The 72,089-nt window shown below is 43.5% G+C and overlaps 1 protein-coding gene and 1 long non-coding RNA gene across 4 annotated transcripts; both read right to left on the reverse strand.

Annotated features, from left to right (window-relative positions):
* Nucleotides 1-8,487: 8,487 nt before the first annotated feature.
* LOC139582432 (uncharacterized) lies at nt 8,488-9,540 on the reverse strand. Its single transcript, XR_011676365.1, has 2 exons — nt 9,324-9,540; nt 8,488-9,162 (listed from the first exon to the last, which is right to left on the reverse strand). It is a non-coding gene; the product is annotated as an uncharacterized lncRNA (long non-coding RNA).
* A 380-nt stretch (nt 9,541-9,920) lies between these two features.
* aldh8a1 (aldehyde dehydrogenase 8 family, member A1) lies at nt 9,921-34,702 on the reverse strand. 3 transcript variants are annotated; one of them, XM_071412434.1, is made up of 8 exons: nt 34,551-34,702; nt 34,307-34,460; nt 22,341-22,488; nt 18,424-18,579; nt 16,223-16,372; nt 15,590-15,846; nt 14,172-14,333; nt 9,921-10,388 (listed from the first exon to the last, which is right to left on the reverse strand). In XM_071412434.1, the coding sequence occupies exons 2-8, from the start codon at nt 34,451-34,453 to the stop codon at nt 9,936-9,938; spliced, it is 1,473 nt and encodes a 490-aa protein (XP_071268535.1). In that variant the 5' UTR covers nt 34,454-34,460; nt 34,551-34,702; the 3' UTR covers nt 9,921-9,935. The 3 variants fall into 3 exon arrangements, with proteins under 3 accessions (XP_071268535.1, XP_071268537.1, XP_071268536.1); XM_071412436.1 differs by lacking the exons at nt 22,341-22,488; nt 34,307-34,460; nt 34,551-34,702 and adding an exon at nt 22,045-22,113; XM_071412435.1 differs by lacking the exons at nt 22,341-22,488; nt 34,307-34,460; nt 34,551-34,702 and adding an exon at nt 21,749-21,818.
* Between the last annotated feature and the right edge of the window lie 37,387 nt (nt 34,703-72,089).

Here is a 72,089-nt window from a genome sequence, read left to right on the forward strand (position 1 = left end):
CACACAAAAAACTATACATACCTCGGCCTAAACATCAGCACCACAGGTAACTTCCACAAAGCTGTGAACGATCTGAGAGACAAGGCAAGAAGGGCCTTCTATGCCATCAAAAGGAACATAAATTTCAACATACCAATGAGGATCTGGCTAAAAATACTTGAATCAGTCATAGAGCCCATTGCCCTTTATGGTTGTGAGGTCTGGGGTCCGCTCACCAACCAAGATTTCACAAAATGGGACAAACACCAAATTGAGACTCTGCATGCAGAATTCTGCAAAAATATCCTCCGTGTACAACGTAGAACACCAAATAATGCATGCAGAGCAGAATTAGGCCCAACCAAATCATGAGAAAACAAAAAGATAATTACTTGACACATTGGAAAGAATTAACAAAAAAACAGAGCAAACTAGAATGCTATTTGGCCCTAAACAGAGAGTACACAGTGGCAGAATACCTGACCACTGTGACTGACCCAAACTTAAGGAAAGCTTTGACTATGTACAGACTCAGTGAGCATAGCCTTGCTATTGAGAAAGGCCGCCGTAGGCAGACATGGCTCTCAAGAGAAGACAGGCTATGTGCACACTGCCCACAAAATGAGGTGGAAACTGAGCTGCACTTCCTAACCTCCTGCCCAATGTATGACCATATTAGAGAGACATATTTCCCTCAGATTACACAGATCCACAAAGAATTTGAAAACAAATCCAATTTTGATAAACTCCCATATCTACTGGGAGAAATTCCACAGTGTGCCATCACAGCAGCAAGATTTGTGACCTGTTGCCACAAGAAAAGGGCAACCAGTGAAGAACAAACACCATTGTAAATACAACCCATATTTATGTTTATTTATTTTCCCTTTTGTACTTTAACTATTTGCACATCGTTACAACACTGTATAAAGACATAATATGACATTTTAAATGTCTCTATTCCTTTGGAACTTTTGTGAGTGTAATATTTACTGTTGTTTTTTTTCACATTTGTTTGTTATCTACTTCACTTGCTTTGTCAATGCAAACATATGTTTCCCAAGCTAATAAAGCCCTTAAATTGAAACTGAGTTGACTGAGAGACAGAGAGAGACAGAAACTGTGAAACAGAGAGACAGAGAGAGAGAGACAGAGAGAGGGAGACAGAGAGAGGGAGACAGAGAGAGAGACAGCGACATTGCGAGAGAGAGACAGACGGCGAGAGAGAGACAGAGACAGAGAGACAAGTAAAGAGAGAGAATGCGAGACCAAGATACAGTGAGACAGAGAGAGAGAGACAGAGAGAGAGAGAGAGAGACTGCAAGACTAAGACAAAGATACAGATCGTGAAACAGAGAGACAGAGAGGCTGTGAGACAGAGAGACTGCGATAGAGAGAGAGACTGTGAGAGAGAGAGAGACAGAGAGACAGAGACTGCGAGACAGAGATACAGAGAGACTGCGATAGAGAGAGAGAGACTGTGAGACAGAGAGAGAGACAGAATGACTGCGAGAGAGAGAGGGACAGAGACTGCGAGACAGAGATACAGAGAGACTGCGATAGAGAGAGAGAGACTGTGAGACAGAGAGAGAGAGACAGAATGACTGTGAGAGAGAGAGAGACAGAGAGACAGAGAGAGAGAGACAGAGAGACAGAGACTGCGAGAGAGACAGAGAGACAGAGAGAGAGAGACAGAATGACTGCGAGAGACAGAGAGACACAGAGAGAGAGAGAGAGAGACATGTTTCCCATGCCAATAAAGCCCCTTGAATTGAATTGAATTGAGAGACAGAGAGACAGAGACTGCGAGACAGAGAGACAGAGAGACAGAGAGACTGCGATAGAGAGAGAGACTGTGAGACAGAGAGAGAGAGACAGAATGACTGCGAGAGAGAGAGAGAGACAGAGCAACTGTGAGAGAGACAGAGAGACTGCAAGACTAAGACAAAGAGACAGATCGTGAAACAGAGAGACAGAGAGGCTGTGAGACAGAGAGTTTTCTGCGGCTCCTCAGTGTATTCCCTGCCTCACTAAATCATTCTGTTTAATCTCTGTTCTTCATCCTCTCTGTTCTTCATCCTCTCTGTTCTTCATCCTCTCTAATGCAGGCAGCTTCTTCAGTGGGGGATTCTAACATATAATACACCAATCAGGGGAAACTTCATCCTTCATCCATCCAAAAACTCCAAATGCAGATGCGCACAGATGCACGCACACGCAATCACACACACACACACACACACAGAGAGGCCAAGCTTGTACTTCCTGGACTGTGCTTTGAGCTTTGCTGCTACAATGTTCTATAGTTGAGGGAGTTAACAACTAACTTTGGCTACCCTGTTCTTTACTAAATAAAACACACATTCATACACACACACACACACACACACACACACACACACACACACACACACACACACACACACACACACACACACACACACACACACACACACACACACACACACACACACACACACACACACACATGGTAAAGCTTGATTCGTCACTCCAGAGAACGCGTTTCCACTGCTCCAGAGTCCAATGGTGATGAGCTTTACACCACTCCAGCCGACGCTTGGCATTGCGCATGGTAATCTTAGGCTTGTGTCCGGCTGCTCGGCCATGGAAACCCATTTCATGAAGCTCCCAACAAACAGTTATTGTGCTGACGTTGCTTCCAGAGGCAGTTTGGAACTCGGAAGTGAGTGTTGCAACCGAGGACAGACGATTTTCACATGCAACACGCTTCAGCACTCGGTGGTCCCGTTCTGGGAGCTTCTGTGGCCTACCACTTCGTGGCTGAGCCGTTGTTGCTCCTAGACGTTTCCACTTCACAATAACAGGCCTTACAGTTGACCGGGGCAGCTCTAGCAGGGCAGACATTTGACGAACTGACTCGTTGGAAAGGGGACATCCTATGACGGTGCCACGTTGAAAGTCACTGAGCTCTTCAGTAAGGTCATTCTACTGCCAATGTTTGTCTATGGAGATTGCATGGCTGTGAGCTCAATTTTATACACCTGTCAGCAACGGGTGTGGCTGAAATAGCCGAATCCACAAATGTAGCATTTATAGTGTACGTGAACCCTGGACACCGATGTCATGACGGACAACCACCTGGCTTTCCCCCTCATTGTTGGTCTAGATTTCACAAATAAAACAGGAATTCAAAAGAACCTTGAAGAACGCAGCTATGGGCTGAAGATTAAAAGGAAAATTGTCCTTTTTCCCGTTCCTCAACCATTCTCCTGGGAGATTGACCTGGTTCTGACCCAAAGAAGACTACTGGGCCTCAGCAGGGCCTTTATGTTACCATGCCCTCTGTTTTCTCTCCGCTAGAGGTCATCCCCTCTCAGATCCATCCACAGATTTCATTTGCTCAGAAATCAACCTGAGATGCAGCCTCTTCTAATCTTGGCCATCTGTTTGTTCAGAGAAGATAGGAAGAACCCATGTGATCAAACTGACCTCAGATCCCGGTTCGGTCCAGGCCCTTTCAGGTGTCAACCCCTTAAGAAATAGATAATGGGAAAACATAATCATTATTTTTTTAAAGGATGATGTCCTCGAACCATGTCAGTTCTCATGGGCAGCCCCTTGTGGTGTTGGTTGGCAAACACATCGTTTTTTTATTTTTTTGAAGCTTGAACGGCAAGACGTCCTCTCGATGCCTACCCAATGCCCTTCGTACACGACATCCTAGCGTCCTTGCATGGTGCCACTTGTTTTAACACCGTGGACCTCCAGTCTGGCAAGTTGAGATGGATGAGAAGAACAAAGAGAAGACCGCGATGGCAACTCTTTTTGACTTGGATCAGTTTAAGGCAATGTCTTTTTGGTCTTAAGAACGCTGGAGCGACTTTTTCAGAGGTTGATGGGAGTTCTTGAGGAACTGCGTGGTGTCAACTGTTTTGTCTACGTACACTCAGGGGCCAGTTTATTAGGTACACGGAAATGGTTCGCTCCTACAGACAGTGAGTCAGGTGGCCATAGCTTGCTATATAAAACAGGCAGACGGGCATCAAGGTTGAGAGAATGACAAGAGTTTGCAAAGCCGCCATCAAGGCAAATGGTGGCTACTTTGAAGAATCTAAAATCTAAAATATATTTTGATTTGTTTAACACTTTTTTTGGTTACTACATGATTCCATGTGTTATTTCATAGTTTTGATGTCTTCACTATTATTCTACAATTGAGAAAATAGTAAAAAATAAAGAAAAACCCTTGAATGAGTAGGTGTGTCTAAACGTTTGGCTGGTACTGTACCTGTCTCCCTCTACCTACCTGTCTCCCTCTACCTACCTGTATCCCTCTACCTACCTGTCTCCCTCTACCTACCTGTATCCCTCTACCTACCTGTCTCCCTCTACCTACCTGTATCCCTCTACCTACCTGTCTCCCTCTACCTACCTGTATCCCTCTACCTAACTGTCTCCATCTACCTACCCTTCTCCCTCTACCTACCTGTCTCCCTCTACCTACCTGTCTCCATCTACCTACCTGTCTCCCTCTACCTACCTGTCTCCCTCTACCTACCCTTCTCCCTCTACCTACCCTTCTCCCTCTACCTACCTGTCTCCCTCTACCTACCTGTCTCCCTCTACCTACCCTTCTCCCTCTACCTACCCTTCTCCCTCTACCTACCTGTCTCCCTCTACCTAACTGTCTCCCTCTACCTACCTGTCTCCCTCTACCTAACTGTCTCCATCTACCTACCTGTCTCCCTCTACCTACCTGTCTCCCTCTACCTACCCTTCTCCCTCTACCTACCTGTCTCTCTCTACCTACCCTTCTCCCTCTACCTACCTAGAATTCCTCACAATCAAATGTCGACCGCATTATCTACCAAGGGAATTCTCTTCGATTATAATCACAGCCGTATATATTCCCCCCCAAGCAGACACATCGATGGCCCTGAACGAACTTTATCTGACACTATGTAAACTGGAAACCACACACCCTGAGGCTGCATTCATCGTGGCTGGGGATTTTAACAAGGCTAATCTGAAAACAAAACTCCCTAAATTCTATCAGCATATCGATTGTGCTACCAGGGCTGGTAAAACCCTGGATCATTGTTATACTAACTTCCGCGACGCATATAAGGCCCTCCCCCGCCCCCCTTTCGGAAAAGCTGACCACGACTCCATTTTGTTGCTTCCAGCATACAGACAGAAACTAAAACAAGAGGTTCCCTCGCTCAGGTCTGTTCAACGCTGGTCCGACCAATCTGATTCCACGCTTCAAGACTGCTTCGATCACGTGGATTGGGATATGTTCCGCATTGCGTCCAACAACAACATTGACGAATACGCTGATTCGGTGAGCGAGTTCATTAGAAAGTGCATCGGCGACGTAATACCCACAGCAACGATTAAAACATTCCCAAACCAGAAACCGTGGATTGATGGCAGCATTCGCGTGAAACTGAAAGCGCGAACCACTGCTTTTAACCAGGGCAAGGTGACCGGAAACATGACCGAATACAAACAGAGTAGCTATTCCCTCCGCAAGGCAATCAAACAAGCTAAGTGCCAGTATAGAGACAAAGTAGAGTCGCAATTCAACAGCTCAGACACAAGAGGTATGTGGCAGGGTCTACAGTCAATCACAGATTACAAAAAGAAAACCAGACCCGTCGCGGACCAGGATGTCTTGCTTCCAGACAGACTAAATAACTTTTTTGCTCGCTTTGAGGACAATAGCAAAACCTGCTACCAAAACCTGCGGGCTCTCCTTCACTGCAGCCGAGGTGAGTAAAACATTTAAACGTGTTAACCCTCGCAAGGCTGCAGGCCCAGACGGCATTCCCAGCCGCGTCCTCAGAGCATGCGCAGACCAGCTGGCTGGTGTGTTTACGGACATATTCAATCAATCCTTATCCCAGTCTGCTGTTCCCACATGCTTCAAGAGGGCCACCATTGTTCCTGTTCCCAAGAAAGCTAAGGTAACTGAGCTAAACGACTACCGCCCCGTAGCACTCACTTCCGTCATCATGAAGTGCTTTGAGAGACTAGTCATGGACCATATCACCTCCACCCTACCTGACACCCTAGACCCACTCCAATTTGCTTACCGACCCAATAGGTCCACAGACGACGCAATCGCAACCACACTGCACACTGCCCTAACCCATCTGGACAAGAGGAATACCTATGTGAGAATGCTGTTCATCGACTACAGCTCAGCATTTAACACCATAGTACCCTCCAAACTCGTCATCAAGCTTGAGACCCTGGGTCTCGACCCCGCCCTGTGCAACTGGGTACTGGACTTCCTGACGGGCCGCCCCCAGGTGGTGAGGGTAGGAAATAACATCTCCACCCCGCTGATCCTCAACACTGGGGCCCCACAAGGGTGCGTTCTGAGCCCTCTCCTGTACTCCCTGTTCACCCACGACTGCGTGGCCATGCACGCCTCCAACTCAATCCTCAAGTTTGTGGACGACACTACAGTGGTAGGCTTGATTACCAACAACGACGAGACGGCCTACAGGGAGGAGATGAGGGCCCTCGGAGTGTGGTGTCAGGAAAATAACCTCACACTCAACGTCAACAAAACAAAGGAGATGATTGTGGACTTCAGGAAACAGCAGAGGGAGCACCCCCCAATCCACATCGACGGGACAGTAGTGGAGAGGGTAGTAAGTTTTAAGTTCCTCGGTGTACACATCACGGACAAACTGAATTGGTCCACCCACACAGACTGCGTTGTGAAGAAGGCACAGCAGCGCCTCTTCAACCTCAGGAGGCTGAAGAAATTCGGCTTGTCACCAAAAGCACTCATAAACTTCTACAGATGCACAATCGAGAGCATCCTGTCGGGCTGTATCACCGCCTGGTACGGCAACTGCTCCGCCCACAACCGTGAGGCTCTCCAGAGGGTGGTGAGGTCTGCACAACGCATCACCGGGGTCAAACTACCTGCCCTCCAGGACACCTACAGCACCCGATGTCACAGGAAGGCCATAAAGATCATCAAGGACAACAACCACCCGAGCCACTGCCTGTTCACCCCGCTATCATCCAGAAGGCGAGGTCAGTACAGGTGCATCAAAGCAGGGACTGAGAGACTGAAAAACAGCTTCTATCTCAAGGCCATCAGACTGTTAAACAGCAATCACTAACATTTAGCGGCCGCTGCCAACATACTGACTCAACTCCAGCCACTTTAATAATGGGAATTTATGGAAATTTATGTAAAAATATATCACTAGCCACTTTAAACAATGCCACTTAATATAATGTTTACATTCCCTACATTACTCATCTCATATGTATATACTGTACTCTATATCATCTACTGCATCTTGCCATCTTTATGTAATACATGTATCACTAGCCACTTTAAACTATGCCACTTTGTTTACACACCCCACATTACTCATCTCATATGTATATACTGTACTCTATACCATCTACTGCATCTTGCCTATGCCGTTCTGTACCATCACTCATTCATATATCTTTATGTACATATTTTTTTATCCCTTTACACTTGTGTGTATAAGGTAGTAGTTGTGGAATTGTTAGGTTAGATTACTCGTTGGTTATTACTGCATTGTCGGAACTAGAAGCACAAGCATTTCACTATACTCGCATTAACATCTGCTAACCATGTGTATGTGACAAATTTGATTTGATTTGATTTTGGTTTGTCTCCTAACCATGTATCACAAAACCAGAAAGAAAAGACAGGTGCAGGTGTGATTATAAGATGAAAGTCATCCAGACAGAAAGCTTTATTTCCCTTGAAGGGGATTTGTGAGGAAAATAATCAGACAATTCATGTCTTTATGGAAAATAACAAAAAACAGTCATTTGAGCGAGACAAGTCCCCGTACCTCAGAAAGTCTCCTGTACTGTACCTAACTCCTAACCCCTAGTTACTAACCCTAACACCTAACCCTAACACCTAACCCCTAACTCCTAACACCTAACCCCTAACTCCTAACACCTAACCCCTAACCCTAACCCTACCTAATTCCTAACCCTAACACCTAACACCTAACCCTAACCCTAACACCTAATTCCTAACCCTAACACCTAACACCTAACCCTAACACCTAACCCCTAACCCCTAACTCCTAACCCCTAGTTCCTAACCCTAACCCTAACTCCTAACCCTAACACCTAACACCTAACCCTAACTCCTAACCCTAACACCTAACACCTAACCCCTAACCCTAACTCCTAACCCTAACACCTAACCCCTAACACCTAACACCTAACCCCTAACTCCTAACCCCTAACTCCTAACCCCTAACCCTAACCCCTAACTCCTAACCCCTAACTCCTAACCCCTAACTCCTAATTCCTAACCCCTAACCCCTAACTCCTAAGAGAATTATGTTCTCAATGATCATAAACTGAACTTTAACTACTCAGTCTGCAACCCAGAATGTATAAGATACTGGTTGAAATGAAAACAGACAGAGGCCCAGTCTACAATAGTCAAATGTTTATAAGATACTGGTTGAAATGAAAACAGACAGAGGCCCAGCCTACAATAGTCATATGTTTATTCACGAGAGCGCTCTGAAGTCCACAATACAAAGACATCCATTTTATAGCGCCGCACATACTTCCACACGAACAGTAGATATCATACGCACATACATACACACGAACAGTAGGTGAGTTCTCACCACTGTTTATCACTACCAAGCCGGCAGTTCCATTCCCCCGAGATTAGGGAAACCTTGAGAAATCCTCCCTGTCCTCCTAATACATACTGTATCACTACCCACATCTCTCAGAGGCCTAGCTGACCTGAGACCTTGAGAAGTACTTCCTGTCCTCCTAAGTTCTCACTTCCTGCCCGGTAGGTTCAAACACAGTCTAACTGTTCTCTGTATCTTTCTTCGCCCCCCCCCATACAAGTTCAAATCCTGAGCTACGCCTTGCTCAGGCAGTCTGTGTTTTTCCACTATACAGATACATTGTTTTAACCTAATTCTGACTAAAACTACACACCTCATCAGAATATAATTTTATGATTCTAATCAATTTCATACAATTATATAGTTTCAGGGTGGAATATTCTAATCATTAATTTAAACATATAAATTCAATTTTCACTAACCCTATCTCCTAACTCCTAACCCTAACTCCTAACTCTAACCCTAACTCCTAACCCCTAACACCCAACTCCTAACCCTAACTCCTAACCCCTAACACCTAACTCCTAACACCTAACTCCTAACCCTAACCCTAACCCTAACACCTAACTCCTAACCCCTAACACCCAACTCCTAACCCTAACTCCTAACCCCTAACACCTAACTCCTAACTCCTAACTCCTAACACCTAACTCCTAACCCTAACCCTAACCCTAACACCTAACTCCTAACTCCTAACCCTAACTCTAACTCCTAACTCCTAACTCTAACTCCTAACACCTAACCCCTAACCCTAACACCTAAACCTAACCCTAACCCCTGAGCTTAAAATAGCCGTTGTCCTCGTGGGAGATGTTAATTTGGGGACTTTTCATTTCAGGTCACCATGAGGAAAGAACAACAAGACCACACACACAAACAGAAACATCCCCCCCCCCCCCCCCTCTCTCCCTCCCTCCCCCCTCCCTCCCTCTCTCCCCCCCTCTCTCCCTCCCTCTCTCCATCTCTCAGTGTTTAACAGTGATGGTCTTCACCTAGGTAAAGAAGTGATAGCTATCCCTCCCTCTCTCCCCCCCTCTCTCCCCTCTCTCTCTCTCCCCTCCCTCCCTCTCTCCATCTCTCAGTGTTTAACAGTGATGGTCTTCACCTCGGTAAAGAATTGATAGCTATCCCTCCCTCTCGCCCTCCCTCTCTCCCCCCCCCTCTCTCCCTCCCTCCCCATCTCTCAGTGTTTAACAGTGATGGTCTTTACCTCGGTAAAGAAGTGATAGCTATCCCTCCCTCTCGCCCTCCCTCTCTCCCTCCCCCCCTCTCTCCCTCCCTCCCCATCTCTCAGTGTTTAACAGTGATGGTCTTCACCTCGGTAAAGAAGTGATAGCTATCCCTCCCTCCCTCCCTCCCCACCCCTGAGTTCTTCATGCCTCCGAACGGTAGGTTCAAGTCTCTGACCAGCCAACAGTTGGTCCAGACAAGCCCTGCCTCTAACCTCCTCGCCACCCGGTGCACTCGCCCGACATCACGCGTCCACACAGTCGCCGCCAGGCCATAGCGTACCCCGTTGCCCTTAGCGACAGCCTCGTCTTCACCGTCGAAGGGGTTGACACAGACGACGGGGCCGAAAATCTCGTCCTGCATCACACGGGACGACTCAGCTACGCCGGCGATGACGGTGGGACGCATGAAGTAGCCGCCTGTGTTACGTTCCGGGAGCACCAGAGGGTCCTCGCCCTCCCCACACAGCACCGTGGCACCCTCCGACCGAGCCAGGGTCACGAAGCTACGCACCTGGATGGGGAGGGACAGGTTAGACAGGTGTATATGTTAATATAACTCTAACACAGACCAGGGTCACGAAGCTACACACCTGGAAGGGGGAGGGACAGGTTAGACAGGTGTATATGTTAATATAACTCTAACACAGACCAGGGTCACGAAGCTACACACATGGAAGGGGGAGGGACAGGTAAGTAACGTGCGTGGATGGAAAGACAGATTTCACCACTAGTCCTAGAGATTCCTGTAACATACTTCAGTGTTTTCCCTATATACATTTAAATCAAGGCAACCACTCCAAAAAACATGATATATACACTACCGTTCAAAAGTTTGGAGTCACTTAGAAATGTCCTTGTTTTTTAAAGAAAAGCTATTTTTTTGTCCATGAAAATAACATCAAATTGATCAGAAATACAGTGTAGACATTGTTAATGTTGTAAATGACTATTGTAGCTGGAAACGGCAGATTTTTTATTTAAAATCTACGTAGGCGTACAGAGGCCCATTATCAGCAACCATCACTCCTGTGTTCCAATGGCACGTTGTGTTAGCTAATCCAAGTTTATAATTTTAAAAGGCTAATTGATCATTAGAAAACCCTTTTCGAATTATGTTAGCACAGCTGTAAACTGTTGTCCTGATTAAAGAAGCAATAAAACTGGCCTTCTTTAGACTAGTTGAGAATCTGGAGCATCAGCATTTGTGGGTTCGATTACAGGCTCAAAATGGACAGAAACAAAGACCTTTCTTCCGAAACTCGTCAGTCTATTCTTGTTCTGAGAAATGAAGGCTATTCCATGCGAGAAATTGCCAAGAAACTGAAGATCTCGTACAACGCTGTGTACTACTCCCTTCACAGAACAGCGCAAACTGGCTCTAACCAGAATAGAAAGAGGAGTGGGAGGCCCCGGTGCACAACTGAGCAAGAAGACAAGTACATTAGAGTGTCTAGTTTGAGAAACAGACGTCTCACAAGTCCTCAACTGGCAGCTTCGTTAAATAGTACCGGCAAAACACCAGTCTCAACGTCAACAGTGAAGAGGCGACTCCGGGATGCTGGCCTCCTTCGAGTTGCAAAGAAAAAGCCATATCTCAGACTGGCCAATAAAAAGAAAAGATTAAGCTGGGCAAAAGAACACAAACACTGGACAGGGGAAGATTGGGGAAAAAAGTGTTATGGACAGACGAATCTAATTTTGAGGTGTTCGGATCACAAAGAACATTCGTGAGATGCAGAAAAACATTTAAGATGTTGGAGGCTTGACGCCATCTGTCATCATGGTGGAGGCAATGTGATGGTCCGGGGGGGCTTTGGTGGCTTGACGCCATCTGTCATCATGGTGGAGGCAATGTGATGGTCCGGGGGGGCTTTGGTGGCTTGACGCCATCTGTCATCATGGTGGAGGCAATGTGATGGTCCGGGGGGGCTTTGGTGGCTTGACGCCATCTGTCATCATGGTGGAGGCAATGTGATGGTCCGGGGGGGCTTTGGTGGCTTGACGCCATCTGTCATCATGGTGGAGGCAATGTGATGGTCCGGGGGGGCTTTGGTGGCTTGACGCCATCTGTCATCATGGTGGAGGCAATGTGATGGTCCGGGGGGGCTTTGGTGGCTTGACGCCATCTGTCATCATGGTGGAGGCAATGTGATGGTCCGGGGGGGCTTTGGTGGCTTGACGCCATCTGTCATCATGGTGGAGGCAATGTGATGGTCTGGGGGGGCTTTGGTGGTGGTAAAGTGGGAGATTTGTAAAGGGTAAAGGGATCTTGAAGAAGGAAGGCTATCACTCCATTTTGCAACGCCATGTCATACCCTGTGGACGGCGCTTAATTGGAGCCAATTTCCTCCTACAACAGGACAATGACCCAAAGCACAGCTCCAAACTATGCAAGAACTATTTAGGGAAGAAGCAGTCAGCTGGTATTCTGTCTATAATGGAGTGGCCAGCACAGTCACCGGATCTCAACCCTATTACATTTACATTTTAGTCATTTAGCAGACGCTCTTATCCAGAGCGACTTACAGTAGAGTGCATACATTTTATTACATTTTACATACTGAGACAAGGATATCCCTACCGGCCAAACCCTCCCTAACCCGGACGACGCTATGCCAATTGTGCGTCGCCCCACGGACCTCCCGGTTGCGGCCGGCTGCGACAGAGCCTGGGCGTGAACCCAGAGACTCTGGTGGCGCAGCTAGCACTGCGATGCAGTGCCCTAGACCACTGCGCCACCCGGGAGGACATTTATTGAGCTGTTGTGGGAGCAGTTTGACCGTATGGTACGTAAGAAGTGCCCATCAAGCCAATCCAACTTGTGGAAGGTGCTTCAGGAACATGGGGTGAAATCTCTTCAGATTACCTCAACAAATTGACAACTAGAATGCCAAAGATCTGCAAAGCTGTAGTTGATGCAAATGGAGGATTCTTTGATGAAAGAAAAAGTTTGAAGGACACAATTATTATTTCAATTAAAAATCATTATTTATAACCTTGTCAACGTCTCTTGACTATATTTCCTATTCATTTTACAACTCATTTCATCATTCATGTCTGTTTTTCATGGAAAACAAGGACATTTCTTAGTGACCCCAAACTTTTGAACGGTAGTGTATACATACATACAGTACCAGTCAAAAGTTTGAACACACCTACTCATTCAAGGGTTTTTCTTTATTTTTACTATTTTCTACATTGTACAATAGTGAAGACATCAAAACTATGAAATAACACATATGGAATCATGTAGTTTCCAAAAAAGTGTGAAACAAATCTAAATATATTTTAGATTTTAGATTCTTCAAAGTAGCCACCCTTTGCCTTGATGACAGCTTTGCACACTCTTGGCATTATCTCAACCAGCTTCATGAGGTAGTCACCTGGAATGCATTTCACTTAACAGTTGTGCCTTGATAAAAGTTAATTTGTGGATAATCTTTCCTTCTTAATGTATTTGAGCCAATCAGTTGTTGTGACAAGGTAGGGGTGGTATACAGAAGATAGACCTATTTGGTAAAAGACCAAGTCCATATTATGGCAAGAACAACTCAAATAAGCAAAGAGAAACGACAGTCCATCATTACTTTAAGACATGAAGGTCAGTCAATACGGAACATTTTAAGAAAAACCCTGGAATGAGTAGGTGTCTCCAAACTTTTGACTGGTACTGTATATACATATATATATATATGCTTATTTCTCTCAATTTCTGGAAACAAATTTGAATGCACAGAGATACCGTGAAGAGATCCTGATGCCCATTGTGGTGCCATTCATCCACTGCCATCACCTCATGTTTCATCATGATAATGCACAACCCCATGTCACAAGGATCTGGACACAATTCCTGGTGCTATACACAATCCATGGCCTGCATACTCACCAGTTGAGCATGTTTGGGATGCTCTGGATTGACGTGTACGACAGCGTGTTCCAGTTCCCGACAATATCCAGCAACTTCACACAGCCATTGAAGAGGAGTGGAACAACATTCCACAGGCCCCGATCAACAGCCTGATCAACTCTATGTGAAGGAGACGTGTCGCTCTGCATGAGGCAAATGGTGGTCACACCAGATACGGACTGGATCTGAGCCACGACTTAGCAAAGAGCAAGACCCAGTGGTCTTAGTGGGGAGGGGGAAACTGAACACTAGCTGCTATTGGCAGAGAGGTTTGGTACTCCATCTTGTTGGTGATGTCACAAGGCAGGCCAAAACTCCATCCCACCAAAACAAAACAAAATCCTAGGGGAAACACTGGTATACCATGTATAATATGTGACGTCATACCTTCTCCAGGTGTTCTCTGCTGACCAGAGCTCCGTTATTGTTGTCAGGGTCGGAGGGAGAGCCAGTCTTCCATTCCCGTGTGGCCGCCACAAACCTCTTCAGGAACTCTGGGTAAATACTCCTCTCTACGTAGATCCTACTGGTGCACAGACAGATCTCACCCTGGTGAGGAGGAGGAGGAAGAGGAGGAAGAGGAAGAGGAAGAGGAAGAGGAGGAGGAAAAGGATGAGGAGGAGAAGGAGGAGGAAGATGATGAGAAGGAGGAAGAGGAGGAGGAGGAAGGGGAGGAGGAGGAAGAGGAGGAGGAGAAGGAAGAGGAGGAGGAGGATGAGGAGGAGGAGGAAAAGGAGGAGGAGGAAGAGGATGAGGAAGAAGAGGATGAGGAGGAAGAGGAGGAAGAGGAGGAAGAGGAGGAGGATGATAAGGAGGGGGAGGATGAGGAGGAAGAAGAGGAAGAGGAGGAAGATGAGGAAGAGGAGGAAGATGAGGAGGATAAGGAGGAGGATGAGGAGGAAGATGATAAGAAGGAGGAGGAAGAGGAGGAGGAGGAAGATGATGAGGAGGAGGAAGAGGAAGATGAGGAAGATGATGAGGAGGAGGAGGGGGAGGAGGAGGAAGAGGAGGAGGAGGAGGGGGAGGAGGAGGAAGAGGAGGAGGAGAAGGAAGAGGAGGAGGAAAAGGATGATGAGGAAGAGGATAAGGAAGAAGAGGAAGAGGAGGAGGAGGAGGAGGAGGAGGAGGAGGAGGAAGAGGAAAAGGAGGAGGAGGAAAAGGAAGAGGAGGAAGAGGAGGAGGAAGATGAGGATGAGGAACAAGCCGTTCACTTTACTGTCAACTAGCAAAAATGTGAGACATGTCTCCACCTTGTGGCCAACACATGAACCTGCAACCTGCATGTCCCAGCTCAGATCTCTTATTGAGGGTCATTCAGAAGTCTTTCATGTATTAAACGGTCATGAACACAGCTGATATGATTCATCATTCTACATGACAGAGAACATGACACTTCTACCAATGCATTTATTTTATCTAAGCATTCTATAATGTTGCATCATCTCACTCAACCGCAAACTCAATATTCCACGATTTTGATTGGCCAGACTCTTTCTTTTTTTTAAACCTTTATTTAACTAGGCAAGTCAGTTAAGAACACATTCTGATGATGCTCTTGCACTATTGGCTCATCCTGAGTCCCCCTCTTACCCTATTGGCCCATCCTGAGTCCCCCTCTTACCCTATTGGCCCATCCTGAGTCCCTCTTACCATATTGGCCCATCCTGAGTCCCCCTCTTACCCTATTGGCCCATCCTGAGTCCCCCTCTTACCCTATTGGCCCATCCTGAGTCCCCCTCTTACCCTATTGGCCCATCCTGAGTCCCCCTCTTACCCTATTGGCCCATCCTGAGTCTTACTCTCACCTGATTGGAGAAGGAGGATCGTACGGTGGTGGTGACAGCTTGGTCTAGGTCAGCGTCTGAGAAGACGATGGCGGGGTTCTTCCCCCCCAGCTCCAGGCTCAGCTTCTTACAGAACGGGGCGGAGCGCTCTGTGATCCGCTGGGCCGTCGCCGTGGAGCCCGTGAAACTGACCAATGGGACGTCAGGGTGGCCCACGAGAGCATCGCCCGCCCGCGGGCCGGTGCCGAACACAATGTTGACCACACCCGGAGGAAAACCTGTGGGGGGAGAGGGAGGGGAGAAGAGGAGAAGAGAAGAGAAGGGGATGGAGACGGAGGGGAGGGAGATGGAGAGAGAGAGAGAAATGGGGAGAGAGAGAGAGGAGAGAGGGAGAGAGAAAGAGGGAGAGAGGAGAGAGAAAAAGAGAGAGAAATGGGGAGAGAGGAGAGAGAAATGGGGAGAGAGAGAGAAATGGGGAGAGAGAGAGAGGAGAGAGGAGAGAGAAAGAGAAAAATGGGGAGAGAGAAAGAGGGAGAGAGAGAGAAAGAGGAGTTTGCTTTCACCAGTCTAGTTCCCCCCCCCCCCCCCCAGTATCATTGCTGATAAGTTGTAATGAAGTGAGGTGTGTTGCGTTGTGGGTAGCGTAGTCCTTACCGGCCTCCTCCAGTAGTTTGCACATCATCCAGGCGGTTACCGAGGTCATCTCGCTGGGCTTAGCAACCACCGTGTTGCCCGTAGCAACAGCCGGAGCGATCTTCCAGGTGAGCAGGTATAGAGGCAGGTTCCAGGGACTGATCAGACCAGCTATATGTATATACACACACACACACACACACGCACACGCACACGCAAACGCACACACAGGCACAGGCACACACACACACACGCACACAGACACACACACAGAGAGAGAGAGTTGGCAAGTTAATAAAACCATAAAGACCATCACTCTCTTATTACGTCTCAAATGGAACCCTATTCCCTAATAGTGCACTACTTTAGACCAGAGCCCTATGGCACCCTATTCCCTATATAGTGCACTACTGTTGACCAGAGCCCTATGGAACCATATTCCCTATATAGTGCACTACTTTAGACCAGAGCCCTATAGAACCCTATTCCCTATACAGTGCACGACTGTTGACCAGAGCCCTATAGCACCATATTCCCTATATAGTGCACTACTGTTGACCAGGGCTCATAGGGTTCTGGTCTCAAGTAGTGCACTACATAGGGAAAAGGGTGCCATGTAGTGCACTATATAGGGAATAGGGTGCCATTTGAGAGATACCCTGACTGCAATACCCATAACAAACAAGGCCCCTCGAACCCATAAACATTCCCCAGGATTTAAACAGCACTTTAAAGGGGTGGCACACATTTCAGCGAATGTGGATCTCCTGTTGTCTACTGATCATGCAGGACACTGTGGATCTCCCGTTGTCTACTGATCATGCAGGACACTGTGGATCTCCCGTTGTCTACTGATCATGCAGGACACTGTGGATCTCCTGTTGTCTACTGATCATGCAGGACACTGTGGATCTCCTGTTGTCTACTGATCATGCAGGACACTGTGGATCTCCTGTTGTCTACTGAACATGCAGGACACTGTGGATCTCCCGTTGTCTACTGATCATGCAGGACACTGTGGATCTCCCGTTGTCTACTGATCATGCAGGACACTGTGGATCTCCTGTTGTCTACTGATCATGCAGGACGCTGTGGATCTCCTGTTGTCTACTGATCATGCAGGACACTGTGGATCTCCCGTTGTCTACTGAACATGCAGGACACTGTGGATCTCCCGTTGTCTACTGATCATGCAGGACACTGTGGATCTCCCGTTGTCTACTGATCATGCAGGACACTGTGGATCTCCCGTTGTCTACTGATCATGCAGGACGCTGTGGATCTCCTGTTGTCTACTGATCATGCAGGACACTGTGGATCTCCCGTTGTCTACTGATCATGCAGGACACTGTGGATCTCCCGTTGTCTACTGATCATGCAGGACGCTGTGGATCTCCTGTTGTCTACTGATCATGCAGGACACTGTGGATCTCCTGTTGTCTACTGATCATGCAGGACGCTGTGGATCTCCTGTTGTCTACTGATCATGCAGGACGCTGTGGATCTCCTGTTGTCTACTGATCATGCAGGACGCTGTGGATCTCCTGTTGTCTACTGATCATGCAGGACGCTGTGGATCTCCCGTTGTCTACTGATCATGCAGGACGCTGTGGATCTCCTGTTGTCTACTGATCATGCAGGACGCTGTGGATATCCCGTTGTCTACTGATCATGCAGGACGCTGTGGATCTCCTGTTGTCTACTGATCATGCAGGACGCTGTGGATCTCCTGTTGTCTACTGATCATGCAGGACGCTGTGGATCTCCTGTTGTCTACTGATCATGCAGGACGCTGTGGATCTCCTGTTGTCTACTGATCATGCAGGACACTGTGGATCTCCTGTTGTCTACTGATCATGCAGGACGCTGTGGATCTCCTGTTGTCTACTGATCATGCAGAACGCTGAGACATTTATTGGCGTGAATCTACATGTAAAATTGTTTTGCACTTGGTTCGCTAAGTTCTCTCAGCAGCTAAACGCTATTGGTGTGTCTGAACCAAATACACAGACCCCCCCCACAAAGACTCCCCCCACACACAGACCCCCCCCCCCACACAGACCCCCCCACCTCCACACAGACCCCCCCCCACACAGACTCCCCCACCCCCCACACACAGACCCCCCCACACAGACCCCCCCCCCCCCCCACACACACAGACCCCCCCACACAAACCACCCCGACACACAGACTCCACCCACCCACAGACAGCTAGTACTCACCCACTCCCACAGGACTACGGACGGTGTAGTTGACGCAGCCCAGATGGTCCATCGTAGAGCAGTCGGTGGTGTGGTGGAGAACAGCCGAGGCAAAGAACCTGAAGTTATACACCGCCCGCGGGACATCCACCGTACGGGCAAACATCACGGTTTTACCTGGAACACAGGCAGACACACAGGAGGAAAAGGTTTTACCTGGAACACAGGCAGACACACAGGAGGAAACGGTTTTACCTGGAACACAGGCAGACACACAGGAGGAAACGGTTTTACCTGGAACACAGGAGGAAACGGTTTTACCTGGAACACAGTCAGACACACAGGAGGAAACGGGTTTATACCTGGAACACAGGAGGAAACGGTTTTACCTGGAACACAGTCAGACACACAGGAGGAAACGGTTTTACCTGGAACACAGTCACACACAGGAGGAAACGGTTTTACCTGGAACACAGGAGGAAACGGTTTTACCTGGAACACAGTCAGACACACAGGAGGAAACGGGTTTATACCTGGAACACAGGAGGAAACGGTTTTACCTGGAACACAGTCAGACACACAGGAGGAAACGGTTTTACCTGGAACACAGGAGGAAACGGTTTTACCTGGAACACAGTCAGACACACAGGAGGAAACGGGTTTATACCTGGAACACAGGAGGAAACGGTTTTACCTGGAACACAGTCAGACACACAGGAGGAAACGGTTTTACCTGGAACACAGTCAGACACACAGGAGGAAACGGTTTTTACCTGGAACACAGGCAGACACACAGGAGGAAATGGTTTTACCTGGAACACAGGCAGACACACAGGAGGAAACGGTTTTACCTGGAACACAGGCAGACACACAGGAGGAAACGGTTTTACCTGGAACACAGGCAGACATACAGGAGGAAACGGTTTTACCTGGAACACAGGCAGACACACAGGAGGAAACGGTTTTACCTGGAACACAGGCAGACACACAGGAGGAAACGGTTTTACCTGGAACACAGGCAGACACACAGGAGGAAACGGTTTTACCTGGAACACAGGCAGACACACAGGAGGAAACGGTTTTACCTGGAACACAGTCAGACACACAGGAGGACACTGTTTTTTAGCTGGAACACAGTCAGACACACAGGAGGAAACGGTTTTAGCTGGAACACAGTCAGACACACAGGAGGAAACGGTTTTACCTGGAACACAGGCAGACACACAGGAGGAAACGGTTTTACCTGGAACACAGGCAGACACACAGGAGGAAACGGTTTTACCTGGAACACAGGCAGACACACAGGAGGAAACGGTTTTACCTGGAACACAGTCAGACACACAGGAGGAAACGGTTTTACCTGGAACACAGGGGGAAACTGTTTTAGCTGGAACACAGGAGGAAACTGTTTTAGCTGGAACACAGGAGGAAACTGTTTTTAGCTGGAACACAGGAGGATACTGTTTTAGCTGGAACACAGGAGGACATTGTTTTAGCTGGAACACAGGAGGAAATGGTTTTAACTGGAACACAGGAGGAAACTGTTTTAGCTGGAACACAGGAGGAAACTGTTTTTAGCTGGAACACAGGGGGAAACTGTTTTAGCTGGAACACAGGAGGAAACTGTTTTTAGCTGGAACACAGGAGGAAACTGTTTTAGCTAGAACACAGGAGGAAACTGTTTTAGCTGGAACACAGGAGGACATTGTTTTAGCTGGAACACAGGATGAAATGGTTTTAACTGGAACACAGGAGGAAACGGTTTTAGCTGGAACACAGGAGGAAACTGTTTTTAGCTGGAACACAGGAGGAAACTGTTTTAGCTGGAACACAGGAAGAAACTGTTTTTAGCTGGAACACAGGAGGAAACTGTTTTAGCTAGAACACAGGAGGAAACTGTTTTAGCTGGAACACAGGAGGAAACTGTTTTAGCTGGAACACAGGAGGAAACTGTTTTAGCTGAAAAACAGGAGGAAATTGTTTTAGCTGGAACACAGGAGGAAACTGTTTTAGCTGGAACACAGGAGGAAACTGTTTTAGCTGGAACACAGTAATACAGTCGCAGTAGGAAACTGTTTTAGCTGGAACACAGTAGGAAACTGTTTTAGCTGGAACACAGGAGGAAACTGTTTTAGCTGGAACACAGTAATACAGTCGCAGGAAGGACCAGGTAACTACTACATGGGGGGGTTGCCTGAACAGAGAAACTACTCAGACTTACAGTAGTTTTACAAACTTTAGCAAGGAAACAATGTTGTAATGTCAAGCACAATCAAAATGGTGTCTTTAAGAGTCAGAACGTCTCAATGTAGGGTCAAATGGTCTTGTTGGGGTCCAGACATCCCAGGCAAGTTTCCATCAGATCAGGGGTTAGGGGTCAGCATCTTGGTCCCGTGACTCTACCTGGGCGAACTCTTCCAGCTGAGCTTCCATCAGGTCAGGGGCTAGAGGTTATTACCTTGGTCCCGTGACTCTACCTGGGCAAACTCTTCCAGGTGAGCTTACATCAGGTCAGGGGCTAGAGGTTATTACCTTGGTCCCGTGACTCTACCTGGGCAAACTCTTCCAGGTGAGCTTACATCAGGTCAGGGGCTAGAGGTTATTACCTTGGTCCCGTGACTCTGCTTGGGCGAACTCTTCCAGCTGAGCTTACATCAGGTCAGGGGCTAGAGGTTATTACCTTGGTCCCGTGACTCTGCCTGGGCGAACTCTTCCAGCTGAGCTTACATCAGGCCAGGGGCTAGAGGTTATTACCTTGGTCCCGTGACTCTGCCTGGGCGAACTCTTCCAGGTGAGCTTACATCAGGTCAGGGGCTAGAGGTTATTACCTTGGTCCCGTGACTCTGCTTGAGCGAACTCTTCCAGCTGAGCTTACATCAGGTCAGGGGCTAGAGGTTATTACCTTGGTCCCGTGACTCTGCTTGGGCGAACTCTTCCAGCTGAGCTTACATCAGGTCAGGGGCTAGAGGTTATTACCTTGGTCCCGTGACTCTACCTGGGCAAACTCTTCCAGGTGAGCTTACATCAGGTCAGGGGCTAGAGGTTATTACCTTGGTCCCGTGACTCTGCTTGGGCGAACTCTTCCAGCTGAGCTTACATCAGGTCAGGGGCTAGAGGTTATTACCTTGGTCCCGTGACTCTGCTTGGGCGAACTCTTCCAGCTGAGCTTACATCAGGTCAGGGGCTAGAGGTTATTACCTTGGTCCCGTGACTCTACCTGGGCAAACTCTTCCAGGTGAGCTTACATCAGGTCAGGGGCTAGAGGTTATTACCTTGGTCCCGTGACTCTGCTTGGGCGAACTCTTCCAGCTGAGCTTACATCAGGTCAGGGGCTAGAGGTTATTACCTTGGTCCCGTGACTCTGCCTGGGCGAACTCTTCCAGCTGAGCTTCCATCAGGCCAGGGGCTAGAGGTTATTACCTTGGTCCCGTGACTCTGCCTGGGCAAACTCTTCCAGGTGAGCTTACATCAGGCCAGGGGCTAGAGGTTATTACCTTGGTCCCGTGACTCTGCCTGGGCGAACTCTTCCAGGTGATCTTACATCAGGCCAGGGGCTAGAGGTTATTACCTTGGTCCCGTGACTCTGCCTGGGCGAACTCTTCCAGGTGAGCTTACATCAGGTCAGGGGCTAGAGGTTATTACCTTGGTCCCGTGACTCTGCCTGGGCGAACTCTTCCAGCTGAGCTTCCATCAGGTCAGGGGCTAGAGGTTATTACCTTGGTCCCTTGACTCTGCCTGGGCGAACTCTTCCAGGTGAGCTTACATCAGGCCAGGGGCTAGAGGTTATTACCTTGGTCCCGTGACTCTGCTTGGGCAAACTCTTCCAGGTGAGCTTACATCAGGCCAGGGGCTAGAGGTTATTACCTTGGTCCCGTGACTCTGCCTGGGCGAACTCTTCCAGGTGAGCTTACATCAGGCCAGGGGCTAGAGGTTATTACCTTGGTCCCGTGACTCTGCCTGGGCGAACTCTTCCAGCTGAGCTTCCATCAGGTCAGCCAGTTTATTCATCACCTGACCTCTCTCAGCTGGGCTACGGGCTGACCAATCAGGGAATGCCTCTCTAGCGGCCTGCACCGCAGCCTCCACCTGCAACCAATCAGGACAGGGTTGGTGTGTGTGTGAGTGTGAGTCTGTCTGTCAAGCCAAATGTTATGTAACTGCAGTCCATAAACAGTGGTGGAAAAAATACCCCAATTGTCAAACTTGAGTAAAAGTAAATATACCTTAATAGAAAATGACTCAAGTAAAAGTCACCCAATAAAATACTACTTGAGTAAAATCTAAAATGATTTGGTTTTAAGTATGAATAATTTAAAATGTCTTATATTAAGCAAACCAGACGACTTGATGTTCTTGTTTTCTAAATGTACAGACATCATTACAGATAGCCAGGGGCTCAGTTCAACACTCAGACATCATTACAGATAGCCAGGGGCTCAGTTCAACACTCAGACATCATTACAGATAGCCAGGGGTACAGTTCAACACTCAGACATCATTACAGATAGCCAGGGGTACAGTTCAACACTCAGACATCATTACAGATAGCCAGGGGCTCAGTTCAACACTCAGACATCATTACAGATAGCCAGGGGTACAGTTCAACACTCAGACATCATTACAGACAGCCAGGGGTACAGTTCAACACTCAGACATCATTACGGATAGCCAGGGGTACAGTTCAACACTCAGACATCATTACAGATAGCCAGGGGCACAGTTCAACACTCAGACATCATTACAGATAGCCAGGGGCTCAGTTCAACACTCAGACATCATTACAGATAGCCAGGGGTACAGTTCAACACTCAGACATCATTACAGATAGCCAGGGGCACAGTTCAACACTCAGACATCATTACAGATAGCCAGGGTCACAGTTCAACACTCAGACATCATTACAGATAGCCAGGGGTACAGTTCAACACTCAGACATCATTACAGATAGCCAGGAGTACAGTTCAACACTCAGACATCATTACGGATAGCCAGGGGTACAGTTCAACACTCAGACATCATTACAGATAGCCAAGGGTACAGTTCAACACTCAGACATCATTACAGATAGCCAGGGGTACAGTTCAACACTCAGACATCATTACAGATAGCCAGGGTCACAGTTCAACACTCAGACATCATTACAGATAGCCAGGGGTACAGTTCAACACTCAGACATCATTACAGATAGCCAGGGGTACAGTTAAACACTCAGACATCATTACGGATAGCCAGGGGCACAGTTCAACACTCAGACATCATTACAGATAGCCAGGGGTACAGTTCAACACTCAGACATCATTACAGATAGCCAGGGGTACAGTTCAACACTCAGACATCATTACAGATAGCCAGGGTCACAGTTCAACACTCAGACATCATTACAGATAGCCAGGGGTACAGTTCAACACTCAGACATCATTACAGATAGCCAGGGGTACAGTTCAACACTCAGACATCATTACAGATAGCCAGGGGTACAGTTCAACACTCAGACATCATTACAGATAGCCAGAATCACAGTTCAACACTCAGACATCATTACAGATAGCCAGGGGTACAGTTCAACACTCAGACATCATTACAGATAGCCAGGGGCACAGTTCAACACTCAGACATCATTACAGATAGCCAGGGGCTCAGTTCAACACTCAGACATCATTACAGATAGCCAGGGGCTCAGTTCAACACTCAGACATTACAGATAGCCAGGGGCTCAGTTCAACACTCAGACATCATTACAGATAGCCAGGGGCACAGTTCAACACTCAGACATCATTACAGATAGCCAGGGGTACAGTTCAACACTCAGACATCATTTACAGATAGCCAGGGGCACAGTTCAACACTCAGACATTATTTACAGATAGCCAGGGGCACAGTTCAACACTCAGACATTATTTACAGATAGCCAGGGGCACAGTTCAACACTCAGACATCATTACAGATAGCCAGGGGCACAGTTCAACACTCAGACATCATTTACAAACGAAGCATTTGTGTTTAGTGAGTCTGCCAGATCAGAGGCAGAAGGGATGACCAGGGATGTTCTCTTGATAAGTGTGTGAATTGGACGATGTTCCTGTCCTGCTATGTATTCAAAATGTAACGAGTACTTTTGGGTTTCAGGGAAAATGTAAGGAGTAAAAAGTACATTATTTTCTTTAAGAATGTAGTGAAGTAAAAGTAAAAGTTGTCAAAAATATAAATAGTAAAGTACAGATATCCACAAAAGTACTTAAGTAGTACTTAAAAGTATTTTTCCTTAAGTACTTTATACCACTGTCCATAAAGTCGCCTAGCAGAAAAATATTTAACCATAACATAGTATACTATAGGACACATCCAACCCAAACTACTATGTTGAGACACTCCAACCCAAACGACTATGTTGAGACACACCAGACACTCCAACCCAAACGACTATGTTGAGACACACCAGACACTCCAACCCAAACGACTATGTTGAGACACACCAGACACTCCAACCCAAACGACTATGTTGAGACACACCAGACACTCCAACCCAAACGACTATGTTGAGACACACCAGACACTCCAACCCAAACGACTATGTTGAGACACACCAGACACTCCAACCCACTATGTTGAGACACACCAGACACTCCAACCCACTATGTTGAGACACACCAGACACTCCAACCCACTATGTTGAGACACACCAGACACTCCAACCCACTATGTTGAGACACACCAGACACTCCAACCCACTATGTTGAGACACACCAGACACTCCAACCCACTATGTTGAGACACACCAGACACTCCAACCCACTATGTTGAGACACACCAGACACTCCAACCCACTATGTTGAGACACCAGACACTCCAACCCACTATGTTGAGACACTCCAGACACTCCAACCCAAACGACTATGTTGAGAAACACCAGACACTCCAACCCAAACGACTATGTTGAGACACACCAGACACTCCAACCCAACCCACTATGTTGAGAAACACCAGACACTCCAACCCAACCCACTATGTTGAGACACACCAGACACTCCAACCCAACCCACTATGTTGAGACACACCAGACACTCCAACCCAAACTACTATGTTGAGACACTCCAGACACTCCAACCCAACCCACTATGTTGAGACACACCAGACACTCCAACCCACTATGTTGAGACACCAGACACTCCAACCCAAACGACTATGTTGAGACACACCAGACACTCCAACCCACTATGTTGAGACACACCAGACACTCCAACCCAAACTACTATGTTGAGACACACCAGACACTCCAACCCAAACTACTATGTTGAGACACACCAGACACTCCAACCCACTATGTTGAGACACACCAGACACTCCAACCCACTATGTTGAGACACACCAGACACTCCAACCCAACCCACTATGTTGAGACACACCAGACACTCCAACCCACTATGTTGAGACACACCAGACACTCCAACCCAAACTACTATGTTGAGACACTCCAGACACTCCAACCCAACCCACTATGTTGAGACACACCAGACACTCCAACCCACTATGTTGAGACACACCAGACACTCCAACCCAAACTACTATGTTGAGACACACCAGACACTCCAACCCACTATGTTGAGACACACCAGACACTCCAACCCACTATGTTGAGACACACCAGACACTCCAACCCAAACTACTATGTTGAGACACACCAGACACTCCAACCCACTATGTTGAGTCACACCAGACACTCCAACCCAAACTACTATGTTGAGACACACCAGACACTCCAACCCACTATGTTGAGACACACCAGACACTCCAACCCACTATGTTGAGACACACCAGACACTCCAACCCAAACTACTATGTTGAGACACACCAGACACTCCAACCCACTATGTTGAGTCACACCAGACACTCCAACCCAAACTACTATGTTGAGACACACCAGACACTCCAACCCACTATGTTGAGACACTGTCAAGTTTTGACCTCTTTCTTGTGCAATTCCCCACTTGAAAAGGACAGTCCCTCCACATGAAGATTTTAACTGGATTTCACTCAATAAACAGCCATGGAATCAGTTGTTTGTCTTTTATTTACCATTCTTTGGTTGGCAGTAAACAGCCTCCACATGCAGTAAACAGGTGAAAAACCTCAAAAAAGAGATGACAAATACAAGTTACTATTTGAGTTGACAGCCCAATCAAATACACAAACTTATCCACATTCACCCCAGGTAAACACATTTCTGACACCATAAAACACAAGGTTTCCACTTTTAAGAAAATGTTTCCCAAAATAGAAACCCACCATTTTTAATCAAATGAGCAGAATCAGTATATTTTCTCTAAATTTGCATTTTAGCCAAATACATTCAAAATATTTTTAGTAGTAAAAAATTACATTTATTTTCTAATCAGTAGTTTTAAGCAGACAAATCTTACATTTTTTAGCCAAAGATTTTTTAGACTATACATTTGTTACTGAATTAAGAACTTGGTTTACTAAGATTTCTACAAAGTTTAAATTACTTCTAACCATTTCAAACAAGTTCTTTGTCAACAATGAATTTGGCTCTTCTTACTTTTCCTTTATACCCCACAAACAACATTTGAAGTTATAAATACCACTGCAAAAGTCCTATCAAAGTTAAGAGTTAAGAGTCTGTGTTTTCCAGAGTATCATTAGCAGTGCACTGCTTAAGTCAGTATAGTCAAGCATGGCCAATATGGCGCTTACCGGCTGTCTTTCACAGTTTTGTGGAGGGCTTGGACTTGCACAGTCACCTTGATCACAAAGATGAAGTTTCCTTGGTCTTGTGGTGTTATAAATGCTCCTTTCACTGCGGTCTAAAGGCAACAGCAGAGCCAGGTGCTGGCACGCCCAGATTGCCTGGAAGATTTGTTCCACCTGGTTCACCACTGATTGAAGGAGGAGGAGTTTCACCACTGAGGAGCTCCCAGGCAGTTTGTCAGCACACCTCCCACTCAATCTTCCCACGGGAACCGATGGAAAGATCGTAAATCAGCACCTACATACTGCCGGTCAGCTCCGAGTTTGATCCTCAACTGGTAGCAAGACAACCAGGCGTCGAACATCTCTGTGCAGGACTGTGGTTTGCGTAGCTTCTTTCAGGACTTTGGCCGATGGCCGGTTTAGTGCGGGTTTTGTGACAGGAAGGCAGGAGCTTTGGACCACTTTGACGTTCACGTCTCGAACAATGCCCTTAGCATCTGGATTAACGCTCACCACCCGTCCTAGCTTGAATTGGCCCCTCATTGCATTTTGGTCACACAACCAGACAATATCTCCGACAGCAACGTTGCGATATGAAGTGTGCCATTTACTTCTCAGAAATAAGTTTGGGCCGGCAAGCTGGCTCCAAGACCTCCAGAACTTGTTGACCTGGTTCTGCATCTCTCTGAGTCTCTTGTAAGGGTAGTTCGCAAAGTCAAATGTTCTGATCTCACCGCTTGGAGAGGCTCGGCCCAGGAGAAGTGTGTTGGGTGACACATACTGCACGCTTTCTTCATGGCTCTGCACCCTGGCATCTATTGGGCATTCGTTGGCAAGGTTTGCAGCAAGTTGTAGTGTTGTCTGAAGCTCGCTGTAGCTAAGGCCAGTGTTGTTGCCCAGGCTCTGCAGTGCCTTCTTGAGAATGCGAACAGCGGCTTCAGCAGCCCCATTGCGGTGAGGTGAGTCAGCAGGGTGAATTGTCCACTCCCATTTGGTACCTTTTTGAGCCGACATCTCTTCTATTGAAGTTCTATTTTGAGCATCCAGGAACTGGTACAGATCTCTTAGGACAGGTTTGGCGCCGATGAAGTTTGTCCCCGGGTCGGACCAGATCTTTCTTGGGTGCCCTCTAATTGCAGTAAAGCGTTGGTAAGCCATCAAGAAGCTCTCTGTCGACATTGTGTTGACCAGGTCTGCATGAATTGCCCTGCTGGCCATACAGCTGAAGACGACACCCCACACTTTCATTGAGACCCGTTTCTTGATGTCATCTTTGACAAGGTACGGTCCGAAGAGGTCGAATGTAGTGAACTCGAACGGAGCTGCAGGTGTGGCTCTTTCAGCAGGTAAGTCAGCCATTACCTGTTCGCACCTTCTTGCTCTTGACTTTTTGCAGAAAAGGCAGTTATCCACTATTTTTTGGGAAATGCTTCTTCCTTGGATGACCCAGGCTTTCCTCCTCATTTTCAGCAGGGTTGCAGCCACACCTTCATGACCCTCATCGTGCGCCTCCCGTGCCAATAAAGTAGAGACCCATGCATTGAAAGGCAGAAGGGGAACTGCAGCGCCATCCTCCCTGAAGCCATGGATTCTCCCACTGCAGACTAGTAACCCAGATTCTGTCTCTCTGTACACAACCAAGCGGTCCGTAGTGGTAGTTGGGAACGTCACCCCCTCTTGAGCAGCAAGATAGATGTCTCTTATTGCCTCTTGACGTTCTGTGGCGGTGATAACTCCTTTTGTGGGAATCGCCTCCCACTTTGGGGTCTCGATGGACCTTGTTGCAGATCTAAACTTTTTGGCGGCTCTCCAGATAAAAGCAACAGTCTTGATTAGACACTTTAGGCTACTAAAGCGCCTCTCATCCACCAAGTTTAGGACAACTGCACCAGCAGGAAGTCGTCCCACAAGACTTGGAAGACTTCTTCTCGCTTGGGCTCTGGTGAGTGCTGCCACAAATGACTTCTTTTGCATATTGTTAATGCTCTCTCGAGCTGTCACAGACACATCTTTTGACGACATAATTGGCCACTCGCTCTCTGGAAGATATAGAAACTCTGGCCCTTGCTGCCACTCTAAATGGGCATCAAGTTCCTTTGGCCCAGCTCCTCGAGTGATAATGTCGGCTATGTTGAGTGGTCCAGGGATCCACCACCAGTCCTGTAGCCGTGTGCTCTCTTGGATCTCTCCAATTCTATTAGCGAAGAAAGTCTGAAATCCATAGCTTTCACGCTGGATAGCTCCAAGAACAGTCTGACTGTCTAACAAATGGTACCACCTCTTTATCTGGATCTGGGTATGCTGTTCAAAGTACTTTTTCAGGCGGCTTGCAAAGACTGCACCGCAAAGTTCCGCTTTGACTGCATCCCCCTTCTGGTCAAGTGGTGTCAGCTTTGCTTTTGACTCCACTAGTCGAATTGTTAATTGTTTGTTGCAGTTCCACCGCAGGTAGAGGACAGCACCATAGGAGCTTTCACTGCCATCTGAAAAAGTGACAGCGACTGGTTCAGTTGTTGCCTTTGGTGGAGTAAGAGCTCTTGGGAACATTACTTTGCTTAGCTGGACGTACTCCTCAAAAATTCCAATTGCATTCAAATTCCAGACACTCCAACCCACTATGTTGAGACACACCAGACACTCCAACCCAACCCACTATGTTGAGACACACCAGACACTCCAACCCACTATGTTGAGACACACCAGACACTCCAACCCAAACGACTACAGCGCCATCACAAAGTATTCAGACCCCTTGACTTTTTCCACATTTTGTTACATTACAGCCTTATTCTAAAATGTATTCAATTGTTATACAATCTACACACAATACCTCATAATGACAAAGCAAAAACAGGTTTTATGAAATATTTACAAATGTATTTAAAAAATAACTGAAATATCAAATTTCCATAAGTATTCAGACCCTTTACTCAGTACTTTGTTGAAGCACCTTTGGCAGTGATAACAGCCTCGAGTCTTCTTGGGTATGACGCTACAAGCTTGGCACACCTGTATTTGGGGAGTTTCTCCCATTCCTCTCTGCAGATCCTCTCAAGCTCTGTCAGAGTGGATGGGGAGCATTGCTGCACAGCTATTTTCAGGTCTCTCCAGAGATGTTTGATCAGGTTCAAGTTCGGGCTCTGGCTGGGCCACTCAAGGACATTCAGAGACTTGTCCAGAAGCCACTCCTGTGTTGTCTTGGCTGTGTGCTTTTTATTTATCTAGGCAAGTCAGTTAAGAACAATGACGCATTGGTGTAGTGCTGCAGAGATGGTTGTCCTTCTGGAAGGTTCTCCCATCTCCACAGAGGAACTCTGGAGCTCTGTCAGAGTGACCATTGGGTTCTTGGTCACCTCCCTGACCAAGGCCCTTCTCCCCTGATTGGTCAGTTTGGCCGGGCAGCCAGCTCTAGGAAGAGTCTTGGTGGTTCCAAACTTCTTCTATTTAAGAATGATGGAGGCCACTGTGCTCTTGGGGACCTTCAATGCTGAAGACTTTTTTTAGGTACACTTCCCCAGATCTGTGCCTCGACACAATCCTATCTCGGAGCTCTATGGACAATTCCTTCGACCTCATGGCTTGGTTTTCGCTCTGACATGCACTGTGAACTGTGGGACCTTATATAGACAGGTGTGTGTGTCACGTTCCTGACCTGTTTTCTCTTGTTTTTGTATGTGTTTAGTTGGTCAGGGCGTGAGTTGGGGTGGGCATTCTATGTTTTGTGTGTCTATGTTGGGTTTAATGTGTTGCCTGATATGGTTCTCAATTAGAGGCAGGTGTTTGACGTTTCCTCTGATTGAGAACCATATTAAGGTAGGATGTTCTCACTGTTTGTTTGTGGGTGATTGTCGCTGTGTCTGTGTTAGTTGCACCACACGGTACTGTCTCGTCTCGTTCGTTCTTTTCCTGTTCATGCGTTCTTCGTTTTATGTAGTTCTCATGTTCAGGTCTGTTTAACGTCGTTTGTTGTTTTGTAATCTATTCAAGTGTTCTTCGTGTTTCGTCTTGTTATTAAATTCATTATGTCTACATACCTCGCTGCGTGTTGGTCCGATCCATGCTCCTCCTCGTCTGAGGAGGAGAACGAATATGACGACCGTTACAGTGTGCCTTTCCAAATCATGTCCAATCAATTTAATTTACCACAGGTGGAGTCCGATTAAGTTGTAGAAACATCTCAAGGATGATCAGTGGAAACAAGATGCACCTGAGCTCAATTTCGAGTCTCATAGCAAAGGGTCTGAATACTTATGTAAATAAGGTATTTCATTTATTATTATTATTTATACAACTGCAAAAAAAATCTAAAAACCTGTTTTCACTTTGTCATTATTGGGTATTGTGATGTCATTATTGTGTATTGTGATGTCATTATGGGGTATTGTGTGTAGATTGCTGAAGAAACAAATATATTTGATCATTTTTATAATAAGGCTGTAACGTAACAAAATGTGGAAAAGGTCAAGGGGTCTGAATACTTTCCGAATGCCCTGTATGTTGAGAAACACCAGACACTCCAACCCAAACCAGACAGAGAAAAACAAAAAAGGTATTTTAGTTGCCAGAATATCTTGGCTTTTCAGCTTTTAACCAGCCTAACTTCTTACTTAAACATGTAGTGTGAGTTTAATAGAACGACGAGACCAGGGTCCATTGACCTAGCAGTTGTTTAATCATTAGCTGTCAGTCTGTAGACTTTGCACAGAGCAAAGGTACATCTCTGTGACTCAGCAGTAGGACATAGGCAGAATCATTTAAGGTATAGGCTACACTTATCAGAATATACAGTTGAAGTCGGAAGTTTACGTACACTTGGAGCCATTAAAACTCGTTTTTCAACCACTCCACAAATTTCTTGTTAACAAACTATAGTTTTGGCAAGTCGGTTAGGACATCTACTTTGTGCATGACACAAGTCATTTTTCCAACAATTGTTTACAGACAGATTATTTCACATATAATTCACTGTGTCACAATTCCAGTGGGTCAGAAGTTTACATACACTAAGTTGACTGTGCCTTCAAACAGCTTGGAAAATTCCTGAAAATTATGTAATGGATTTAGAAGCTTCTGATAGGCTAATTCACATAATGACCTTGTGAAGATGCTGGAGGAAACAGGTACAAAAGTATCTATATCCACAGTAAAACGAGTCCTATATCGACATAACCTGAAAGGCCGCACAGCAAGGAAGAAGCCACTGCTCCAAAACCGCCATAAAAAAATATTGTACTTTTTTGAGAAATGTCCTCGTTTGATGAAACAAAAATAGAACTGTTTGGCCATAATGACCATCGTTATGTTTCGAGGAAAAACGGGGAGGCTTTCTAGCCGAAGAACACCATCCCAACCGTGAAGCACGGGGGTGGCAGCATCATGTTGTGGGGGTTCTTTGCTGCAGGAGGGACTGGTGCACTTCACAAAATAGGAGACATCATGAGGCAGGAAAATGATGTGGATATATTGAAGCAACATCTCAAGACGTCAGTCAGGAAGTTAAAGCTTGGTCGCAAATGGGTCTTCCAAATGGACAATGACCCCAAGCATACTTCCAAAGTTGTGGTAAAATGGCTTAAAGACAACAAAGTCAAGGTATTGGAGTGGCCATCACAAAGCCCTGACCTCAATCCTATTGAAAGTTTGTGTGCAGAACTGAAAAAGCGTGTGCGAGCAAATCATTCTCTCTACTAATATTCTGACATTTCACATTCTTTTAATAAAGTGGTGATCCTAACTGACATAAAACAGGGAATTTTTACAAGGATTAAATGTCAAGAATTGTGAAAAACTGAGTTTAAATGTATTTGGCTAAGATGTATGTAAACTTCCGACTTCAACTGTATGTCAGAATATCAGAATATCATACATTATGTCAGGTCATACCATGCATTATGTCAGCTCATATGAAGCATTATGTCAGCTCATACCATGCATTATGTCAGCTCATACCATGCATTATGTCAGCTCATACCATGCATTATATAACCTCATACCATGCATTATGTCAGCTCATACCATGCATTATATAACCTCATACCATGCACTATGTCAGCTCATACCATGCATTATATAACCTCATACCATGCATTATGTCAGCTCATATCATGCATTATGTCAGCTCATATCATGCATTATGTCAGCTCATACCATGCATTATGTCAGCTCATACCATGCATTATGTCAGTTCATACCATGCATTATGTCAGCTCATACCATGCATTATGTCAGCTCATACTATGCATTATGTCAGCTCACACCATGCATTATATAACCTCATACCATGCATTATGTCAGCTCATACCATGCATTATGTCAGCTCATATCAAGCATTATGTCAGCTCATACCATGCATTATGTCAGCTGACATAATGCATGCATTATGTCAGCTCATACCATGCATTATGTCAGCTCATACCATGCATTATATAACCTCATACCATGCATTATGTCAGCTCATACCATGCATTATGTCAGCTCATACCATGCATTATGTCAGCTCATACCATGCATTACGTCAGGTCATACCATGCATTACGTCAGCTCATACCATGCATTACGTCAGCTCATACCATGCATTACGTCAGCTCATACCATGCATTATGTCAGCTCCTACCATGCATTATGTCAGGTCATACCATGCATTATGTCAGGTCATGCCATGCATTACATCAGCTCATACCATGCATTACGTCAGCTCATACCATGCATTACGTCAGCTCATACCATGCATTACGTCAGCTCATACCATGCATTACGTCAGGTCATACCATGCATTATGTCAGGTCATATCATGCATTATGTCAGGTCATATCATGCATTATGTCAGGTCATATTATGCATTATGTCAGGTCATATCATGCATTATGTCAGGTCATATCATGCTACTCTGTCTACTACTTTCTCCAGTCTGTATGGGGTTGCCTATAGGCCTTCCGTATTTAGTGTGTCACACAACGTGATAGGCTACATATTGTAGGTACATGATAGATACATTGTAGCGTAATAGCATTACTACTACACTACATTGTAGCGACACTTGAACACGTAGGCTATTGGGGTTAACTGCACGCCCAATGCACAGCTAAGGGATAAATGAACAGTTAATGTCCGCATCAACAAAATGCAAAACGACAGACATATAACTGTAATTCATCTGAGGACGACCATTCGGATCGTGCGTCGCTTCTAACCCCACCTCATCCGTTCCGCTGTCGGGCACTTTGCAGTAGACCTCCCCGGTGGAAGGGTCGTAGGAGTCGATGTGTCGGGAGCACGGGACGAACTTTCCTCCGATGTAGTTCTCAAGAACGAGGTGTTTTCGGTGGTCAGCGGTCTTCGACATGGCTCGGCTGGCAAATAATGTTATTATTAAAAAATATATATACTGTTCAAATAATGGCGAGTTGAGGTAGAGACCAGTGTGAGAAAATATACATCACCTGTGGAGACACTCGGCTCGCAGGTACAGATGTTCTCACTTCTAACGGGACCCTGGAGTCCCTCCCACTTTACTACCAGTGTAGCGAGCGTCCCAAAATACAGCCTATTACTTAATGCACTACTTTAGAACAGAGCTCATAGGGCTCTGGTCAAAAATAGGGAACCTTAAAGGGAAGCGTTGTTGTCAGTGTTTACATTGCGGGTCATATGGTCCAAAGGTACAGTAGTTATTGCCATAGACCAATAGAAACTTCTAAAATCGTTATTGACGGGACGAGGCACCAATCGTTGTGGAGTGGAGGCGGGACGTTGATAGTATACGATGTTCAATAACTTACATAGCATACATAAAATAAACTAGATCCACTTTTCTAGATCCCCGACAATACAGCCCCACAGTGGAAGTGTCATAATACCCATAAAACCTAACAGTCAAATAGGGAAATGATTCCAATAATTTGTCCACCATTCATTTTTCTCATAGATTGACAAAGACTCCAGCCACCCTAGTCATAGACAAGTCTCTCTGCTACCGCACTGCTCTCTGCTACCAGAGCGCCAAGTCTAGGTCCAAAAGGATTCTTAACAGCTTCTACCCGCAAGCAATACGACTCCTGAACAGCTAATGAAATGGCTTCCCAGACTATTTGCACCCCTCCTCTTTTACAGTGCTGCTACTCTCTGTTTATTATCTATGCATAGTCACTTTAACTCTACCTACATGTACACTCGCGTTCAAAAGTTTGGGGTCACCTAGACATGTCCTTATTTTTTAAAGAAAAGCACAGTTTTTGTCCATTAAAATAACATCAAATTGATCAGAAATACGGTGTAGACATTGTTAATGTTGTAAGTGACTATTGTAGCTGGAAACGGCAGATTTTTAATGGAATATCTACATAGGCGTACAGAGGCCCATTATCAGCAACCATCATGCCTGTGTTCCAATGGCACGTTGTGTTAGCTAATCCAAGTTTATCATTTTAAAAGGCTAATTGATCATTAGAAAACCTTTTTGCACAGCTGAAAACTGTTGATCTGATTAAAGAAGCAATAAAACTGGCCTTCTTTAGACTAGTTGAGAATCTGGAGCATCAGCATTTGTGGGTTCGATTACAGGCTCAAAATGGCTAGAAACAAAGAACTTTCTTCCGAAACTCGTCAGTCTGTTCTTGTTCTGAGAAATGAAGACTATTCCATGAGAGAAATCGCCAAGAAACTGAAGATCTCGTACAACGCTGTGTACAACTCCCTTCACAGAACAGCACAAACTGGCTCTAACCAGAATAGAAAGATGAGTTGGAGGCCCCGGTGCACAACTGAGCAAGAGGACAAGTACATTAGAGTGTCTAGTTTGAGAAACAGATGCCTTACAAGTCCTCAACTGGCAGCGTCATTAAATAGTACCCGCAAAACACCAGTCTCAATGTCAACAGTGAAGAGGCGACTCCGGGATGCTGGCCTTCTAGGCAGAGTTCCTCTGTCCAGTGTCTGTGTTCTTTTGCCCATCTTAATATTTTATTTTTATTGGCCAGTCTGAGATTGAGCAAAGCCCTGTGTGATAGGGGACCTTTATGTTGAATAGCAGAAATCTGTCCCTGAAGCGGGAACACAATCTGATTGGCTCCTTGATATCACAGAACACACAACCCACACTAGAGGAGACTCATTAACATTACAGTACAGGGTTAATACAGACACTGGAGGAGAATCATTAACACTACAGTACAGGGTTAATACAGACACTGGAGGAGACTCATTCACAATACAGTACAGGGTTAATACAGACACTGGAGGAGACTCATTAACACTACAGTACAGGGTTAATACAGACACTGGAGGAGACTCATTAACACTACAGTACAGGGCTAATACAGACACTAAAGGAGACTCATTAACACTGCAGTACAGGGTTAATACAGACACTAGAGGAGACTCATTAACACTACAGTACAGGGTTAATACAGACACTGGAGAAAACTCATTAACACTACAGTACAGGGTTAATACAGACACTGGAGGAGACTCATTAACACTACAGGGCCCGCAACGAGGGTCCCCAGTCCGGGGCCCGCAACGAGAGTCCCAAGTCCGGGGTCGGCGATGAGGGTCCCCGCACCAGAGGCGCCACCAAAGTGGGGTGAGCCAGAGGTGGAGCGGGGTCCACGTCCCGCACCAGAGCCGCCACCGCGGATTGATGCCCACCCAGACCCTCCCCTAGAGGTTCAGGTTTTGCGGCCGGAGTCCGCACCTTTGGAGGGGGGTACTGTCACGCCATGACCTTAGAGAGCCTTTTTTATGTCTCTTTTTGGTTTGGTCAGGGTGTGATTTGGTTAAGCTTCACGGTCGTTTTGTATTGTTTATTGTTTTGTTGGCGACATTCAAATTAAAAGGAATATGTACGCTGACCACGCTGCACCTTGGTCTTCTTCCAGCATCGGCCGTGACAATATGTGTGATTGTTAATGGGTCAATTGATGACAGTAACACTAGTTTAAAGGATCATTCATGTTATTAACTGTGGTCTACATTCATGTTATAGACTGTGGTCTACATTCATGTTATAGACTGTGGTCTACATTCATGTTATAGACTGTGGTCTACATTCATGTTATAGACTGTGGTCTACATGCATGTTATTAACTGTGGTCTACATTCATGTTATTAACTGTGGTCTACATTCATGTTATTAACTGTGGTCCACATTCATGTTATAGACTGTGGTCTACATTCATGTTATTAACTGTGGTCTACATTCATGTTATTAACTGTGGTCTACATTCATGTTATTAACTGTGGTCTACATTCATGTTATTAACTGTGGTCTACATTCATGTTATTAACTGTGGTCTACATTCATGTTATTAACTGTGGTCTACATTCATGTTATAGACTGTGGTCTACATTCATGTTATAGACTGTGGTCTACATTCATGTTATAGACTGTGGTCTACATTCATGTTATTAACTGTGGTCTACATTCATGTTATTAACTGTGGTCTACATTCATGTTATAGACTGTGGTCTACATTCATGTTATTAACTGTGGTCTACATTCATGTTATTAACTGTGGTCTACATTCATGTTATAGACTGTGGTCTACATTCATGTTATTAACTGTGGTCTACATTCATGTTATTAACTGTGGTCTACATTCATGTTATAGACTGTGGTCTACATTCATGTTATTAACTGTGGTCTACATTCATGTTATTAACTGTGGTCTACATTCATGTTATTAACTGTGGTCTACATTCATGTTATAGACTGTGGTCTACATTCATGTTATTAGACTGTGGTCTACATTCATGTTATAGACTGTGGTCTACATTCATGTTATTAGACTGTGGTCTACATTCATGTTATTAGACTGTGGTCTACATTCATGTTATTAGACTGTGGTCTACATTCATGTTATTAACTGTGGTCTACATTCATAGTATAGACTGTGGTCTACATTCATGTTATAGACTGTGGTCTACATTCATGTTATAGACTGTGGTCTACATTCATGTTATTAACTGTGGTCTACATTCATGTTATAGACTGTGGTCTACATTCATGTTATAGACTGTGGTCTACATTCATGTTATAGACTGTGGTCTACATTCATGTTATAGACTGTGGTCTACATTCATGTTATTAACTGTGGTCTACATTCATGTTATAGACTGTGGTCTACATTCATGTTATAGACTGTGGTCTACATTCATGTTATAGACTGTGGTCTACATTCATGTTATTAACTGTGGTCTACATTCATGTTATAGACTGTGGTCTACATTCATGTTATAGACTGTGGTCCACATTCATGTTATTAACTGTGGTCTACATTCATGTTATAGACTGTGGTCTACATTCATGTTATTAACTGTGGTCCACATTCATGTTATAGACTGTGGTCTACATTCATGTTATTAACTGTGGTCTACATTCATGTTATTAACTGTGGTCTACATTCATGTTATAGACTGTGGTCTACATTCATGTTATAGACTGTGGTCTACATTCATGTTATAGACTGTGGTCTACATTCATGTTATAGACTGTGGTCTACATTCATGTTATTAACTGTGGTCCACATTCATGTTATAGACTGTGGTCTACATTCATATTATAGACTGTGGTCTACATTCATGTTATTAACTGTGGTCTACATTCATGTTATAGACTGTGGTCTACATTCATGTTATTAACTGTGGTCTACATTCATGTTATAGACTGTGGTCTACATTCATGTTATAGACTGTGGTCTACATTCATGTTATAGACTGTGGTCTACATTCATGTTATAGACTGTGGTCTACATTCATGTTATTAACTGTGGTCTACATTCATGTTATAGACTGTGGTCTACATTCATGTTATTAACTGTGGTCTACATTCATGTTATTAACTGTGGTCTACATTCATATTATAGACTGTGGTCTACATTCATGTTATAGACTGTGGTCTACATTCATGTTATTAACTGTGGTCTACATTCATGTTATAGACTGTGGTCTACATTCATGTTATAGACTGTGGTCTACATTCATGTTATAGACTGTGGTCTACATTCATGTTATTAACTGTGGTCTACATTCATGTTATAGACTGTGGTCTACATTCATGTTATAGACTGTGGTCTACATTCATGTTATTAACTGTGGTCTACATTCATGTTATAGACTGTGGTCTACATTCATGTTATTAACTGTGGTCTACATTCATGTTATAGACTGTGGTCTACATTCATGTTATAGACTGTGGTCTACATTCATGTTATAGACTGTGGTCTACATTCATGTTATAGACTGTGGTCCACATTCATGTTATAGACTGTGGTCTACATTCATGTTATAGACTGTGGTCTACATTCATGTTATAGACTGTGGTCTACATTCATGTTATAGACTGTGGTCTACATTCATGTTATAGACTGTGGTCTACATTCATGTTATAGACTGTGGTCTACATTCATGTTATAGACTGTGGTCTACATTCATGTTATAGACTGTGGTCTACATTCATGTTATAGACTGTGGTCTACATTCATGTTATAGACTGTGGTCTACATTCATGTTATAGACTGTGGTCTACATTCATGTTATAGACTGTGGTCCACATTCATGTTATAGACTGTGGTCTACATTCATGTTATAGACTGTGGTCTACATTCATGTTATAGACTGTGGTCTACATTCATGTTATTAACTGTGGTCTACATTCATATTATAGACTGTGGTCTACATTCATGTTATAGACTGTGGTCTACATTCATGTTATAGACTGTGGTCTACATTCATGTTATAGACTGTGGTCTACATTCATGTTATAGACTGTGGTCTACATTCATGTTATAGACTGTGGTCTACATTCATGTTATTAACTGTGGTCTACATTCATGTTATAGACTGTGGTCTACATTCATGTTATTAACTGTGGTCTACATTCATGTTATAGACTGTGGTCTACATTCATGTTATAGACTGTGGTCTACATTCATGTTATTAACTGTGGTCTACATTCATATTATAGACTGTGGTCTACATTCATGTTATAGACTGTGGTCTACATTCATGTTATTAACTGTGGTCCACATTCATGTTATAGACTGTGGTCTACATTCATAGTATAGACTGTGGTCTACATTCATGTTATTAACTGTGGTCTACATTCATGTTATAGACTGTGGTCTACATTCATGTTATTAACTGTGGTCTACATTCATATTATAGACTGTGGTCTACATTCATGTTATTAACTGTGGTCCACATTCATGTTATAGACTGTGGTCCACATTCATGTTATAGACTGTGGTCTACATTCATGTTATAGACTGTGGTCTACATTCATGTTATTAACTGTGGTCTACATTCATATTATAGACTGTGGTCTACATTCATGTTATTAACTGTGGTCCACATTCATGTTATAGACTGTGGTCCACATTCATGTTATAGACTGTGGTCTACATTCATGTTATTAACTGTGGTCTACATTCATGTTATAGACTGTGGTCTACATTCATGTTATTAACTGTGGTCTACATTCATATTATAGACTGTGGTCTACATTCATGTTATTAACTGTGGTCCACATTCATGTTATAGACTGTGGTCCACATTCATGTTATAGACTGTGGTCTACATTCATGTTATTAGACTGTGGTCTACATTCATGTTATAGACTGTGGTCTACATTCATGTTATTAACTGTGGTCTACATTCATATTATAGACTGTGGTCTACATTCATGTTATTAACTGTGGTCCACATTCATGTTATAGACTGTGGTCCACATTCATGTTATAGACTGTGGTCTACATTCATGTTATTAACTGTGGTCTACATTCATGTTATAGACTGTGGTCTACATTCATGTTATTAACTGTGGTCTACATTCATGTTATAGACTGTGGTCTACATTCATGTTATTAACTGTGGTCTACATTCATGTTATAGACTGTGGTCTACATTCATGTTATAGACTGTGGTCTACATTCATGTTATTAGACTGTGGTCTACATTCATGTTATAGACTGTGGTCTACATTCATGTTATTAGACTGTGGTCTACATTCATGTTATTAGACTGTGGTCTACATTCATGTTATTAACTGTGGTCTACATTCATGTTATTAACTGTGGTCTAGATTCATGTTATAGACTGTGGTCTACATTCATGTTATAGACTGTGGTCTACATTCATGTTATAGACTGTGGTCTACATTCATGTTATTAACTGTGGTCTACATTCATGTTATAGACTGTGGTCTACATTCATGTTATAGACTGTGGTCTACATTCATGTTATAGACTGTGGTCTACATTCATGTTATAGACTGTGGTCTACATTCATGTTATAGACTGTGGTCTACATTCATGTTATAGACTGTGGTCTACATTCATGTTATTAACTGTGGTCTACATTCATGTTATTAACTGTGGTCTACATTCATGTTATTAACTGTGGTCTACATTCATGTTATTAACTGTGGTCTACATTCATGTTATAGACTGTGGTCTACATTCATGTTATAGACTGTGGTCTACATTCATGTTATAGACTGTGGTCTACATTCATGTTATAGACTGTGGTCTACATTCATGTTATAGACTGTGGTCTACATTCATGTTATAGACTGTGGTCCACATTCATGTTATAGACTGTGGTCTACATTCATGTTATTAACTGTGGTCTACATTCATGTTATAGACTGTGGTCTACATTCATGTTATAGACTGTGGTCTACATTCATGTTATAGACTGTGGTCTACATTCATGTTATAGACTGTGGTCTACATTCATGTTATAGACTGTGGTCTACATTCATGTTATAGACTGTGGTCTACATTCATGTTATTGACTGTGGTCTACATTCATGTTATAGACTGTGGTCTACATTCATGTTATAGACTGTGGTCTACATTCATGTTATAGACTGTGGTCTACATTCATGTTATAGACTGTGGTCTACATTCATGTTATAGACTGTGGTCTACATTCATGTTATAGACTGTGGTCTACATTCATGTTATAGACTGTGGTCTACATTCATGTTATAGACTGTGGTCTACATTCATGTTATAGACTGTGGTCTACATTCATGTTATAGACTGTGGTCTACATTCATGTTATAGACTGTGGTCTACATTCATATTATAGACTGTGGTCTACATTCATGTTATAGACTGTGGTCCACATTCATGTTATAGACTGTGGTCTACATTCATATTATAGACTGTGGTCTACATTCATGTTATTAACTGTGGTCTACATTCATGTTATTAACTGTGGTCTACATTCATATTATAGACTGTGGTCTACATTCATGTTATAGACTGTGGTCCACATTCATGTTATTAACTGTGGTCTACATTCATGTTATAGACTGTGGTCCACATTCATGTTATAGACTGTGGTCTACATTCATGTTATTAACTGTGGTCTACATTCATGTTATAGATTGTGGTCTACATTCATGTTATAGACTGTGGTCTACATTCATGTTATAGACTGTGGTCTACATTCATGTTATAGACTGTGGTCTACATTCATGTTATAGACTGTGGTCTACATTCATGTTATAGACTGTGGTCCACATTCATGTTATAGACTGTGGTCTACATTCATGTTATAGACTGTGGTCTACATTCATGTTATAGACTGTGGTCTACATTCATGTTATAGACTGTGGTCTACATTCATGTTATTAACTGTGGTCTACATTCATGTTATAGACTGTGGTCTACATTCATGTTATAGACTGTGGTCTACATTCATGTTATAGACTGTGGTCTACATTCATGTTATAGACTGTGGTCTACATTCATGTTATAGACTGTGGTCTACATTCATGTTATAGACTGTGGTCTACATTCATGTTATAGACTGTGGTCTACATTCATGTTATAGACTGTGGTCCACATTCATGTTATAGACTGTGGTCTACATTCATGTTATAGACTGTGGTCTACATTCATGTTATAGACTGTGGTCTACATTCATGTTATTAACTGTGGTCTACATTCATGTTATAGACTGTGGTCTACATTCATGTTATAGACTGTGGTCTACATTCATGTTATAGACTGTGGTCTACATTCATGTTATAGACTGTGGTCTACATTCATGTTATAGACTGTGGTCTACATTCATGTTATAGACTGTGGTCCACATTCATGTTATTAACTGTGGTCTACATTCATGTTATAGACTGTGGTCTACATTCATGTTATAGACTGTGGTCTACATTCATGTTATTAACTGTGGTCTACATTCATGTTATAGACTGTGGTCTACATTCATGTTATAGACTGTGGTCTACATTCATGTTATTAACTGTGGTCTACATTCATGTTATAGACTGTGGTCTACATTCATGTTATAGACTGTGGTCTACATTCATGTTATAGACTGTGGTCTACATTCATGTTATTAACTGTGGTCTACATTCATGTTATAGACTGTGGTCTACATTCATGTTATAGACTGTGGTCTACATTCATGTTATAGACTGTATTCTACATTAACTGTGATGTACAGTATTTTCTTAATCTTGATGATGTCACGCCAGTGACGATCAGACTAACATGGTCTCCTGCTGCTGTCCCGTCCAGAGGCTCCTCGTGGAGAGGGATGCCTACAGAGAGAGAAACACCAAATAATACAGAGCAGAATTAAGCCGATACCAGCTAATTATCAAAATCCAGAAAAGAGACGTTAAATTCTACAACCACCTAAAAGGAAGTGATTCCCAATTCTTCCATAACAAAGCCATCACCTACAGAGAGATGAACCTGGAGAAGAGTCCCCTAAGCAAGCTGGTCCTGGGGCTCTGTTCACAAACACAAACACACCCCACAGAGCTCAAGGACAGCAACACAATTAGACCCAACCAAATCATGAGAAAACAAAAAGGTAATTACTTGACACATTGGAAAGACTTAACAAAAAAACAGAGCAAACTAGAATGCTATTTGACCCTAAACAGAGAGTACACAGTGGCAGAATACCTGACAACTGTGACTGACCCAAACTTAAGGAAAGCTTGGATTATGTACAGACTCAGTGAGCATAGCCTTGCTATTGAGAAAGGCCACCGTAGGCAGACCTGGCTCTCAAGAGAAGACAGGCTATGTGCACACTGCCCACAAAATAAGGTGGAAACTGAGCTGCACTTCCTAACCTCCTGCCAAATGTATGACCATATTAGAGACACATATTTCCCTCAGATTACACAGATCCACAAAGAATTTGATATTTTGATAAACTCCCATATCTATTTGGTGAAATACCACAGTGTGTCATTACAGCAGCAAGATTTGTCATCTGTTGCCACAAGAAAAGGGCAACCAGTGAAGAACAAACACCATTGTAAATACAACCCATATTTATGTTTATTTATTTTCCCTTTTGTACTTTAACTATTTGTATATCGTTACAATACTGTATATAGACATAATATGACATTTTAAATGTCTTCATTATTTTGGAACTTTTCTGAGTGTAATGTTCACTGTTCATTTTTATTGTTTATTTCACTTTTGTTTATTATTTATTTCACTTGCTTTGGCAATGTTAACATATGTTTCCCATATCAATAAAGCCCCTTAAATTGAAAATTAATTGAGAGAGAGAGAGAGAGAGAGAGAGAGAGAGAGAGAGAGAGAGAGAGAGAGAGAGAGAGAGAATGTATTTCGTATGTATTTCGTATGTATTTCAAATACCACAAGGTGGCAGTGTTGTATTATTAAAACACAGTACCTTTTAACAGTGCATGTCTCGTTGGGGGGGTATGGCCAGTACTCTCCTGTCTCCTGTCTGAACGTACCCAGCCTCCATCTACCCTGTTACACAAAATCCTGATCTACAACCACAGAGAAAATAACACAGTTATTTATTATGTGTTATCTAATGAAAGGGCTTGTTACGTGATTATATGGGCATTATGTGATCTCACCTTTAACCACGTCTGAGACACACAGTCTAAAGGGCTTGTCTATCAACCTCTGGGGCGAGGTTGAATCAATCAATCAATCAATCAATCAATCGAGAGAGAGAGAGAGAGAGAGAGAGAGAGAGAGAGAGAGAGAGAGAGAGAGAGAGAGAGAGAGAGAGAGAGAGAGAGAGAGAGAGAGAGAGAGAGAGAGAGAGGGAGTAGAGAGAGAGAGAGAGAGAGGAGGATGAGGAGAGGGAGAGAGATCGAAAGTGAGACAGAGAGAAAGAAAGGTAGAGGCCGAGTGAGAAAAGAGAGCGTGAGAAACAACATAGAAATGTTAACTTTAATTTAGACTCACACTGAGTCACTATGTCGCCATGCTGACTAATACCGTACCAACATCACCATGGTAACCAGCCACACTCGACACTTTCACTACTGTCAGTCACAACACTACTCAGACACTCGCACACTTTCAGATCATTACAGAAGAGAGAAGACACAAATAAAGACATGGTATCAATCAATCTCTCTCAGCGACTTCTCATTTCTCTGTGTGCTCGAAGGGTATTTATGTCAAGAATAATTGTCCACGGGCCATGTACACTATGGATGTTCTTTTGTTTTTGCTAACAATTTTTTTTAAATAATATTGTTGAGTTGTAACATTATTTTATTTTATAAAGCGTTGTGAGTGTACCGACCTCGGACAATAAAGATTTGTGGAATTGAATACGAGAGCGTGTGTCCGTTCCATTCTGGTCCAAAAGGCAGGGTCCAAAGTACCAGGATGTTAGCTTTGGAACAGAAAACTTAGTGGTCAGGTTCTCTCCTGATGTACCACTGGTCGGGACGTGGAACACATCAGATTCTTGGGAGAGAACATAGAACAGCTATAACCCTACGTAGAACACTGTTATAGAACTCTTAGTGGTCGGGACGTAGAACACTGTTATAGAACTCTTAGTGGTCGGGACGTAGAACACTGTTATAGAACTCTTAGTGGTCGGAACGTAGAACACTGTTATAGAACTCTTAGTGGTCGGGACGTAGAACACTGTGATAGAACTCTTAGTGGTCGGGACGTAGAACACTGTTATAGAACTCTTAGTGGTCGGGACGTAGAACACTGTTATAGAACTCTTAGTGGGTCGGGATGTAGAACACTGTTATAGAACTCTTAGTGGTCGGGACGTAGAACACTGTGATAGAACTCTTAGTGGTCGGGACGTAGAACACTGTGATAGAACTCTTAGTGGTCGGGACGTAGAACACTGTTATAGAACTCTTAGTGGTCGGGACGTAGAACACTGTTATAGAACTCTTAGTGGTCGGGACGTAGAACACTGTTATAGAACTCTTAGTGGTCGGGACGTAGAACACTGTGATAGAACTCTTAGTGGGTCGGGACGTAGAACACTGTTATAGAACTCTTAGTGGTCGGGACGTAGAACACTGTTATAGAACTCTTAGTGGCCGGGACATAGAACACTGTGATAGAACTCTTAGTGGTCGGGACGTAGAACACTGTGATAGAACTCTTAGTGGTCGGGACGTAGAACACTGTTATAGAACTCTTAGTGGTCGGGACGTAGAACACTGTTATAGAACTCTTAGTGGCCGGGACGTAGAACACTGTTATAGAACTCTTAGTGGCCGGGACGTAGAACACTGTTATAGAACTCTTAGTGGTCGGGACGTAGAACACTGTTATAGAACTCTTAGTGGTCGGGACGTAGAACACTGTTATAGAACTCTTAGTGGTCGGGACGTAGAACACTGTGATAGAACTCTTAGTGGTTCCGGGACGTAGAACACTGTTATAGAACTCTTAGTGGGTCGGGATGTAGAACACTGTTATAGAACTGTTACTGGTCGGGACGTAGAACACTGTGATAGAACTCTTAGTGGTTCGGGACGTAGAACACTGTGATAGAACTCTTAGTGGCCGGGACGTAGAACACTGTTATAGAACTCTTAGTGGGTCGGGATGTAGAACACTGTTATAGAACTCTTAGTGGTTCGGGACGTAGAACACTGTTATAGAACTCTTAGTGGTCGGGACGTAGAACACTGTTATAGAACTCTTAGTGGTCAGGACGTAGAACACTGTGATAGAACTCTTAGTGGCCGGGACGTAGAACACTGTTATAGAACTCTTAGTGGTTCGGGACGTAGAACACTATTATAGAACTCTTAGTGGCCGGGACGTAGAACACTGTTATAGAACTCTTAGTGGTTCGGGACGTAGAACACTGTTATAGAACTCTTAGTGGTCGGGACGTAGAACACTGTTATAGAACTCTTAGTGGTTCGGGACGTAGAACACTGTTATAGAACTCTTAGTGGTTCGGGACGTAGAACACTGTTATAGCAAACGAAGGCTCTAAAGCGTGACAATTATCATCTCATATGATGGTAAACATCTGACTGTGAGACCTGCCATGTTGACTGGGAGCAGCTAGAAAAGTCAGATAATACATTGGAAGGCCCTAAACTAAACCACAGGTCAAAGGTGAATGTCCCTAACGCCAGGACGACACCAATTACCTTGAAGCCAGCCTGTTTTAAGAACTGTCCAAGCTTGGATATGACATCTTTGATTCATTCCTGTTCCCAGTTCACCTATTACACAAACACAAGAAGAGTTATAATTTTTAGCCCATGACTGCCGATGTACGCCTGACTGTATGGTCAGTACAGCACGCTATTGCCATAGTAATAGGCGTTGCCATGGCGACACATGGTAGTCGTGGTAACTTTCTCACCCGGTCCGTGTTATTGACGGCGACAGCGAGCTGCGTGACGCCCCAGAAGGCCTTGCTCCTGTGTCTGGCCACCCGCCTCGAAGCCTGCCTCAAACTACCCTCTGCTGGAGTCCACTACCGACACCGCAACGTCCACCTGGATACACACACACACACACAGGTTATACACAAACCAGTTGTACACACTAGCATACGTTGTACACACACATCTGAAGGGTCGGCTGAGGACACACTGCATTGACCTTTACTCTGTTAGACCTGAGGCCCGATCTGTATTACAGGCCATAATGAGGATATATTCCGATCTGTATTACAGGCCATAATGAGGACATATTCTGATCTGTATTACAGGCCATAATGAGGACATATTCTGATCTGTATTACAGGCCATAATGAGGACTTATTCTGATCTGTATTACAGGCCATATTCTGATCTGTATTACAGTACATAATGAGGACATATACTGATCTGTATTACAGGCCATAATGAGGACATATTCTGATCTGTATTACAGGCCATAATGAGGACATATACTGATCTGTATTACAGGCCATAATGAGGACATATTCTGATCTGTATTACAGGCCATAATGAGGACATATTCTGATCTGTATTACAGGCCATAATGAGGACATATTCTGATCTGTATTACAGGCCATAATGAGGACATATTCTGATCTGTATTACAGGCCATAATGAGGACATATTCCGATCTGTATTACAGGCCATAATGAGGACATATTCTGATCTGTATTACAGACCATAATGAGGACATATTCTGATCTGTATTACAGACCATAATGAGGACATATTCTGATCTGTATTACAGGCCATAATGAGGACATATACTGATCTGTATTACAGGCCATAATGAGGACATATTCTGATCTGTATTACAGGCCATAATGAGGACATATTCTGATCTGTATTACAGGCCATAATGAGGACATATTCTGATCTGTATTACAGGCCATAATGAGGACATTTACTGATCTGTATTACAGGCCATAATGAGGATATATTCTGATCTGTATTACAGGCCATAATGAGGACATATTCTGATCTGTATTACAGGCCATAATGAGGATATATTCTGATCTGTATTACAGGCCATAATGAGGATATATTCTGATCTGTATTACAGGCCATAATGAGGACATATACTGATCTGTATTACAGGCCATAATGAGGATATATTCTGATCTGTATTACAGGCCATAATGAGGACATATTCTGATCTGTATTACAGGCCATAATGAGGACATATTCCGATCTGTATTACAGGCCATAATGAGGACATATTCTGATCTGTATTACAGGCCATAATGAGGATATATTCTGATCTGTATTACAGGCCATAATGAGGATATATTCTGATCTGTATTACAGGCCATAATGAGGACATATTCTGATCTGTATTACAGGCCATAATGAGGACATATTCTGATCTGTATTACAGGCCATAATGAGGATATATTCTGATCTGTATTACAGGCCATAATGAGGACATATACTGATCTGTATTACAGGCCATAATGAGGATATATTCTGATCTGTATTACAGGCCATAATGAGGATATATTCCGATCTGTATTACAGGCCATAATGAGGACATATTCTGATCTGTATTACAGGCCATAATGAGGACATATTCCGATCTGTATTACAGGCCATAATGAGGACATATTCTGATCTGTATTACAGGCCATAATGAGGACATATACTGATCTGTATTACAGGCCATAATGAGGATATATTCTGATCTGTATTACAGGCCATAATGAGGACATATTCTGATCTGTATTACAGGCCATAATGAGGACATATTCTGATCTGTATTACAGGCCATAATGAGGACATTTACTGATCTGTATTACAGGCCATAATGAGGATATATTCTGATCTGTATTACAGGCCATAATGAGGACATATTCTGATCTGTATTACAGGCCATAATGAGGATATATTCTGATCTGTATTACAGGCCATAATGAGGATATATTCTGATCTGTATTACAGGCCATAATGAGGACATATACTGATCTGTATTACAGGCCATAATGAGGATATATTCTGATCTGTATTACAGGCCATAATGAGGACATATTCTGATCTGTATTACAGGCCATAATGAGGACATATTCTGATCTGTATTACAGGCCATAATGAGGACATATTCTGATCTGTATTACAGGCCATAATGAGGATATATTCTGATCTGTATTACAGGCCATAATGAGGATATATTCTGATCTGTATTACAGGCCATAATGAGGACATATTCTGATCTGTATTACAGGCCATAATGAGGACATATTCTGATCTGTATTACAGGCCATAATGAGGATATATTCTGATCTGTATTACAGGCCATAATGAGGACATATACTGATCTGTATTACAGGCCATAATGAGGATATATTCTGATCTGTATTACAGGCCATAATGAGGATATATTCCGATCTGTATTACAGGCCATAATGAGGACATATTCTGATCTGTATTACAGGCCATAATGAGGACATATTCCGATCTGTATTACAGGCCATAATGAGGACATATTCTGATCTGTATTACAGGCCATAATGAGGACATATACTGATCTGTATTACAGGCCATAATGAGGACATATACTGATCTGTATTACAGGCCATAATGAGGATATATTCTGATCTGTATTACAGGACATAATGAGGACTTATTCTGATCTGTATTACAGGCCATAATGAGGACATATACTGATCTGTATTAAAGGCCATAATGAGGACTTATTCTGATCTGTATTACAGGCCATATTCTGATCTGTATTACAGGACATAATGAGGACATATACTGATCTGTATTACAGGCCATAATGAGGACATATACTGATCTGTATTACAGGCTATAATGAGGACTTTTCCTGATCTGTATTGCAGGCCATAATGAGGACATATTCTGATCTGTATTACAGGCCATAATGAGGACATATTCTGATCTGTATTACAGGCCATAATGAGGATATATTCTGATCTGTATTACAGGCCATAATGAGGATATATTCTGATCTGTATTACAGGCCATAATGAGGATATATTCTGATCTGTATTACAGGCCATAATGAGGATATATTCTGATCTGTATTACAGGCCATAATGAGGACATATACTGATCTGTATTACAGGCCATAATGAGGATATATTCTGATCTGTATTGCAGGCCATAATGAGGATATATTCTGATCTGTATTACAGGCCATAATGAGGATATATTCTGATCTGTATTACAGGCCATAATGAGGATATATTCTGATCTGTATTACAGGCCATAATGAGGACATATACTGATCTTTATTACAGGCCATAATGAGGATATATTCTGATCTGTATTGCAGGCCATAATGAGGACATATTCTGATCTGTATTACAGGCCATAATGAGGACATATTCTGATCTGTATTACAGGCCATAATGAGGATATATTCTGATCTGTATTGCAGGCCATAATGAGGACATATACTGATCTGTATTGCAGGCCATAATGAGGACATATTCTGATCTGTATTGCAGGCCATAATGAGGACATATTCTGATCTGTATTACAGGCCATAATGAGGACATATTCTGATCTGTATTACAGGCCATAATGAGGACATATTCTGATCTGTATTGCAGGCCATAATGAGGACATATTCTGATCTGTATTACAGGCCATAATGAGGACATATACTGATCTGTATTAAAGGCCATAATGAGGACTTATTCTGATCTGTATTACAGGCCATATTCTGATCTGTATTACAGGACATAATGAGGACATATACTGATCTGTATTACAGGCCATAATGAGGACATATACTGATCTGTATTACAGGCCATATTCTGATCTGTATTACAGGACATAATGAGGACATATTCTGATCTGTATTACAGGCCATAATGAGGACATATTCCGATCTGTATTACAGGCCATAATGAGGACATATTCTGATCTGTATTACAGGCCATAATGAGGATATATTCTGATCTGTATTACAGGCCATAATGAGGATATATTCTGATCTGTATTACAGGCCATAATGAGGACATATTCTGATCTGTATTACAGGCCATAATGAGGACATATTCTGATCTGTATTACAGGCCATAATGAGGATATATTCTGATCTGTATTACAGGCCATAATGAGGACATATACTGATCTGTATTACAGGCCATAATGAGGATATATTCTGATCTGTATTACAGGCCATAATGAGGACATATACTGATCTGTATTACAGGCCATAATGAGGACATATACTGATCTGTATTACAGGCCATAATGAGGACATATACTGATCTGTATTACAGGCTATAATGAGGACTTTTCCTGATCTGTATTGCAGGCCATAATGAGGACATATTCTGATCTGTATTACAGGCCATAATGAGGACATATTCTGATCTGTATTACAGGCCATAATGAGGATATTTTCTGATCTGTATTACAGGCCATAATGAGGATATATTCTGATCTGTATTACAGGCCATAATGAGGATATATTCTGATCTGTATTACAGGCCATAATGAGGATATATTCTGATCTGTATTACAGGCCATAATGAGGACATATACTGATCTGTATTACAGGCCATAATGAGGATATATTCTGATCTGTATTACAGGCCATAATGAGGATATATTCTGATCTGTATTACAGGCCATAATGAGGACATATTCTGATCTGTATTACAGGCCATAATGAGGATATATTCTGATCTGTATTACAGGCCATAATGAGGACATATACTGATCTGTATTACAGGCCATAATGAGGATATATTCTGATCTGTATTACAGGCCATAATGAGGACATATTCTGATCTGTATTACAGGCCATAATGAGGACATATTCTGATCTGTATTACAGGCCATAATGAGGACATATTCTGATCTGTATTACAGGCCATAATGAGGACATATACTGATCTGTATTACAGGCCATAATGAGGACATATTCTGATCTGTATTACAGGCCATAATGAGGACATATTCTGATCTGTATTACAGGCCATAATGAGGACATATTCTGATCTGTATTACAGGCCATAATGAGGACATATTCTGATCTGTATTGCAGGCCATAATGAGGACATATTCTGATCTGTATTACAGGCCATAATGAGGACATATACTGATCTGTATTAAAGGCCATAATGAGGACTTATTCTGATCTGTATTACAGGCCATATTCTGATCTGTATTACAGGACATAATGAGGACATATACTGATCTGTATTACAGGCCATAATGAGGACATATACTGATCTGTATTACAGGCCATATTCTGATCTGTATTACAGGACATAATGAGGACATATTCTGATCTGTATTACAGGCCATAATGAGGACATATTCCGATCTGTATTACAGGCCATAATGAGGACATATTCTGATCTGTATTACAGGCCATAATGAGGATATATTCTGATCTGTATTACAGGCCATAATGAGGATATATTCTGATCTGTATTACAGGCCATAATGAGGACATATTCTGATCTGTATTACAGGCCATAATGAGGACATATTCTGATCTGTATTACAGGCCATAATGAGGATATATTCTGATCTGTATTACAGGCCATAATGAGGACATATACTGATCTGTATTACAGGCCATAATGAGGATATATTCTGATCTGTATTACAGGCCATAATGAGGATATATTCCGATCTGTATTACAGGCCATAATGAGGACATATTCTGATCTGTATTACAGGCCATAATGAGGACATATTCCGATCTGTATTACAGGCCATAATGAGGACATATTCTGATCTGTATTACAGGCCATAATGAGGACATATACTGATCTGTATTACAGGCCATAATGAGGACATATACTGATCTGTATTACAGGCCATAATGAGGATATATTCTGATCTGTATTACAGGACATAATGAGGACTTATTCTGATCTGTATTACAGGCCATAATGAGGACATATACTGATCTGTATTAAAGGCCATAATGAGGACTTATTCTGATCTGTATTACAGGCCATATTCTGATCTGTATTACAGGACATAATGAGGACATATACTGATCTGTATTACAGGCCATAATGAGGACATATACTGATCTGTATTACAGGCTATAATGAGGACTTTTCCTGATCTGTATTGCAGGCCATAATGAGGACATATTCTGATCTGTATTACAGGCCATAATGAGGACATATTCTGATCTGTATTACAGGCCATAATGAGGATATATTCTGATCTGTATTACAGGCCATAATGAGGATATATTCTGATCTGTATTACAGGCCATAATGAGGATATATTCTGATCTGTATTACAGGCCATAATGAGGATATATTCTGATCTGTATTACAGGCCATAATGAGGACATATACTGATCTGTATTACAGGCCATAATGAGGATATATTCTGATCTGTATTGCAGGCCATAATGAGGATATATTCTGATCTGTATTACAGGCCATAATGAGGATATATTCTGATCTGTATTACAGGCCATAATGAGGATATATTCTGATCTGTATTACAGGCCATAATGAGGACATATACTGATCTTTATTACAGGCCATAATGAGGATATATTCTGATCTGTATTGCAGGCCATAATGAGGACATATTCTGATCTGTATTACAGGCCATAATGAGGACATATTCTGATCTGTATTACAGGCCATAATGAGGATATATTCTGATCTGTATTGCAGGCCATAATGAGGACATATACTGATCTGTATTGCAGGCCATAATGAGGACATATTCTGATCTGTATTGCAGGCCATAATGAGGACATATTCTGATCTGTATTACAGGCCATAATGAGGACATATTCTGATCTGTATTACAGGCCATAATGAGGACACATTCTGATCTGTATTGCAGGCCATAATGAGGACATATTCTGATCTGTATTACAGGCCATAATGAGGACATATACTGATCTGTATTAAAGGCCATAATGAGGACTTATTCTGATCTGTATTACAGGCCATATTCTGATCTGTATTACAGGACATAATGAGGACATATACTGATCTGTATTACAGGCCATAATGAGGACATATACTGATCTGTATTACAGGCTATAATGAGGACTTTTCCTGATCTATATTGCAGGCCATAATGAGGACATATTCTGATCTGTATTACAGGCCATAATGAGGACATATTCTGATCTGTATTACAGGCCATAATGAGGATATATTCTGATCTGTATTACAGGCCATAATGAGGATATATTCCGATCTGTATTACAGGCCATAATGAGGACATATTCTGATCTGTATTACAGGCCATAATGAGGACATATTCCGATCTGTATTACAGGCCATAATGAGGACATATTCTGATCTGTATTACAGGCCATAATGAGGACATATACTGATCTGTATTACAGGCCATAATGAGGACATATACTGATCTGTATTACAGGCCATAATGAGGATATATTCTGATCTGTATTACAGGACATAATGAGGACTTATTCTGATCTGTATTACAGGACATAATGAGGACTTATTCTGATCTGTATTACAGGCCATAATGAGGACATATACTGATCTGTATTAAAGGCCATAATGAGGACTTATTCTGATCTGTATTACAGGCCATATTCTGATCTGTATTACAGGACATAATGAGGACATATACTGATCTGTATTACAGGCCATAATGAGGACATATACTGATCTGTATTACAGGCTATAATGAGGACTTTTCCTGATCTGTATTGCAGGCCATAATGAGGACATATTCTGATCTGTATTACAGGCCATAATGAGGACATATTCTGATCTGTATTACAGGCCATAATGAGGATATATTCTGATCTGTATTACAGGCCATAATGAGGATATATTCTGATCTGTATTACAGGCCATAATGAGGATATATTCTGATCTGTATTACAGGCCATAATGAGGATATATTCTGATCTGTATTACAGGCCATAATGAGGACATATACTGATCTGTATTACAGGCCATAATGAGGATATATTCTGATCTGTATTGCAGGCCATAATGAGGATATATTCTGATCTGTATTACAGGCCATAATGAGGATATATTCTGATCTGTATTACAGGCCATAATGAGGATATATTCTGATCTGTATTACAGGCCATAATGAGGACATATACTGATCTTTATTACAGGCCATAATGAGGATATATTCTGATCTGTATTGCAGGCCATAATGAGGACATATTCTGATCTGTATTACAGGCCATAATGAGGACATATTCTGATCTGTATTACAGGCCATAATGAGGATATATTCTGATCTGTATTGCAGGCCATAATGAGGACATATACTGATCTGTATTGCAGGCCATAATGAGGACATATTCTGATCTGTATTGCAGGCCATAATGAGGACATATTCTGATCTGTATTACAGGCCATAATGAGGACATATTCTGATCTGTATTACAGGCCATAATGAGGACATATTCTGATCTGTATTGCAGGCCATAATGAGGACATATTCTGATCTGTATTACAGGCCATAATGAGGACATATACTGATCTGTATTAAAGGCCATAATGAGGACTTATTCTGATCTGTATTACAGGCCATATTCTGATCTGTATTACAGGACATAATGAGGACATATACTGATCTGTATTTCAGGCCATAATGAGGACATATACTGATCTGTATTACAGGCTATAATGAGGACTTTTCCTGATCTATATTGCAGGCCATAATGAGGACATATTCTGATCTGTATTACAGGCCATAATGAGGACATATTCTGATCTGTATTACAGGCCATATTCCGATTTGTATTACAGGCCATAATGAGGACATATTCTGATCTGTATTACAGGCCATAATGAGTTCATATTCTGATCTGTATTACAGGCCATAGTGAGGACATATTCTGATCTGTATTACAGGCCATAATGAGGACATATACTGATCTGTATTACAGGCCATAATGAGGACATATTCTGATCTGTATTACAGGCCATAATGAGGACATATTCTGATCTGTATTACAGGCCATAATGAGGACATATACTGATCTGTATTACAGGCCATAATGAGGACATATTCTGATCTGTATTACAGGCCATAATGAGGACATATTCTGATCTGTATTACAGGCCATAATGAGGACATATACTGATCTGTATTACAGGCCATAATGAGGATATATTCTAATCTGTATTACAGGCCATATTCTGATCTGTATCACAGGACATAACGAGGACATATTCTGATCTGTATTACAGGCCATAATGAGGACATATTCTGATCTGTATTACAGGCCACAATGAGGACTTATTCTGATCTGTATTACAGGCCATAATGAGGACATATTCCGATCTGTATTACAGGCCATAATGAGGACATATTCCGATCTGTATTACAGGCCATAATGAGGACATATTCTGATCTGTATTACAGGCTATAATGAGGACATATTCTGATCTGTATCACAGGACATAATGAGGACATATTCTGATCTGCATTACAGGCCATAATGAGGACATATACTGATCTGTATTACAGGCCATAATGAGGATATATTCTGATCTGTATTACAGGCCATAATGAGGACATATTCTGATCTGTATTACAGGCCACAATGAGGACTTATTCTGATCTGTATTACAGGCCATAATGAGGACATATACTGATCTGTATTAAAGGCCATAATGAGGACTTATTCTGATCTGTATTACAGGCCATATTCTGATCTGTATTACAGGACATAATGAGGACATATACTGATCTGTATTACAGGCCATAATGAGGACATATACTGATCTGTATTACAGGCCATAATGAGGATATATTCTGATCTGTATTACAGGCCATATTCTGATCTGTATCACAGGACATAATGAGGACATATTCTGATCTGTATTACAGGCCATAATGAGGACATATTCTGATCTGTATTACAGGCCATAATGAGGACATATACTGATCTGTATTACAGGCCATAATGAGGATATATTCTGATCTGTATTACAGGCCATAATGAGGACATATTCTGATTTGTATTACAGGCCATATTCTGATCTGTATTACAGGCCAAAATGAGGACATATACTGATCTGTATTACAGGCCATAATGAGGACATATTCTGATCTGTATTACAGGCTATAATGAGGACATATTCCGATCTGTATTACAGGCCATAATGAGGACATATTCTGATCTGTATTACAGGCCATAATGAGGACATATTCTGATCTGTATTACAGGCCAAAATGAGGACATGTTCTGATCTGTATTACAGGCCATAATGAGGACATATTCTGATCTGTATTACAGGCCATAATGAGGACATATTCTGATCTGTATTACAGGCCATAATGAGGACATATTCCGATCTGTATTACAGGCCATAATGAGGACATATTCTGAGTGTATTAGTATCCTAATATTGAGTTGCATCCCTTTTTCCACGCAGAACAGCCACTGGGGACATGGACTAGTTTCTAGTTAAATGTATTTGCACCAAAGAAGACAAGTGATAGACAACAATATATTTATATTAAACATTGTGCAGCCCAAAGGGCTTATATGAAAACCACACCACAAAAAAATGACACTGCCGTTCAAAAGTTTGGGGTCACTTGTCCTTGTTTTTGAAAGAAAAGGTAATTTTTCTGTCCATTAAAATAACATCAAATTGATCAGAAATACAGTGTAGACATTGTTAATGTTGACAATGACTATTGTAGCTGGAAATGGCTGATTTTTAATGGAATATCTACATAGGCGTACAGAGGCCCATTATCAGCAACCATCACTCCTGTGTTCCAATGGCACGTTGTGTTAGCTAATCCAAGTTTATCATTATAAAAGGCTAATTGATCATTAGAAAACCTATTTGCAATTATGTTAGCAGAGCTGAAAATGGTTGTCCTGATTAAAGAAGCAATAAAACTGGCCTTCTTTAGACTAGTTGAGTGTCTGGAGCATTTGTGGGGAAAAGGACACTCAGTATACGTCCTAACCACTAACCCTTACCCTCCGCCATACAAACTAGACTGGTTAAACCCTCACCACTAACCCTTACCCTCCACTATAAAAACTAGACTGGTAAAACCCTCACCACTAACCCTAACCCTTCACTATAAAAACTAGACTGGTTAAACCCTCACCACTAACCCTTACCCTCCACTATAAAACTAGACTGGTTAAACCCTCACCACTAACCCTTACCCTCCACTATAAAAACTAGACTGGTTAAACCCTCACCACTAACCCTTACCCTCCGCCATACAAACTAGACTGGTTAAACCCTCACCGCTAACCCTTACCCTTCACTATAAAAACTAGACTGGTTAAACCCTCACCACTAACCCTTACCCTCCGCCATACAAACTAGACTGGTTAAACCCTACCCACTAACCCTAACCCTTCACTATAAAAACTAGACTGGTAAAACCCTCACCACTAACCCTTACCCTCCGCCATACAAACTAGACTGGTTAAACCCTCACCACTAACCCTTACCCTCCACTATAAAAACTAGACTGGTAAAACCCTCACCACTAACCCTAACCCTTCACTATAAAAACTAGACTGGTTAAACCCTCACCACTAACCCTTACCCTCCACTATAAAACTAGACTGGTTAAACCCTCACCACTAACCCTTACCCTCCACTATAAAAACTAGACTGGTTAAACCTTCACCACTAACCCTTACCCTCCGCCATACAAACTAGACTGGTTAAACCCTCACCGCTAACCCTTACCCTTCACTATAAAAACTAGACTGGTTAAACCCTCACCACTAACCCTTACCCTCCACTATAAAAACTAGACTGGTTAAACCCTACCCACTAACCCTTACCCTCCACTATAAAACTAGACTGGTTAAACCCTACCCACTAACCCTTACCCTCCGCCATACAAACTAGACTGGTTAAACCCTAGCCACTAACCCTAACCCTTCAATTTAAAACTAGACTGGTTAAACCCTACCCACTAACCCTTACCCTCCACTATAAAACTAGACTGGTTAAACCCTCACCACTAACCCTTACCCTCCAGAACAACAACTAAAGCTCTCTACTCTATATACTCTATATATTGAGTTGCAGGCAGCCACGTGATTCGCTGTTCGAATGTAACCTTCCTTGATGAGCTAAATCAGGTCTGTAGAGCTGATGGCCGTGACCTATGTCATTGTGTGGGATAATGTCAGGTTCCATCATGCTCAAATGGTGCAAGCATGGTTTCAGGCCCAACCACAATTTACCACCCTGTACTTACCCCCCATACTCTCCCTTCCTAAAACCGGATTGAGGAATTTGTCTCCACATGGAGGTGGAAGGTATATGATAGGCGCCCTCATGAACAAGCCGCCCTTCTCAAGGCCATGGATGACGCGTGCAATGACATCACGGCAGACCAGCGTCAGGCCTGGATTCGCCCGAAGATTCTTCCCAAGATGTTTGGCTAATGAAAACATCCATTGTGATGTGGATGAGAACCTGTGGGCCAAATCCACAAGACAGGGTTGATGGGAAATATAGAAGTACAGTAATCAACCTTTTGTTCTGGTTTTTACAGTAAGCCAGGTGAGGCTGCCAGGTAAGCCAGGTGAGTCGACCTTTAACTGTTTTTAAAAAATTTTGTTGCTAATTATTTTTGTTTTGATTCAAAGAAACCTATGTTGTGATTTTATTGTATTTCATCAATAAATGTCATATTTTGTTCAATGATTCCACTGTGTCTGAGGTATTCTCTCTACTAGTTTTACAGTGATGTATTTACATGTAGTAGCATCATGAAACATGTGTCACATATTTTGTACTACAATATTTAATGATTGTACGAACAACGACACAGTGAAACTTTCAGGTATCTTGTGTGTGGGTGATCTAAATGAATGTTCCTATGGTATTTCATGATAAATGAGTTATTTGAACCAATGATTCTGCAAGTGCAAGGCTTCTTTAAAGATTTGAATGCACAATGCAATGTTTTGAACATTGGACAGCCTGTGTTACAAGTGATGACCGTTTTGAGTTTTGTGTCTAGAGTTTTGAAAAAGTGTGCGTGCGTGCGTGCATGCGTGCGTCCGTGCGTGTGTGTGTTATACCTCGGTACATCTTAGTCCATGGTCTGTCTCTTCCCTGAGACGGTCTCTTAGTCCAGTTTACTCTGCGGTGCCGCCTCACGGCCCTTAGCGAGGAGAGAGAGAGAGAGACACAGTAATACTTAATCATATTTATGAGGGAATATGGGAACTGTGAACTAGTAAAGCACTACTTGTGCAGCACCGTGTTGCAATAAAACACATTTAAGGTGCCAATGTTTTGATTCAACAGCCGGTTTCCAGTAGTCTGAGGTGCTGCGTCATTCCTCTCTGAAATCGACCTTGTCCTGACGAGGCTGCTGCAGGCTGCTGCACAGGGGGGGGCCGTCATATCTGTTCCAGTCACACCAGTCATACCAGCACACCACTGACTAATCTAACCAGGCCCAGCCTCTGGCCCAGCCTCTGGCCCAGCCCAGGCTGAAACAGCCTAGTCAGGAAAGGGTTAATTTCAGAACTGGCGGTTGCCGTGGAAATAGAACAGTGACACAGCGTTTCTCGGAATGATTTTCAGGGGTGCGAACCGAACGAGTACACACACACACACACACACAACTCACTCTCTCACACTTACACACATAAACAGCACATGGGAGAGAGATGTTTCAGAGGACGAGAGGGGTAGAGAGAGGATGAGAGGAGAGGGGTAGAGATGGAAGAGAGGAGAGGGGTAGAGATGGAAGAGAGGAGAGGGGTAGAGAGAGGATGAGAGGAGAGGGGTAGAGATGGAAGAGAGGAGAGGGGTAGAGATGGTAGAGAGGAGAGGGGTAGAGATGGAAGAGAGGAGAGGGGTAGAGATGGTAGAGAGGAGAGGGGTAGAGAGAAGAGGAGAGGAGTAGAGATGGAAGAGAGGAGAGGGGTAGAGGGAAGAGGAGAGGGGTAGAGGGGTAGAGGGGTAGAGAGAGGAGGAGATGGGTAGGGAGAGGAGGGGGGGTAGAGAGAGGAGGAGAGGGGTAGGGAGAGGAGGGGGGGTAGAGAGAGGAGGAGAGGGGTAGGGAGAGGAGGAGAGGGGTAGGGAGAGGATGAGAGGGGTAGAGACGGTAGAGAGGAGCAGAGGAGTAGAGAGAGGACGAGAGGGGTAGAGGGGTAGAGAGAGGAGGAGATGGGTAGGGAGAGGAGGAGGAGTAGAGAGAGGAGGAGAGGTGGAGAGAGGAGGAGAGGAGTAGAGAGAGGACGAGAGGGGTAGGGAAAGGAGGAGGGGTAGGGAGAGGAGGAGAGGGGTAGAGAGAGAAGGAGATGGGTAGAGAGAGGAGGGGTAGAGAGAGGAGGAGAGGGGTAGAGAGAGGAGGAGAGGGGTAGAGAGAGGAGGAGGGGTAGAGAGAGGAGGATAGGGGTAGGGAGAGGAGGAGGGGTAGAGAGAGGAGGAGAGGGGTAGAGAGAGGAGAGAGACGGTATGATCCAGAGGTTAAGAATTAGGTTTCTCTGAATGAGTCTTTCTGAGGGACAGAAAACCCCCACCCTCTGCTAGAAGACTGATTCACAAAACCACCACCCAGGACGCACCAAGTAACCACTGATTCATCCAACTTAGCCCAGCCCATGTGGTAGCAGACTGCAGCAGTCTAGTCAGGAAAGGGTTAATTTCAGAACTGGCGGTTGCCGTGGAAATAGAACAGTGACAGCGTTTCGCAGAACCATTCTCGGGGCCGAAGGAACACGTCACTTCGGGCAGAGATCTGGGAGAGAAGAGAAGGAACACACACACACACACACACACACACACACACACACACACACACACACACACACACATGCGTGTTTGATAAATGGACTTTCTCTGACCAAGATTTCTCTGAATGAGTCGACAGGAAAACCCCTCTGCTGGTAGAAGACTGATTCATAAAAACACACAAGTGATGGACAGTGGAGAGTTCTCCTCTGGGTTTCCCCCTCGACAGGCTCAGTGGTGGCTAGGTGGTCTCACACTACTAACATTCTCTCAATATTCTACTCTTGTCTTTGGTGTGTGTGTGTGTGTTATAGTGTGTGTGTTTGTTATTGTGTGTGTGTGTGTGTGTGTGTGTGTGTGTTATGTGTGTGTGTTATTGTGTGTGTGATATTGTTTGTGTGTGTGTTATTGTGTGTGTGTGTGTGTGTGTTATTGTGTGTGTGTGTTATTGTGTGTGTGTGTGTGTGTGTGTGTGTGTGTGTGTGTGTGTGTTGTGTGTGTGTGTGTGTGTGTTATTGTGTGTGTGTGTGTTATTGTGTGTGTGTGTGTGTGTGTGTGTGTGTGTGTGTGTGTGTGTGTGTGTGTGTGTGTGTGTGTGTGTGTTGTGTGTGTGTGTGTTGTTGTGTGTGTGTGTGTGTGTTATTGTGTGTGTGATATTGTGTGTGTGTGTGTGTGTGTGTGTTATTGTGTGTGTGTGTGTGTGTTATTGTGTGTGTGTGTGTTATTGTGTGTGTGTGTATGTTATTGTGTGTGTGTGTGTGTGTTTTATTGTGTGTGTGTGTTATTGTGTGTGTGTGTGTGTGTGTGTGTGTGTGTGTGTGTTATTGTGTGTGTGTGTGTGTGGTATTGTGTGTGTGTGTGTGTGTGTGTGTGTGTGTGTGTGTGTGTGTGTGTGTGTGTGTGTGTGTGTGTGTGTGTGTGTGTGTGTGTGTGTGTGTGTGTGTTCCTCTACTGAATGAGCTAGCTGAACCTGTATGAGGGGAAACCCAGAGATGGGGACCACATAGCTCCAGCATGTGTATTTTCCACCGTGAAGCATGGAGGAGGTGGTGTGATGGTGCTTTGATGGTGACACTGTCAACTGTTTAATTATACTTCACACTTAACCATCATGGTTACCACAGCATTCTGCAGCGATACCCCATCCCATCTGGTTTACGCTTAGTGGGACTATCATGTGTTTTTCAACAGGACAATGACCCAACACACCTCCAGGCTGTGTAAGGGCTATTTGACCAAGAAGGAGAGTGATGGAGTGCTGCATCAGATGACCTGGCCTCCACAATCACCCGACCTCAACCCAATTGAGATGGTTTGGATGAGATGGACCGCTGAGTGAAGGAAAAGCAGCCAACAAGTGCTCAGCATACGTGGGAACTCCTTCAAGACTATTGGAAAATAATTCCAGGTGAAGCTGGTTGAGAGAATGCCAAGAGTGTGCAAAGCTGTCATCAATGCAAAGGTTGGCTACTTTGAAGAAACTAAAATATAAAATATATTTTGATTTGTTGAACACTTTTTTGGTTACTACATGATTCCACGTGTTATTTCATAGTTTTAATGTCTTCAATATTATTATTGTGTGTAGAAAACAGTAAAAATAAAGTAAAACCCTTGAATGAGTAGGTGTGTCCAAACTTTTGACTGGTACTGTATATCTGGTAAAAGGTTTTAAAAACCTCGGATTTTAATACATAATATAACAGATACATAATATAACAGTATCTGCCATTTCTGACTGTGATAATATGTATCTGTTATATTATGTATCTGTTATATTATGTATCTGTTATAATATGTATCTGTTATAAGTATGTATCTGTTATATTATGTATCTGTTATATTATGTATCTGTTATATTATGTATCTGTTATAGTATGTATCTGTTATAGTATGTATCTGTTATAGTATGTATCTGTTATAGTATGTATCTGTTATATTATGTATCTGTTATATTATGTATCTGTTATATTATGTATCTGTTATAGTATGTATCTGTTATAGTATGTATCTGTTATATTATGTATCTGTTATAAGTATGTATCTGTTATATTATGTATCTGTTATATTATGTATCTGTTATAGTATGTATCTGTTATAGTATGTATCTGTTATATTATGTATCTGTTATAAGTATGTATCTGTTATATTATGTATCTGTTATATTATGTATCTGTTATAGTATGTATCTGTTATATTATGTATCTGTTATATTATGTATCTGTTATAGTATGTATCTGTTATAGTATGTATCTGTTATATTATGTATCTGTTATATTATGTATCTGCCAGTACTGACTGTTATCAGTATGCGCTGGGAAAAGTGGAGTCTGTCAGAGTGACCAGGGGGGGTCTTATTACATTGTATTTCTGAAGAACAGAGGAAGAATGCAGTGAGCTTCAAAAGAATCCGGACAACAGAAGTTGTGTGTTTTGAACATCGTTGTAGAGCACCCGACTCAAAGGAGTCATCTCAGTGGTGCCCGGCGTAGTGGTGCCCGGTGTAGTGGTGCCCGGTGTAGTGGTGCCCGGTGTAGTGGTGCCCGGTGTAGTGGTGCCCGGTGTAGTGGTGCCCGGTGTAGCGGTGCCCGGTGTAGCGGTGCCCGGTGTAGTGGTGCCCGGTGTAGTGGTGCCCGGTGTAGTGGTGCCCGGTGTAGTGGTGCCCGGTGTAGTGGTGCCCGGTGTAGTGGTGCCCGGTGTAGTGGTGCCAGGCATCTGACCTGCTGGGTGAGCGGAGGAAAACAAGAAAGTCTATCGGTCCTGTTGTTTTTTGATAAAGAGCAAATACCTTCACATGTGAAGCGTGGTTATGTAAGACACGTTATGTAAGACAAGCTGTAAGAGCCGTCTTCCCTAAACCACTAAAGCGTAAAACATTTAAATGATTTGGCCATGTTTCTAATGTGTGTAGAAGGACGGAGTATACTGAAGAACGGTGTGTAGAAGGACGGAGTATACTGAAGAACGGTGTGTAGAAGGACGGAGTATACTGAAGAACGGTGTGTAGAAGGACGGAGTATACTGAAGAACGGTGTGTAGAAGGACGGAGTATGCTGAAGAATGGTGTGTAGAAGGACGGAGTATACTGAAGAATGGTGTGTAGAAGGACGGAGTATACTGAAGAATGGTGTGTAGAAGGACGGAGTATGCTGAAGAATGGTGTGTAGAAGGACGGAGTATACTGAAGAATGGTGAGTAGAAGGACGGAGTATACTGAAGAATGGTGTGTAGAAGGACGGAGTATACTGAAGAATGGTGAGTAGAAGGACGGAGTATACTGAAGAATGGTGTGTAGAAGGACGGAGTATACTGAAGAATGGTGTGTAGAAGGACGGGGTATACTGAAGAATGGTGTGTAGAAGGACGGAGTATACTGAAGAATGGTGAGTAGAAGGACGGAGTATACTGAAGAATGGTGTGTAGAAGGACGGAGTATACTGAAGAATGGTGTGTAGAAGGACGGAGTATACTGAAGAATGGTGTGTAGAAGGACGGAGTATACTGAAGAATGGTGAGTAGAAGGACGGAGTATACTGAAGAATGGTGTGTAGAAGGACGGAGTATACTGAAGAATGGTGTGTAGAAGGACGGAGTATACTGAAGAATGGTGTGTAGAAGGACGGAGTATGCTGAAGAACGGTGTGTAGAAGGACGGAGTGTTGTAACTGAGGTGGGGATCGTGATCTGAGTTCCTGCAGTGTCCTGTAAGGGTGAAGGAGATTGAGGTGGGGGATCGTGATCTGAGTTCCTGCAGTGCCCTGTAAGGGGGAAGGAGATTGAGGTGGGGATCGTGATCTGAGTTCCTGCAGTGTCCTGTAAGGGTGAAGGAGATTGAGGTGGGGATCGTGATCAGTTCCAGTGTCCTGTAAGGGTGAAGGAGATTGAGGTGGGGGATCGTGATCTGAGTTCCTGCAGTGTCCTGTAAGGGTGAAGGAGATTGAGGTGGGGATCGTGATCTGAGTTCCTGCAGTGTCCTGTAAGGGTGAAGGAGATTGAGGTGGGGGATCGTGATCTGAGTTCCTGCAGTGCCCTGTAAGGGGGAAGGAGATTGAGGTGGGGGATCGTGATCTGAGTTCCTGCAGTGCCCTGTAAGGGGGAAGGAGATTGAGGTGGGGGATCGTGATCTGAGTTCCTGCAGTGCCCTGTAAGGGTGAAGGAGATTGAGGTGGCAAAAGTTAAAGCCGTCAATCAAATCTCCTATGCTGAGGCGATTTTAAAAGAATTGAGAAAACAAGTGACGCTAGTGAAGAGACGGCCCCCCCTCCCAGGCCGCCCTCCCAGGGCCCCCCTCCCAGGCCCCCCTCGAGTCTGTGTAGGGAGCAGATCTGTTTATTTTTAAACAGTAAAGTTGCTGGATTTTAGGTCATGTTTTGGGGGGAGTTTGTTTTGTTTTTTTTGGGGGGGGGGGAGCTGTTTCCTGTTCGCACAGTGGGATGCAGAATGCACAGTAAATTAAAGAAGAACCATCTGGTGAGATTGATCCTGTTGATTGGAATTTTTTGTGACTAACAATATTTTTGCATTTTGAAGTGATTGGCACATTATTGTTTTTTAAATGTATTTTTGGACAATTTTGATGGGATTCTATTAGGACTTTCTGGGATTTGGACTCCTCCCCCCTCCTCTCTTCCCTGCCCTCCTCTCCTCCCTCCTCTCCCCCCTGCCCTCCTCTCATCTCCTCTCTTCCCTGCCCTCCTCTCCCCCCTGCCCTCCTCTCCTCCCCCCCCCCTCTCCTCCCTGCCCTCCTCTCTTCCCTGCCCTCCTCTCCTCTCTTCCCTCCTCTCTTCCCCCCTCCTTCCTGCCCTCCTCTCCTCTCTGCCCTTCCCTCCTCTCTGCCCTTCCCTCCTCTCTCCCCCCCCCCCCCTCCTCCCTGCCCTCCTCTCCTCCCTGCCCTCCTCTCTTCCCCCCCTCCTCCCTCACAGTTAGTCCCCAGGACAGGGTGGGATTGACAAGGAGTCTCTCCCTGAGTCAGTGTAACCCCAGGGCCACCTAGAGAACACTACTACTGTTTACCTGCCCTGCCTATCTAAACACAATAAAGTCTCCATATCCTGGTCGTAAGCCCTGGGCCTGAGCCTGGAGGTAGTCTTCCTGGGGACAAACGGATGTTAGACATTCTAACCCTAACGGATTTAGTTAATGACCTGAATACATCAACCAGTCAACTGTGTTTACCCATCTAGCGTTTAACCTGGTGTCTTAACACGCTAAGCAAACAACAGTAAGTTAAGCACATACAGGACCTAGTGAACATCTACACACACCTTGCAGTTGTCACATTTTACTGCCTGAAATACTCATCTAAAATGGGGTTACATTTTTATTTATTTTTTAAATACATTCATTTTAAAACAAAACAAAAATGTCTTGATGGCGTATGTCTTCATACCACAGAGGTAATACTTGGTGGAAGCAGCTCTAAAAGCCATTACAGCTGTAAATCATTTCCATCGTGTTTTTTTGACAAAAATTGCTCAAGCTCAGTAAATTTGGTTGGGAATAATTGATGTACAGCAATATTTGTTTTTGAATCTGACAAATTTCCCGGTCCCTGCCGGTGACAAGCATACCCATAACATGATGCTGCCGGCACAATACTTGAAAACACAGACAGTTTCACTCTGTGAGGTGTTGTATTGGATTTGACCAAAAACCTGAAGTTTTTACAACCAAATCTCTATTATTTTTTGATGTAAATGGCATTTGGGGCTCTGAAAATAACGTGCTCCAGAAACACATCCTTTTCGAAATGGAAAACCTCTCAATATAGTGATGCAGGTCTTCACATGTTGTACACATGTAAATGTGTCTGCCCGCAACGTTATATTCCATTTTGGTTGCGACTTGAATGATTCCTCTCCGTCCGTTCTATAGGTAACTGACAAAATAAAAGGTATCACTCGAGTAAACGAGGGCTACCAAGTACACAGGAAGCAGGTCCTTCCACACAGGAAGATCCAGACACGTGTAGAATGTACGCCAATGCGCATTGAAGCTGTTTCGACGTATCGTGGTGGCCCAATGCCCTATTAAGACACTTTATGTTGGGCTTTCCTATATATTAGCAAGTTACCTTTAGCAATGAAATCGCAAAAAAATAAATACATTTCTGGACCCTTCGATTACATGCCATTTATGTCAAAAATAAAGATTTTTGGTTTTAAAAAAGCATTCTCCTTCAGAGATACGTTGGGATTTTGGCAATGAGGTCCTTTATCTACTGACCCAGAGTCAGATGAGGCCCTTTATCTAATGACCCAGAGTCAGATGAGGCCCTTTATCTACTGACCCAGAGTCAGATGAGGCCCTTTATCTACTGACCCAGAGTCAGATGAGGCCCTTTATCTACTGACCCAGAGTCAGATGAGGCCCTTTATCTACTGACCCAGAGTCAGATGAGGTCGTTTATCTACTGACCCAGAGTCAGATGAGGCCCTTTATCTACTGACCCAGAGTCAGATGGGGTCCTTTATCTACTGACCCAGAGTCAGATGAGGCCCTTTATCTACTGACCCAGAGTCAGATGAGGACCTTTATCTACTGACCCAGAGTCAGATGAGGACCTTTATCTACTGACCCAGAGTCAGATGAGGTCCTTTATCTACTGACCCAGAGTCAGATGAGGACCTTTATCTACTGACCCAGAGTCAGATGAGGTCCTTTATCTACTGACCCAGAGTCAGATGAGGCCCTTTATCTACTGACCCAGAGTCAGATGAGGCCCTTTATCTACTGACCCAGAGTCAGATGGGGTCCTTTATCTACTGACCCAGAGTCAGATGGGGCCCTTTATCTACTGACCCAGAGTCAGATGAGGTCCTTTATCTACTGACCCAGAGTCAGATGAGGCCCTTTATCTACTGACCCAGAGTCAGATGGGGTCCTTTATCTACTGACCCAGAGTCAGATGAGGCCCTTTATCTACTGACCCAGAGTCAGATGGGGTCCTTTATCTACTGACCCAGAGTCAGATGAGGCCCTTTATCTACTGACCCAGAGTCAGATGAGGACCTTTATCTACTGACCCAGAGTCAGATGAGGTCCTTTATCTACTGACCCAGAGTCAGATGAGGCCCTTTATCTACTGACCCAGAGTCAGATGAGGACCTTTATCTACTGACCCAGAGTCAGATGAGGCCCTTTATCTACTGACCCAGAGTCAGATGAGGCCCTTTATCTACTGACCCAGAGTCAGATGAGGTCCTTTATCTACTGACCCAGAGTCAGATGAGGCCCTTTATCTACTGACCCAGAGTCAGATGAGGCCCTTTATCTACTGACCCAGAGTCAGATGAGGCCCTTTATCTACTGACCCAGAGTCAGATGAGGTCCTTTATCTACTGACCCAGAGTCAGATGAGGCCCTTTATCTACTGACCCAGAGTCAGATGAGGTCCTTTATCTACTGACCCAGAGTCAGATGAGGCCCTTTATCTACTGACCCAGAGTCAGATGAGGCCCTTTATCTACTGACCCAGAGTCAGATGAGGCCCTTTATCTACTGACCCAGAGTCAGATGAGGCCCTTTATCTACTGACCCAGAGTCAGATGAGGCCCTTTATCTACTGACCCAGAGTCAGATGAGGCCCTTTATCTACTGACCCAGAGTCAGATGAGGCCCTTTATCTACTGACCCAGAGTCAGATGAGGACCTTTATCTACTGACCCAGAGTCAGATGAGGTCCTTTATCTACTGACCCAGAGTCAGATGAGGCCCTTTATCTACTGACCCAGAGTCAGATGAGGACCTTTATCTACTGACCCAGAGTCAGATGAGGCCCTTTATCTACTGACCCAGAGTCAGATGAGGCCCTTTATCTACTGACCCAGAGTCAGATGAGGTCCTTTATCTACTGACCCAGAGTCAGATGAGGCCCTTTATCTACTGACCCAGAGTCAGATGAGGCCCTTTATCTACTGACCCAGAGTCAGATGAGGCCCTTTATCTACTGACCCAGAGTCAGATGAGGTCCTTTATCTACTGACCCAGAGTCAGATGAGGCCCTTTATCTACTGACCCAGAGTCAGATGAGGTCCTTTATCTACTGACCCAGAGTCAGATGAGGCCCTTTATCTACTGACCCAGAGTCAGATGAGGCCCTTTATCTACTGACCCAGAGTCAGATGAGGCCCTTTATCTACTGACCCAGAGTCAGATGAGGCCCTTTATCTACTGACCCAGAGTCAGATGAGGCCCTTTATCTACTGACCCAGAGTCAGATGAGGCCCTTTATCTACTGACCCAGAGTCAGATGAGGCCCTTTATCTACTGACCCAGAGTCAGATGAAATAGTGGATACCATTTTTACGTCTCTGCGTGCAGTTTGAAGGAAGTCACTAACTAGCGCCAGGGCAATGACTAGAAGTCCACCGTATCTACCAGTGTTGTGTTCGAGACCACCTAAAGAGAGATCCAGTCAAGACCAAGGACCAGAACAAATTGAGTCCGATCCAAGACCACGATTGTAATTTTGTCAAATCATCAACCTAATAAGAGTTCAAAACATCCAGTATTACTGTGTTTATATTTCAGAACAACATATGAATTCTCTAGACATTCAGAATAGTGAAAACATACACGCTGAGGGTGAACAGAGCAACTCTACAAATGATTACTAACCCAAAACACAGTGGGGAACAATGAGGACCTTCTACACCTTCAGAGAAGGGCTAAGGATTTATACAACAATAATTATTAGAATATAATAATGATTATTATTATTTTTAATGATGTTCTGATTCAATCTCTTCTGTTTTTTGTTAGAAAGGAAAGGGTTAACACTGAAGAGAAGAAACATGATTTTTATTTGTTGTTTATTTTTTGCAATGGGAATAGATTTAGACTGGGAAATGTTTAATGGTGTTTTTATATTCTTATCATTGGTACCTCCTGGTGAACTATGTCTGAGTTTATGGACTGTTTATCCTTTAACACCATGCTGTGTGTGACTGCTGTCTCTCCCATCAGCCCTATGTAGTGGTGCCTGGATTTTACCGGGGGAAAAAGTTCCCAAACGACCCCCGCACGGCAAAGGGAACCTGTGTGAAAAATCCTGTGTTTTACTATGTTAAAAAAAAAAAAAAAAAAAAGTTTTCAAATAGATATTCAAATGTTGACATGTACTTTCTACCCTACCGGTTACCGATGTCACTCTTCTGTGAGCTGCTCCATGTGGCTTGTGTAGAACATTGACCCCATATGTAGCTTGTGTAGAGCATTGACCCCATACGTAGCTTGTGTAGAGCAGAGCATTGACCCCATACGTAGCTTGTGTAGAGCAGAGCATTGACCCCATACGAAGCTTGTGTAGAGCATTGACCCCATACGTAGCTTGTGTAGAGCATTGACCCCATACGTAGCTTGTGTAGAGCATTGACCCCATACGTAGCTTGTGTAAAGCAGAACATTGACCCATATGTAGCTTGTGTAGAGCAGAACATTTGACCCCATACGTAGCTTGTGTAGAGCAGAGTATTGACACCATACGTAGCTTGTGTAGAGTATTGACCCCATACGTAGCTTGTGTAGAACATTGACCATACGTACTTGTGTAGAGCATTGACCCCATACGTAGCTTGTGTAGAGCATTG

This window comes from Salvelinus alpinus, chromosome 8, assembly GCF_045679555.1.
Source record: "Salvelinus alpinus chromosome 8, SLU_Salpinus.1, whole genome shotgun sequence".
In the NCBI taxonomy this organism is placed as follows: Eukaryota; Metazoa; Chordata; class Actinopteri; order Salmoniformes; family Salmonidae; genus Salvelinus; species Salvelinus alpinus.

What these genes read in the sequence shown, in the direction of transcription:
- aldh8a1 (XM_071412434.1), bottom strand. Translation starts at nt 34,453, where the DNA reads ATGTCGAAGACCGCTGACCACCGAAAACACCTCGTTCTTGAGAACTAC. An exon ending in CCGTAGTCCTGTGGGAGTGG is followed by an intron (nt 16,373 to 18,423) that starts GTGAGTACTAGC and finishes ATATACATATAG; the next exon opens with CTGGTCTGATCAGTCCCTGG. An exon ending in GATCCTCCTTCTCCAATCAG is followed by an intron (nt 14,334 to 15,589) that starts GTGAGAGTAAGA and finishes CCTCCTCACCAG; the next exon opens with GGTGAGATCTGTCTGTGCAC.